A 69,514-nucleotide genomic window follows, 5' to 3' on the forward strand; every position below is an offset into this window, starting at 1 on the left:
CCCTTCATTCTGCTTGTGTTCCCTCTCTCTCGGTGTCTCTCTCCACGAAATAAATAAAATCTTAAAATAAACTAAAGTCCTGCTATTCCCTAAATTTTCTTGTGTCTGTCTGATTGATGGCACTGCCCTCTATCCACTCGCTCCAACCAGAACTCATGGAACTGTTTTTAACTACTATTCAGTTATCTCCAAGACTATTGAATTTGATCTAAATATTTCTTGGAGCTGTGCTCTCCATCCTCACTGTCTAATCTTGAGTCTGAAATGCCGTCTCTCCCATTGTGTTTTCAAAAGACTACTGGCCTCCCCACATCTCTTTGCATCATACAATCCGTTCTTCACTCAGACATTCCAGGGATCTTCTAAAGTACAGATAGTGTCACAAAACCCCTTAGTAGTAGACAGTTACAGATAGAAGATTCTTAGTCATTAAAGAAAAAGGTGGGAACAGGACAGGACCTAAGTCAACACCGTGTAATACAAATTGATGTTACTGATTGATGAAAACAGGGCATCTAAGGGTGGCTTTATTAACTTTTACATAAGATTGAGGCCAATTTGCTTATCAGACTTTCAAAAACAGATGAATTTAAGGAGTTAGATTTCTTCTTATTCCTTGGTGCTGCTACCTTTGCTTAAAAAGTCCTCGATTGTCAACAACAGCCAAATTATGGAGAGAGCCCAAATGTCCATTGACTGATGAATGGATAAAGAAGATGTAGTATGTATATACAATGCAATGCTACTCAGCCATCTAAAGAAAAAAAAAAAAAGAAATCTTGCCGTTTGCAACAGTGTGGATGGAGCTAGAGTATATTATGCTAAGTGAAATAAGGCAGTCAGGGAAAGAAATTACCACATGCTCTCACTTGTGGAATTTAAGACAGAAAGCAGATGAATATATGGGAAGTGGGAATAGAAAAAAAGGAGAGGGAAACAAGCCCTAAGATAGTTTTAAGGATAGAGAACAAATTGAGGGTTGATGGAGGGAGGTGGGTGGGGGATGGGCTGGATGGGTGATGCGTGCTAAAGAGGGCAACTGTGGTGAGTGTTGGGTGTTGTATATAAGTGATGAATCACTTAATTCTACACCAGAACCAATATTGCACTGTATGTTAACTAAGTAAAATTTTTCTAAAAAGCCCTTGTAATAGTTTGCCATCACTTTTTAAGACAAAGCCCATAATTCATAAATCCATAATCTGGCCTTTGCCTATCTCTGAGTCCCCATTCAGGCTTCTCTTTCCTAAAAGCCTCTCCCTCCTCTTTAACCATTCTTAAATCAAACTAGCCTTTTGAGGGGGCAAGATCTTTCCTTTGGGTCTCAGGGTCTTAACACAGGCTGTTACCACTGCTTGAAACACTTTCCCCACATTGTACTTGGCTAACACCTACTTGCCCTTTGGATTTCAGTGGAACTACTTCCTCAGCCTCAGGTCTGTGCACTACACGGTCTCACAGACCTCTGTATTTTAGTTTAGGAACATTTAGCCACTACTGTGACCAAATTATTGTCTACTCCTTTCATTCCAGTTAATCTCCACCCCCCACCCCTCGACCCTAGATCGCATGTCCTGCTTTTATACCTAAGGTGCCCAGCACATAGTAGGTTCCCCATAAACATCTGATGATAATAAATTTAGCAGACACGCTGCTTGCTATTTTAGAAAAGAAGTGCAGATACAGACTTGGTACCAAATTAGGAAGAGAACTCTATCTTTGGTCAAGTTTCTGTTTGGCTGCTTTTTTAACAGCTTGTTTGGATTATTTAAATAAGCATTACTCCACTAAAATCCACTCATGTAGTTAGCACTTGGCCGAACGGCGCTCCAGGACGAAGCACAACCCGGTGGGACCGGTCCCAACTCGATATGGGAAGTAAAAATCAAGTAGGAAGCAACCACATTCAGGACTGGGAAAGCCCGCCTCCCTTACTTCCGGTCCCGCCTTTCGCTAAGAGCGCGACGGGGACTGGCCGCCGGAGCGGAGGGCGCGGATGGGGCGGGACTTCCTGTCTTTTTCCGGAGAGGTAGGATGCTTCCCCAGGTTGCGGGAAGATTTGAACCGCTGTTGCTTTCCTGTGTTTTGTTTTGTTTTGTTTTTTTACGGGTTCATAGTTGGCGCTGCCGCTTCTCTCCCGCTACCCAAACAGGAAGGACGTCTCGGCCAAAGCACTCTCTCTGTGGCCTTATTCCCTTGCGGCTGTGATTGTTTTCTCTCATCAAGAAACATCACTTGTTGGAAATTTGTCAAATTCAAGAAATAACCCTCGAGAAGCAGTCGTGGGCAGGCTTCAAGCATTTTGGCAAATTAAAGGGGCCTTTGGCCTCATTTCCACGACTTTTCATCTCAGAACTGCCGTGTGAGTCCAAGACGTTGGGTTGTTTTGGTGAGGCCTTTTCACTAACTAGGTATTGCCATTTGGAAGAATGAGCGCCATTGATAGCAAGTACAGACTTGTGGCTTTTTGATCGTTAAACACTTTGACGTAATGTACTGGGTGGTGAAAAACAAACAGGAATAAGATGGTAGAGATGAGGCTGGGATGTGGGTTGGAGCTGGATTATGTTTTCTTATAATATGCCGGGAACTTTAGATTTTCCGTTGTTTCTTGTGTCTGCTTGTTATTTAAAATAAATAACAATTATATCCCAGTAAGCTTTTTTTTTTTTTAATTAAAAACTTGGCCAAACATAGAGACCTTTTCCCATTTGGCAATCAGAAAATACAAGTTTTCCAACCTGTTGTTTTTTTTTCTGAAATAACAAGTGGATATCTGAATTTATATGTATATGTGTGTGTATGCATTTATTGCTATGTTTAAATACATTTATTGTGTAGATACATTTATTGCTATGAATATTTATTGCTTGTGAAAAGAACAAGCATCTGAACAAGTGATGTGAACTTGGTATTGTCTGGATTGTGGAAAGTTACCTGTAACAGCAGTACTGGAAATGGAGAGGGAAAAAACTGAAGAAGGTGCAATATAGCTGCAGAAATGGAGAGGAGGGTTGACGGACTGAAATGGAAAAGGAGCCAGGTTCATAAAAGAAACCTATCAAATCAGCAAGATATGTTATAGGGGTGTGGAGAAAAACAGTGAAAAGTCAAATATTGCTAACATTGAGATGCCATTAACTCAAATTGCAAATTCAGGAGGAGCAGGAATTTTGAAATTCACTTACTTATTCTTTCATCATTAAATAAATATTTATTGCACCCTTATTATTTGCTAAGTGTTATTTTAAATGCCAGCGATACTACTGTGAATAAGACAGATGAGTTCTCTGGTCTGATTTGAGTTTATATCCTAGTGGAAAAAGACAAAAAGCAGAGAAATTAATAGAATCAGTTTTGATAGTGATAGATGGTATGAGTAAAAAAGATGAAATGAATAAAACGTGACTGGGAGGGATGCCTGCGTGGCTCAGTTTATTAAGCTTCTGCCTTTGGCTCAGGTCATGATCCCAGGGTTCTTGAGTCCTGCATCCCACTCCCTGCTCCGCGGGCAACCTGCTTCTCCCTCTGCCTGCTGCTCCCCCCTGCTTGTGCGGTCTCTCCCTCTCTTTCTCTCTGACAAATAAATAAAATCTTTAAAAGAAAAAAAGTGATTGGGAGATGGTTGGAAACAACTTTAATTGAGATGAACAAGTCAGGCCTTTGAGGAAGTGATATTTAAGCTTAAAAGACAAAGATCCAGCCATGTGATAAGCCAGGGAAAGGACGTATTAGGCAGTAAGAACAGTGCAAAGGTTCTGAGATAGGAAACAGCTTGTTTTGAAAACATTAAAAAGTTCAGTGTAGCTAAAGTGTCCTGAAAAAGGAGAAGACAATAGGAGATGACATTTGGAGAGGAAGATGAAACCAGATTGTGTGGCTGTTATAGGTCACAGTTCGGAATTTTATTTAAGTGCAAAATGATAGATTGTGAGCCAGGATGTGTTAGATCTCATTTTAGTTTTAAAAGATCCCTCTGGCTACTGTATGTAGACTGGACTTGAGGGAGTTAATAGTGAAAGCGAAATTAGGAAACGCTATAGAAATCTGCTTTGGTGGGAGTGAGATGTTCCATTTTAGTCATATTGATTAAGTTTGGTTTATCTCTGGCACAAGGACATGAAGAGAGGTCTAGCAGGCAGCTTGAAGTTCTGGGGAGAGGTCAGGTGGATTTGGAAGTTTTCTAGAGAGGGGAAATTAATAAAAGTGTGTGATTGTCCTCAGGAGAAACCATATGCTTTAATGTGTACTTCTATTCCAACATATTTTACAAAAGATTATAGGCATATGCACGTGATTACATACACTGAAAGGGGGTAAGATTTTTTTTAAAAAGCAAGAGTGGGCATAAAAGCAACACAAGTGGTTATAGTAAGAAGAGATGAAATGGGACTAAAGTCCTAAATCCTTGATTTAAGAGAATGGTGAAAGGAAAGATTACACTAAAAACAGAGGTAGGGGTCCCTGGCTGGCTTAGTTGGTAGAGCGTGACTCCTAATCTCAGGATCATGAGTTCAAGCCCCATGTTGGGTGGAGTCTACTTAAAATTAAAAAAAAAAAATAAAATAAAATAAAAACAGAGGGAGATGTAGTGGGAGAAACCATGGCACTCCCTCCTTTTTTTAAAAAAAATTAAAAGGCATATGAAAAGAGAATTTGGTGCAGGGGAAGGTAGAAAACATTATCACAGAGTGATCAATTTAGTAGGATGAAGACTGAAGTTACTGGGTGTAGGAAGACTTTGGTGACCATAATGAAAAATTTCAGTAGAAAAGTGGAGGAAAGTTGGATTACAATGGATTGAAGACAAATGAGAGATAAAGTAGACAATGAGTGGATATCATACTCAAGTTTTTTGGTAGGCAAAAAGAGCATACTGGGGGAAGTTACTTTTTTCTGTCAGGTGAAAATTGATCACCTGAGTAATAGGAGATAATGTCCTAGAAGAAGATAGGTTAGTGTTTAGAAAGTCTTAAAAAGGATGATGTCCTAAGGGCACCTGGGTGGCTCAGCTGGTAGAGGCTCCAACTCTTGGTTTCAGGTCAGGTCGTGATCTCAGGGTCCTGAAATGGAGCTCTGCGTTGAGCTCCACACTCAGTGAGGAGTCTGCTTAAAGATTTTCTCCCTCTGCCATCCCTACCCTCCCTCTTTTCCTCTCTCTCTCTGATAAATGACTACAGTTTAAAACAAAAAAGGATGGTGTTCTAAAGGGAGATGGGTAAGTGTCAGAGAAAGTGGCGATGGTATTAGAAAGGAATCATAAGATTTATTGAGCTGCAGGATGCCTGGGTGGCTCATGGGATGCCTGGGTGGTTCAGTCAGTTAAGAATCTGCCATTGACTCAGGTCATGATCCCTGCATGCTGGGATCGGGTCCTCACTGGGCTCCTTGTTTGGCAGGGAGCCTGCTTCTCCCTCTGCCTGCCACTCCCCTTGTGTGCTCGCTCGCTCTCTCTCTCTCTGACAAACAGACAAACAAACAAATAAATAAATAAAATCTTTTTTAAAAAGAGATTTATTGGGCTCCTACAAAGCGACATTGCAATTCTGGCACTGGGATATCTGTTGTCTGGTTTGATCCTTGCAACAATCTTGTTTCTATGCCCCATTTTACAAATAAGGAAACAAATAGCCTGAAGCTTTAGCTAGTAAATGGGGGAGTGTGAATGGAACCCAACCTCTAATTCCCTTTCAGTCAACCTTATATGGAAAACACAGGTGATAACAGTCATTTTAGAGATAGGGAAGAGAAAATTGAATTCATTGAAATAAAAGTAAGTCTAAAACACTAAAAGGTTAATTAGCTTGCTCAGCAGTGACATGGAACTACTTCCTTAATGTCAGACTGGGAACAAAAATCCAGGAACACTTTTTCAGTGTTCTTTTTTCTTAGGCCTAATAGTTACTTTTGGCCTGCCTTTTGCATATATTACAAAGGATTTGCTATATTCTTATTGCAAACAGGGAATTTGCTTGCTATATGAAATGACTTACTGAGCATATAATTTACAAAAGTTAAACCTCAGGAGAACTAAAGCTATTAAAATTATAAAGGCAGTTATAACTTGGTGGGCTTTTTTCTCCCTCTAGTTTATCTTCCCACATTGGAGTAAAGCCCTGGGAGTTAATCAAGGCATTCTGTTCAGGTTGTTAATTTCAGATCATTTAGAAGTGTGCAGTAAACTAATCACTACTTAAAATTTTATTTAAAAAAAAAAAAGAAAGAAAAAACATTTTATTTTAGAGAGAAAGAGAGTTGGGGGTAGGAGCAGAGGGGGAGGAAATGGAGGGGGGGCAAAAATCTCAAGCTGACTCTGGGCTGAGTGCGGAGCCCGATGTGGGGCTCCATCTCACACGCCACCCAAGAGTCAGACGCCTAACCAACTGAGCCACCCAGGTGCCCCAATAATCACTTTTCCCTCAGCAAAAATAAATGCAGGGGAAATACATTTTGCTTATGTTCTTGGAAAATGCATCCAATTTTTTATGATAGAACTTTTGTACCTGAAAAGAACTATTTGTGCTACCCTATTTCCTATTTCCTTCAGTCTTCACCTTGGAAGGACATTTTATCCCTAGTCCTAGTAATGGCAGCTGAAGTACGAATGGTACTTTATGAAGATGATTCAGTGCAAGTGCAATATGTTGATGGTTCCAGACTGCAGCTTTCTCCGTGTGGCTCCGAATTTTTATTTGAGAAGGCACCTCCTGTTTCAGCACATCCTTTAGAACAACCAGAAAGAATTCGGCAAAGGACACACTTTGTTATTAGCACTTACCGAGTAAGTAAAGATGACACAAAAACGACTCTTTCTGATATCAGAATATTGTTGAGGTGGTCAGAAAATGGAAAGTAGTTAGTATTCCAGATTACTGTCACTCTAAATTGATGTTCAAGTTATTTTACATTTTTGAAGATTACGTTTTGTATTTCTTTTTGTAGGAGCAACTACAGCGAGCCCTAGATTTTCGAAATTCTTTTGCTGTTTGCCCTTTTTTATCTGAAAGCATCATACCTTCTGAAAGGAAAAAGGTAATTTTTGAAAGCTTTTTTTATAAGTAATATTTGAGGGCAAGTACATAGAAACAGGTAGTTTCATATTTAATCTTTTTCTTCATGAGACTTGGGAATACACACCTTGCTATAAAAGGCATAGGCTTATATTTTTCACCAGATTAGGATGTTCTGGTATGTTAAATACTGATTGAGATTCTGAAGGTACATAGTTCATCTTCCTGCCTTTTTCTTTGTAGCCAAAGATTCTACTCAGAACTTTTTTTATTGATGACTTTTTGATTCTCAGAGGTATTCAAAAGTAAGAAATTATGTGGCCATTTTCAATAGTTTATGTGCAGTTCATGTGCAGTAGAGATGTGTAATTTATAGGTATATACATTTTATTTTTTTTGCTTGTATTCTATTTTGAACTTTTATGAATAGTAATATAGCTATCATTTATTGAGGATTTACTATGTGCCAAGAATTAGGAATGATATTTAAAATATTTAATAAGACCAGTCAGTATGGCATGGGTTTCTAATCATCAAAACGGATGTCCAGCCAGTCAGAACAGGTATATTCAGCCCCTTTTTACAGGTGAGGGAACTAAATCTCAGAGAGTTTACCTAATCTTGTTCATGGACATTTTCTAAAAGGCAGTCAGTATTTGAACCCAGTGTATCTGACTCTGAAGACTGTCTTTTAATCACTTTCCACTGTTATCATGATGGCAAAGGAGTTGATAAAGATTGTAAGGTGTAACTTAGCCTATAAGTTAGTGCTACTAACTTTTGAGTAACTTTTTTCATTGAAACTGTATAGTTTGCTGTAGTAGGATTATTAGATAATCTAATTCTAGAAGAGAGAATTTTTTTTAAAGATTTTATTTATTTATTTGACAGACAGAGATCACAAGTAGGCAGAGAGGCAAGCAGAGAGAGGAAGGGAAGCAGGCTCCCTGCTGAGCAGAGAGCCTGATGTGGGGCTCAATCCCAGGACCCTGAGATCATGACCTGAGCCGAAGGCAGAGGCTTAACCTACTGAGCCACCCAGGCGCCCCGAGAGAATTTTTTTTTAAGATTCATTCATTTATATGAGAGAGAGAAAAAGAGAGCATGAGTGAGGGGAAAGGCAGAGGGAAAGGGAGAAACTGACTGACTCCCTGCTGAGCAGGAAGCCTGATGTGGGGCTCAATGTGGGGCTCCATCCCAGGATTCTCGGACTATGACCTGAGCTGAATGCAGACACTTAATTAACTGAGCCACCCAGGCTCCCCAAAGAGAGAACTTTCATTTATTTATTTTTTTAAAGATTTATTTTTTATTGTTTATTTATTTGACAGAGAGAGAGAGATGACAATTAGGCAGAGAGGCAGGCAGAGAGAAAGGGGGAAGCAGGCTCCCTGCTGAGCAGAGAGCCCGATGCGGGGCTCGATCCCAGAACCCTGAGACCATGACCCGGGCCGAAGGCAGAGGCTCAACCCACGGAGCCACCCAGGCACCCCGAAGGGTGAACTTTCTGAACTGACCATCCTTACAACCCAGTTTTGCCATCAGTGAACACTGTACTAACATCTGTACACATAAATAGCATATAAGTTTAAGAGGCTTTCTTGACACTAGTTTTTGTGAATTTAAGTTTTTATATAAATGGAAGCTGAAATGTTTAACTGTTGCCAAGATTAATTGATTAAAAGACTGTTACATGACACCTACTGTTTTTATCTTATATGAAGAGATGCTGTAGGCACTGGCACCAGTTACAAGTCTGTTTGCTATTGGTCAGGATCAGTTTACCTTTGAGTCATTCAGGGTTTTTTTGCTTTTAGATTTATTTATTTATTTGAGAGGGAGAGAGGGTGCGTGCAAATGGGGGAGGGGCAGAGGGCGAGAACCCCCAAGCAGACTCTGCACTGAGTGCACAGCCCGACACAGGGCTCGAAATCATGACACATGAGATGATGACCTGAGCCAAACCCAAGAACCCAGTGTTCAACTGACTCAGCCACCCAGGCACCCCTAGTAAGTCAGTTTTTAAAAGAATGTTGCTCTTTAAACTACCCGGAATTTATTTTAAGGTATGGTACGCCAGGCGCTACTTAGGATAGGTAGTTTATACATGTTATCTTAGTCTATTTGATAGCCCTTTGAGATAGCTTTTCCCACATGCTATTCAGTAATTCCAGTACAATTGATTAAGTCATTCTCCCCTTCCCTCCTTGTTTTGAAAAGTTTATGTTGTCACATGTAACATCTTAAGATATGCTTGATTCTGCTTCGTTATTATCTGAATTGCTCTGTCCATGATTTTTATACTAGTTCTACACCATTTAAGTTGTGATTGCTTTTAATGTAGTACATTGTGTTGTTTGTACATTGTGTGCTGGTCTTCCCTCATTAATATTCTTTTTCAGGGTAGACTTTTGGGAAGGGCTGAAAATCTATCTCTGATCCTTTTTTTTTTTTTTTTTTGGTGAGCAGCAAAGCAAGGTTGATTGATGATTGTACATTTCAAACAAAAATATGTCTAACACTAAATACAGTCAGGATCATTTTTTTCTTTTTCTTCTCTTTCATTTCTTATCTGTATGTGTGTGTTTTACATCTCTATAAGCGAGATAATTTAAACAATATCAAATATTCTGTGGAAAAATGCATATAGACCGACACGTGGCTCTAAGTTTTTCATTCTCTCTAGGTAGTAAAACACAAACCCAGCTTCAAGAGATTTCTTGCCCAATATGTAAGCATCAAATGTATGGAAACATTGGACTGTTGACAAAATACTCCCCGTCTCTCTTTCTCCCCTCCACTCAGCTTATCTTCGTTGACTTCTCAGAAGTGAGATGGCCCAGTCCTGACACCGATGATGGGGTGATACTTACACAGAGCAGCGGCGTGAAGATAGCATCGTTGGATGGACACGCATACCTTTGCCTGCCCAGATCGCGGCATGAATTTACAGTACATTTTTTGTGTAAAGTAAGCCAGAAGCCAGACTCGTCTATAGTATTGTCAGAAAAGAAGAATCAAGCCAGAAAGGACAAGCTAGTTGAAAAAGCAGGCAAAATCTGTACCTATGGAAATTTACCAAGACAGAAACTGAAGAATAAAGAGAATGAACTTTATTGTCCGCTCACGAAATCCAAGGAAACTTCAGAGAAGAAGAGCTGTGCAGACGGAGCTGAAGGGAAGGAGGAGCCACCTCCGCCTGGGACCCGACACACGTGTGTGTACACGTGGGTGAAGCAGCGCTGGCCTGTGGCCTCCTGTCCAGAAGAATGGAAATATCCTTTGTCTCTAGCACTTCATTTTCATAATAAAATCAGCAGTATATCGAGAAGTGAGGCAGACACCACTCAGAGTAGAACATTCACTTCTGAGATTTCAGAGGAAAGAGGAAAAGAGGTTTCTGTTCTTCCCAGGGCCCTGCTACTCAGCTGCCCGGTCCCCCACCTGCACAGGTAATGGAAGAATGGCTCCTTTGTCATCAAGCTCTTGTCAGAGCCTTAACTAAAGATAATTTTTCTATCTCAGTCATCTGCTGCCATTCATAAGGGAAGTTCATTCAGTGGTCCAAAACTTTGCTCATAACTGATAGTAAATCATTTCCCTAGCCCATGCATCTTGTAGGTCCTTATTGTCTGCCCATACGTTGAGTTTGTGCAAGGCTGACTGTATACTGCATCCTCTGTGATGCACAGAGACTGTGGAGATGACCAGGACACAGTCCCTGCTTCTCTGGGAGCTTAGACTCTGTGAAGGTCACCGTCACTGAAAAGATTATGAAAGTGTGGTGATGGCACAGGGCTCTGGTGGTGAGCACAGAGCAACATCAGCTGCCGCTCCGTGGAGCCCATCACATGGGGGGCTGGAGCCCGGAGCTGACGGTTTGTGATCCTGGGTTCGTTCTTTCATGCCTAGTCTCAGAGGCCACGCCTGTCTTTGGTGAGCTGACTATAAATCAATTCATTGAACATTTTTGAAAAAAGCGGTGAGCGTTCCATCGACTAAGAGGTGAATATCCTCTGTAAGGAGTGCAGAAGGGATGGTAATAGCTGACACGAGGTGCCTACGTGCCAGGCACCCCGGCACTGCACCTGTTGGGTTAGCATAGGAATTGCATGAGGTAAGTACTGTTATCACCCCTTTTTATAGAGGAACTTGAGACACAGGAAGGTTAAGTAACCCGAGCAGAGACACATAGCTAGTGTGTACAGAATTGGGCTTTGATCCCAGATTGTCTTTTAGGATATATTTGTTATTTAAAACAAAACAGGGGAGTGATTTTTCAGGCTTGTCATGATTATCTAGTTAAAATTGGAAGTTCTAGTATTTTAAGTACACACTGAAAGAGATTTAGGCTTCTGAATGAGCAGTTTTCAATAACTTGCCACTAACCTCAGATTAAAGTCCGTTTTCTTTAAACATGTCTAAACAGACCTTCCATTTTCTGATCCCTTCCTACATCTGTAATCCTCACCACACTTCCCTTGCTTTTTCTGCTCTTGCTCAACTGGCCTTTTTAGAATTTCTAGAATGCCTGTCCAGGCTTTGTTTCACCTCAACACCCGGTCTTTTCTCAGCCAGGAACACTGCTTTCTCTTTCTCAGCTCGCTAACTTGTGCACATTTTCAGGTCTCAGCGGAAACCTTTCTTCCATTCGGGTGGTTGTCCTAAAGTCCCCAGACAGGATTAGGTTCTTCTACAATCCCATAGCATCCAATAACTCTCCTTTCTTTGTGTTCTGTGTTTACTGTTTAACATCCCTGCTTGATAGGAATCTTCACTGAGGGCAGTGACCGTGTCTGCTTTTTTGGGTGTTATATCCCTAGTGTGAATGACATAGATAATGCAGTAAATATATGTTGTTTGAATCCTAAATTTTAAAGGTTAATAAAACTGTTAATTTATAAAATTGTGCTGAGATTGAACAGGGAGATTGTTAAAAATACTGAAGACAGGGGCGCCTGGGTGGCTCAGTGGGTTAAAGCCTCTGCCTTCGGCTCAGGTCATGATCCCAGGGTTCTGGGATTGAGCCCCGCATCGGGCTCTCTGCTCACTGGAGAGCCTGCTTCCTCCTCTCTCTCTGCCTGCCTCTCTGCCTACTTGTGATCTCTGTCTGTCAAATAAATAAATAAAATCTTAAAAAAAAAAAATACTGAAGACAATACATGGAAAAATAAGAAAAGTTTTCAATTTCCTTCCTACGCTTTTATATTAATTTTTACTTTTCTTTGACCTAACAAGTTAGGCAAGAAATACATCTTGTTACGGTAGCACTATTTTGGTTGACTTCTAAAGGTAATTATGTTGAGTGACCAGAATTGCAAGCTTGTATTTTGTCCTTCACAGGTGGAATTTTTGTGACTCACTTTCTCAAAGACAGTTGGATGAAGAATATTCCTATCCTGAGCTGGTAAAAGTGGTTTGGTACAAAGGTGTAACTTACCGGTAAGGCACCTGTGTTGGAGTGGGAGCTCTTTAGCGATGTCAGAGGGGAGGGAGGCAGACAGATTCCCGCAAAAGGACACTTAGGCTGGGGCTATCATTCTTCTGTTTGGTCCTAAATTTTATAGGTCTCAAAATGTCATTTTATGAGTGCACATAGGGGTCCTGTGACTGATTCACATTAACCATATTCACAGGACTTTTGTGACAACTTCAGAGCCGGAGAGGATTAGTTTTGCTGGTGAATGAAATACTCATGTCAGTTAGGATACCACTTCCCAGCATTAGGGGATCTAGTTGTCTGAATTAGTCACATCAAAATATTGCCTGTTGAGCATGGAATTAGAGAAGATTAGAGGCTCCTCTGTGTCTGCATTATTCCACTGAATTATTCCTACCGCACCACAAAGTATACCTCTCTGGTGACTAGAATGCTAATATTGGCTAGATTCAGGATTTCACTACTATAAATAATGCTAGAAGAGCCCTACACAATTTTGTTCTTTGGGCTCTCCTTTTTTAGATGAAAGCCCACTCCCTCCTGACAACATATTCTTCATATTTTTTTTTTTTAATGGACTTGGCTGAAGTTTTTACACATTTTGGCTGCCTCAGGTGTGATCAGTCACCTTCTCTTAGAGGTGGCGCCTTTCACACATGGCTAATGTCATTCATCAGGTACTGATTCTGCTAGTTTCATTATTGAAGAATAATCCTATTTTCAGGTTCTGGAGTTGTCATATTTAACTTCTTTGCAGTGGGCATTTCTTTGGTGATCAGTATATGCTGGCTACCGTGATTGGCAGTGGGGATACCAGGATGATAAGATGCCTGACTTCCAAAAACTAGGCTCAGTTGTTGAAATAGGTACATTAACCAGTTCTATGTGTTCTATTTATCGTTTGCAAAAAAATTAATTTAGCTGGTTTGGTGCAGAGTATGAAATTATCCCTTTTGCTGGATAGGCAAAATTCCATACTACTTTATTTGTTTGTTTGTTTGCTCTCATTTATGTTTTAATCTCAATTGGGAAAAAAATTTAATGATTATTTTTCTTCCTTAGACTAAACCATAAAAATGTGAACTCAATAGAGATTTATCCTGGAGATGGATCTGTTTTCAAATCAGAGGGAGCTTATTTTGGGAGGTATTTTACATATTATTCCATTCAAGAAGGATCAGAAGAGGTAAGCGGACAATCAGCTCAAGAATTTGTATATAGCTGTTTCTAAATAATTTTGAATATATGTAGGAAATCTGATCTTTACATAACATTGCTTGCCTACACAGTCTGGAGAATTCATATGATCTTTTGCCAACATTATCACAATGATTACTAACCACCTTATTTTTACTGCATTCTTATCCTCTATTATGCCAGTCATTTGCCTAAGTAATTCGTGTTTATTTTTTTTTAAGATTTTCTTATTAAGTAAGCTCCACACCCAAGGTAGGGCTCGAACCTACAACCTTGAGATCAAGAGTCACACATTCTAGTGACCGAGCCAGCCGGGTGCTCCAATTTACGTTTAAATCAGAAGTTAAATTTAAACTTCTCATGTCATAGAGTTTATCAATAAGGAAACCCTAAAACCAGCAGCATTACTTTGAATCAGTATTCTTTTTTGAATTAAAATATGCACATTAAAAGCACATTCTTTTTTTCCCTACCAGGTAACTGTTTGCATATTTAAAATACCTCTCAGCTTCTAAATCTTTATATACAACTAGAAAGTTGAACAAGGGGCACCTGACCAGCACAGTTGGTTGGGCCTCCAACTCTTGGTTTTGGCTTGTGTTGTGATCTCAGGGTTGTGGGATTGAGCCCCTTGGTGGGCTCCACGCTGAGCGTGGAGTCTGCTTGGGATTGCCTCTCCCTCAGTCCCTCCCCACCCTCTTTAAAAAAAAAAAAAGAAAGAAAGTTGAACAAGATTGTCCTCTGTTTTGAAAACAGTGAAACCTAACATGATATATTTAATCTATCAGACCAAAATGTAATCATATGGCTATATTGTTAATTGTTTAAATTTGCTTGTTCCCAATCTGACATGTGACATCCACCGTTATGTAAGGATCACCATAGCATCACTTGGCTTGGCTTTGCAGGATGGAACATAATGTGTTTTCTTTCCATATTACAGAGGGGAAATTGGAGTAATAAATTATTTGTCAGTTTTTCCATCTATACTTCCCACTGTCCCCTCCACTCCCTATTTATATTTTAAGTAAATCCCAAATATCTTTCTATTCGTTAATATTTTTATATATATAATATATATATAGGAACAGATTTCCTACTGGGTCTATTTGTAGGAAAGTATTCATGTATTCAGTACATGTTATTTGAATACTCATAGGCAGACACTCTGTCAGGCACTGGGTACGATGAAGAGCTCCTACCCTGAAGGGTTCATAACCTAGTAGTCAGATAGGCAAACGAGTAAATGAAATGAAAGTGTGACCAGTATTGTGTGTGTGTGTGTGTGTGTGTAGTGCATGAGACAATCAAGTAAATAGGCAAATAGAGTAGGTATGGGTACCTCTACTGCTGACTGCTATGTAACTGGGAGTTTGAAAATGTACAAGATAAATGCGGTATATCTTCCTGGAGCTTCAGTTTGGGTTTTTTTTGTTTTAAAGATTTTATCTATTTAATTGACAGAGATCACAAGTAGGCAGAAAGGCAGGCAGAGAAGGTGGGGGGGAAAGCAGGCTCCCCGCTGAGCAGAGAGCCCGATGCGGGGCTCCATCCCAGGACCCTGAGATCATGACCTGAGCTGAAGGCAGAGGCTTTAACCCACTGAGCCACCCAGGCGCCCCTGGAGCTTCAGTTTTACTCAAAGGTATAAAGGGGAGGGATGATCTTTTTTTTTTTTTTTTTTAAGATTTTATTTATTGAGAGCAAGAAAGCATGAGTCGGGGGGAGGGGGAGAGACAGAGGGAGAAACAGACTCCCTGCCAAGCAAGGAGCCTGACACAGTGCTTGAGTTCAAGACCTAAGATCACAACCTGAGCTGAATGTAGACATTTAACCAACTGAGCCACCTGGGTTCCTCTGGGATGATAATTTTTATACTGAAACAAATATATCAGGGAGGAGAAACATGAGCTTTTGGGATAAAACAGAAGGTCCAGATGAATTGTGCTTTTGTGGTGGACCGCTTCGGGTGGGCTTCACTCTCAGACCACTATGAGCAACACTTCACCTCTGTCCACTGGAGTGAAGAGATTTAGAAATCCTGTCTTTTTGGGATAAAATTGTTGGCTCCTTACTTTAACCCATACTCAAAAATAAATTCCAGATGGATTAAAGGGCTAAATGTAAGAAACCAAACTTTCTCATGGTTAGGAAAAAATATGAAAGAACGGGGCTTATAATCTCGGGAGAGGGGAGGTCTTCTGAAGTACTGCACAAAACACTGGAAGGCATAAAATAAAAGCTTGGCAACCGTGAAGTTTTCAAACTTACGTTAAATTTTAGATATTTAACTTCTGTTAAATGAGATAAAGCCAAAAAGATAAGCAAAGGCCTAGAAGAAAATATTCTGCATTATAAATCAGAATAAAAAGACCAAAACCAAAAAAACCTCTCATAGAAAAATGAGTGAACAATAAGAATGGTTAAGCCAATATAAATAACTCCTAGTATGTGGAAACATTAAGGTTTACTGCTTGCATCAAAGAAATGCAAATTAAAAGAACGTCTTCTTCTTTCTTCTTTTTTTTTTTTTAAAGATTTATTTATTTATTTATTTATTTATTTATTTATTTGACAGACAGAGACTACAAGTAGGCAGAGAAGCAGGCAGAGAGAGGAGAAAGCAGGCTCCTTGCTGAGCAGAGAGCCCGATGCAGGGCTTGATCCCAGGACCCTGGAATCATGACCTGAGCCGAAGGCAGAGGCTTAACGCATTGAGCCACCCAGGCGCCCAAGAACGTCTTTTTCACTCATGAAATTGTCGAAAGGTTGATAGTGTCTACTGTGGGCAAGGGTATGGTGAAAAGGGTGCTTTCATAGTACTGGTTGGAGTATAAATTGATTCACCCTTCAGGAAAGACAATGTGATAATATCAAGTTAAATTGGCTAGAAATCCTGCCTCTTAGTATCTATCCTAGCAGAATATTAGCACGTATACACATAGAAATACGGCCAGGGATGTGGATTGTAGCATTGCCTGTAGTAACAAAAAACTGGAGGCAGTCGAAATGCATCAGTAGAGAAATGGTGAAATGAGCTGTGTGGTCAGATTATGGGGACGCTGTGCAGCAGTTTAAAGGAATGAGGAAGATGTAGAGGCAGAGAGAGAGATTGAAAGATCTCCAAGACACTGTGAAAAAGGAAAGTTGCAGAAGAACATGTACAGTGATATCTTTTGTAAAGGACAAAAACCCCAAACCCAAATATATGACTGTATATAGTACACATGTAAATGCACGGGGGAAGATCTGGGCAGATAAAAACCAAACTGAAGGGACACCTGGGTGGCTCAGTCGATGAAGCATCTGACTCGTCATTTTGGCTCAGGTCATGACCTCAGGGTTGTGAGAATGAGCCGGCATCAGGCTCTGTGCTCAGCAGGGAGTCTGCTTGAGATTCTCTCTCTCCCTCTCTTTCTGCCTCTTCCACTCATGCTCTCTCTTTCTCTCACAAATAAATAGATAAATCTTTAAGAAAAAAAATGAACTGAAGTGGTTACTTTTGGGGAGGAGCATGGGATTTTGTGGGGGAGGGAGAGTAGGGAGGAACTTAAATCTTGTATTTTTTTTTTGCTTTGTCCCTCCCCCCCCCCAAATATTAGTAATATATTGCTACTTGTATACTTACATTTTTAGATAGGAAAGATATAATTACTTCTGTAGAGATAAGAACTTGGTACTCTGGAACCATATTAGGAGGGGCCCCTGACCCAGAATGGGGGAAGAATCTTCTGGAGGATGATATGGCTGAGCTAGGATCTATAATTACATTTTATTTTATTTTTTAAGTAATCTTCACACCCAATATGGCACTCAAACTCACAACCCCAAGTCAAGATGTGGATCAAGAGTTAGATGCTCTACTCTGAGCCAGGCAGGTATCTCTAGACCTATAATTTTAAAGAAGTTCTACAGAAGAAGAATAGAGGTTGGAGGAGTATATAGCTGAGGGAACATACTTGCTTCACTCCTTGCATGGCTGGTTTCTTGTTGGTAAAATTGCTATTTAAGTGTTACCTCCTCAAGAAGGCTTTTCCTGACTATCCAAATTAGAGAAGTACCTATGAAACTGTCATGGTTCCCTCCTCTTTTTTTTTTTCTTCCTAGCAATTAATACTATGTGACATTTTCTTACTGATTAACGTTCATTTGCTAACTAGCCCACACTAGAAGTAAGCCCTGTCTTGTTCAACACACCGTTACTGCTAGAGCATGAAAAAGATAGATGAACGTCACCTAAATAGAGGCTGGGGTGAGTGTGGAGTGTTGAAGGAAACGAAAATGCTATACATAGACGGAATGCTAGAGAGATCTAATGTTGGGGGGAATGTCCAGGGAAAAGACTAAACCACGAAGTTGGGCCAGCTCATAAATGGGGCATGGGAAACCATATTGCTTTTGCAGAGCCACTGAAGGATTTAAGTAGGGAAATGACATCCTATTTTTGTTAGGTCGTTTTAGAGAAAGATAAACTGGAGTGGGAAGAGGTAGACCAGTTAGAAGACATGTATAGCAGTTCAGGGAAGGAAGTATGAGGACTAGGCAGTGGTAATGAGAATGATGGTGATGGGAATGGACACAAGAAATATTAAGGAAACAGAACTGATGACTGACTAGATATCGGGGATGAGGAAGGAGTGAAAAATGATGACATATTATTGAATAAATCAGTGAGTGGTGGTGCCAAGCACATTATTAAGCCAGAATTGTATCAAATCTAAATTGTTTTGATGATGGCTGCTTTTCGATCTTACCAGGAGATATCAATAAAACATTTAACCTATTAGATCTCAACCCCATTTGCCTAAAAGTAAGATACTCTTAATTATAAGGTGTATCCAGATTTCAGAGGTGTTAAATTGTGAAAACTGAGCGTCTTAGAATTGATGAAATAGAGGAGTAGAAAAGACAAGAACTCTTGAGATGCTTGGGTGGCTCAGTCCATTAAGTGTCTGCCTTCAGCTCAGGTCATGATCCCAGGGTTCTGGGATTGAGTCCTGCATCAGGCTTCTTGCTCAACAGGGAGTCTGCTTCTCCCTCTCCTTCTACTTCTTCCCCTGCTTGTGCTCCCTTTCTTCCTCTCTCTCTCTGACAAATAAATACATAAAATCTTAAAAAAAAAAAAAAAAACACACACAAACTCTCAAGGAACTCAGTATCCAATAGAGAAAGATATAAATAGTTAAAATCCAATAGTTTGAGTGCCTATCATGTGCCTTAGCACATTGCTGGGGATACAGAGGTCGGCAAAACAGACACAGCCTCTAGCTTCATGAAGTTCTACGCTAGCAGGGAAGACAGACATTAAGTAAAAAAGTATTAAGTTGAAATCATAATGAAAACCAAGAAGCTAGAGTGGAGGGTACTGTGCTTGTGGACATAACTAGGTTTTACCTAGTCCATGGACCTCAGTAATGGCTTCCCTGAGAAGAAGGGAAAGTAGGAGTTAGACAAAGGGAGATGATGGAGGAGGGAACTGAGTTCCAGGTAGAGAGAACACACTACAGGTATATACGAAGTATAGAAGGAGAAAATGCAGATTTTGAAATGAAGGTCATTCCATTTTTTACATGTCAAAGTGAGATATCCAGTGGAGAAGCTTAGTAGAGGTTTAGATACTCAAGTCTACAGTCCAGGATAAAAGAGGAGGGACTATTTTTTGACAACCTACTATATACTAAATTCTGCCCTAGGTGCTTTATCTATTAATTATATCATTGATCCTCAGTCTAAATGGTAGGTAGTATCCCCATTTCATAGGTTGTAGGCATCATGGTTTATAAAAGTCTACATAAGGAACACCTGAGTGGCTCAATTGGTTGGGCCTCCAACTCTTGGTTTCAGCTGGGGTGGTGGTCCTCTCTCCTGGTTGTGAGATTGAACCTGCCTGTGTGGGGCTCCTGCTTACTGTGGAGTCTGCTCCAGATTCTTCCTCCTCCTTCTCCCCACAATGCCCACCCTCCCTCCCCCCACCGCCAGTCCCTGCTCTATGTACTCTCTCTCTTAAATGAATAAACGGATAAAATCTTAAAAAAAACACAAAACCAAAAATGTTACATAAACCTGCCTGTCATTACAGTTAGTAAGAGACATACCTGTGATTTGAATCCAGCTTTGTTTTAACTTCAAAGCCCATCTTCTCTCACTGATGGTAAAGTATGGATGGGCTATATTCTCTTGTGGTTCAAATTAGATCTGTGCTACTTCTTAGCCCTCAAATTTCGGTTTCCTTATCTAAAAAAAAAAAATAGGTATTAATAGTTCTTATCTCAGAGTTGTTTTGAGGAGTAAATGAAATAAACCACGTACATTACATAGCATAGCACCTAGCATATAGTATATGTTCAACAAATGTTAGCTGTTGATATTATATTTATTATGCACACAACTTTGGACTCTGCTGGGATTACCCAGGAAGAGTCAGGAAATCAGAAAACAAGGCTGAATACAGAACCCCAGGGAAACACAAATATTAATGAGTCTGAGAAAGAGGGTATTCAGAGGGAATAACAATTTTTTTTTTTTTTTTTTAGATTTTGTTTATTTATTTGACAGACAGAGGTCACAAGTAGGCAGAGAGGCAGGCAGAGAGAGAGGGGGTAAGCAGGCTCCCTGTTGAGCAGAGAGCCCAATGTGGGGCTCGATCCCAGGACCCTGGGATCATGACCTGAGCCGAAGGCAGAGGCTTAACCCACTGGCCACCCAGGTGCCCCACAAAAATTTTTTTTCAATTCAAGAAGCTGAACTTATAAGGAATACGTCTTCCACAAATTGTAGCAGTAGTTCTTCCATTAATAAAATATAATAAAATTACATATTTGTTCAACTAAAATAGTTTTTTAAAACCTATATAGGCTTTTTTTTTTTTCCCTTTTGGTCTGAGGGGTAAAGGGGGGAGCTTATATGATAAGTTTTCTGCTAATGTGTAGGAAAATTAATGTGGTTGCCATATTAAGTACAGCCAAAATTTAAAGTGTGCAGTAAGTTATAAGGCATTAGAATGCAACTTTTGTAACTCTCCAGGATGAAGCTAGACTTTAAAAAATGGGAAAAAAGGAAAAGCATAAAATACCTTTAAAAATATACCTTTTAAGGGCTTTTGATGAAGTTAAAATAACTGCTTGCCTTGTCACAATATAAATACAAAACTGAAAAAAAAATAGTTAATTAATAATGGCCAGGATTTATTATTGAGCTATTTCATTTTAAATTAATTTTCAGAGAGAAGAGAAAACTTATTCAGTAAATAACCTTCCTCCTGATAGACCAGGAAGTCTGTTCTCCGTGTATTCTCTAATTAAACAGGCAACCAGGTAAGTTCTTCACATTCAACTGATTCACGTGTTTTGTGTTTGAGAATCCTGATACATTTTCTGATGGTTAGGGTTAGATTAAGAATTTGTAGATACAGTGGAAGTAAGTGTTTTGGTGAAATCGGTCAGTTTTTCTGGTCTCTTCATTTATAAAATAAGGTAATCACATCATTATAAGAGTTCTTCTGGCTTTGAAATTTAAAATTAAATATGGAGAAACATCCAAATATGGCAAACAAGTGGTGGTAGGAAATGAGTGCCTTTTCTCTGGGTGAGTGCAGTGAGTGCATCGTCATTGTCCCTTGGAATCAGCTGAGGATTTCATGATGCCTTTTACATTTTCATGCTTTTTTATCTTCAGAGTAATAAAGATTCTGAAAATGAAGTGTAGTTTGGTACTTTGACTCATATGTTTTTAAAATTCTACTAACTAATATGTGGCAGTCAGAACCATGAAAGTGTATTGTTGAATTAAATTATTTAAAAAAAATTTATTTATTTATTTGACAGACAGAGATCACAGGTAGGCAGAGAGAGAGAGAGAGGAGGAAGCAGGTTCCCCGCTGAGCAGAGAGCCCGATGCGGGGCTCGATAACAGGACCCTGGGATCATGACCTGAGCCAAAGGCAGAGGCTTTAACCCCCTGAGCCACCCAAGTGCCCCTAAATTATTTATTTTTACAAATGTCTAAGCAACTTCCAAACTAGATTTGAAAGAGCAAGATTGGTAATTTGATTTCCCACAGACAGTCGATCCACCTCCCTAGCACTCTGAGACAATAGAAAGGAGCACCTGAAAATTCTCTCCATTTGGAGTCATTTCATTGCTAAAAAAAAATCAGAGGAGTAACCTTAACTATGTAAGATTAACACAAAAGAAAGCAACCCCCTTCCAGGGGAATAGACGATTTCTGGAAGAAAAGTGTTCTGAACATATTTTAGTGGAAATGAAATTTAGTGGAAATGGAAATTTACTTGCCTAACATGTTGTAGAGTAGTGAGAATGCGTTGCTAGAATTGGAAAATGCCATTATTTGCAAATGTTTAAATACTGTTTTTCATGTTCACAGAATTCTTCAACATTGTACCAAGACAAGGCTTTCTTTAAGCCATAATTATCGTATATGCTGCTGGAAAATGGTATCTTAAAATTATTCTTCTTATTATTATTTTTTTAAAGATTTTGTTTTTATTTATTTGACACAGAGAGAGAGAGAGAGATCACAAGTAGGCAGAGCAGCAGGCAGAGGGTGGGGGGGAAGCAGGCTCCCTGCTGAGCAGAAAGCCTGATGCGGGGCTCGATCCCAGGACCCTGAGATCATGACCTGAACTGAAGGCAGTGGCTTAACCCACTGAGCCACCCAGGTGCCTGTCTTATTATTATTTTAAAGATTTTTATTTTTAAGTAATCTCTATACCCAGTTTAGGGCCTGAACTCACAATCCTGAGATCAAGACGTCACATGTTCCACTGACTGAGACAGTCAGGGGCCCCTTAAAATTATTTTAAAAGCAAGATTTTTAAAATTGTTTTATTGTTTGCATACATACCTCTAAGTTCAAGTTACTTTCATCTAAGTCAAGTGAGAAATTCTTTGTAACATTAATATTACTTTATTAAGAAAAATATCCACTTACTAGAAAAACACTGCAAAGTCCAGCTTTTATGTTATACTTTGTCTATAATTTGTGTTTCTTTTTTCTTAGTGGAGAAAGAGGGCAGGGGAATTGATTGGATTTGAAGTATGTGGAAATGTAGTTATTTTAAACTATGATATTACAGTATTCTATTGTATTTCCATAACTGTAAAAGTAAATTCTTTAACATTGACTTAAAGGAAATGATTCTCAGATTTTGATTTCTGTATATGTACTAATTTAGTTACAAACCTATATATTGCTGTAGTTCCTAATGTTGTTCTGTGTTCTACATAAAATTCAGCAGAACTGTGACTTTCCAAAGATACTAGAACTTAAACTGCTTGTCATAGACTAATTTGGGTATCCACTTCTGGAAAAGTCAAAATATATGTAAGGATTCTACAGTATCCAACTTCTGAATAAAGTTGCTTCAGAGTTTCGTAATTATTTAAGTCAATAATGGATAACTCTCTTTCCTGCTATTTTTATTAACTTGGTTTTAGGTACCTGGGATAAAGGATAACAATATACTGCCTTTGCTTTTGAGAGAATCACTCATACCCAGCGTGGGAAGATTTCTTGCATACTCTGACGACAAAGTACATGCTCTCTTTTTAGATGGCATTACTCTAACCCTAAATTGGAATTTCAGCTCTTTTATTGAAAAGAGACAGGTGATTATATTTCAGACTGAAATCTATTTTTCATTTTTTTAATCTGTGGAAATAGAACAAAGAAAATAAAGTACCACACTATTTCAATTTATTTTTTGAAGTGTAAAATCCATTAAGAAGTTTTAGTGATCTCATTGGATTTCCTAGCAAAAACCAGAAAGGATGACAAATAATCATTCTTATAAAGGTAACTGATTATATAGAGAAGGACTGGTATAGAGGGGTGGTTAAATAATACTATAATCCTTGTAAAAGATAACTTTTAAATTAATTAAATTTTTAATGATTCATCTACTTATTATTTTTTAAATTGATAAATTAGAGAGGTTTTTGTTGTATTTTATGTTTGTTTCAGTTTTGAAATGATAAAACTTACCTTTCCTCCTTGCTTCTTAAGGTAGATCAAGGTCTCAACTTAGGTTGGGGTAGGTTAACTTTTCCCGATGGACAAGATCAGTTAATTCAGATTGAACATCCTGGACCATATGAAAGGTACTGAAAAGTAGTTTTAAAAATTCTCCCTCCCTCCCCCCTTTTTTTAAAAGATTTTATTTATTTATTTGACTGAGAGACAGAGAGTACAAGCAGGGGGAAGCAGGCTCCCTGCTGAGTAGAGAGCCCTACTCGGGGCTCCATCCCAGGACCCTGGGATCATGACCTGAGCCGAAGGCAGAGGCTTAACCTACTGAGCCACCCAAGTGCCCCTAAAAATTATTTTTAATAATAACTTTTCCTCTTAGACAGAGAGGAAGCATATAAACATTATTTAAATGTTATAGATATTTTTAGTTTTTCCAGGTTGATAATGTGCATGATGTTATTCCAGCAGGTTTCAGAGTTTACAATAATACGGGCATCTAGCATAACTAAATAAATCAAGTCAGCTTTAATCATTTCCATTTGTATTCAAGTGGTTCGTCAAAATAAATGTTTTCAGTATAACTGACTTGCTGTGGAAATTGGACTGTGGACAGCTGTGTTACCAATTAAGTAATCCCTTAACCAATTTGAGGTAAGGTTTACACAAATAACTAAACTTAGGTGTATTTCTATAAAGTGGAATAAAATTAATTCGCTGATGCTTAAGATGGAGAAGATTCTTGAAAACAGCTTTTTATGAAATGTTTTTTTGCTTTTGGTTTATGTAATTTGTTATAATCAGTCAACTTGAACATTCTCGACATGTAACTGATTTTACTTGAGAATATTCACAAAAGAATTGCTTTTTTTACTTCATGAATTTATTTTTCTGTTGGGATTTATTGCATTTTGGTCTAAATGCTCCAACATTCATTGCTGGCTTGAATACTTTGCATCAAAAATTTAGTGTCTTAGGGCCCCTGGGTGGCTCAGTTGGTGAAGTGTCTGACTCTTGATTTTAGCTAAGGTCATGATCTTGGGGTTGTGGGATCAAGCCCCAAGTCTGCTTGAGATTCTCTTCCTCTCCCTCAGCCCTTCCCCTCCCTCTGCTTGCATGCGCACCCAAGCATATACTCTCTCTGTCTAAAATAAAGAAATCTTTTTAAAAAACTACAGTATTTGGCAAACATTACTATTTGTTTCAGCTCATCACTTCAGATCATTTTATTGACCTTGATATTTGTTTTGTATATTCAGTGAGTTATATATAACTATACACTTATAATGTATAAATTATAAATTTATGGGTGTGTTCTGGTTATAATTATTTATAATTATATTTATATATAAATATAATTTATATTTAATTTAAATAATTTTTATAAATGTATATAAATTTTTATATATAAATATATAATTATAATTATATAGTTATAATGTATAAATTATATATTAATGGGTGTGTTCTGATTTAAATTTTATTTTATTTTTTATTTTTGGTGGGTTTCATTTTTTTTTTAATTTTAGAAAGCAAATGCTCACTTGTCTTAATGTGTAAAGACGTTTTCATTATAAAACATAATGAAACTCATTTTACTTTGTAAAACTAAAAGGAGACTTTAGACATTTAAATTTGAATTTTGAGTGAAATCCAAGTATCACTTTGTTCTGATTCTTAAATCTCATCTTTATTAATCATGACTATGAGTAAATCATTTTATCCTTGATGAATAATGAAAAAAACTTGGCCTTTTCCATTTCCTTTAAAAAAGATTCAAAAAATTGCCCACTTGGGAATTTATCCTTTTCCCCCAAGTTGTCTTAATAACTTTTCCTTTCTAAAAAATGCTTTTATAAATATTACACAAGCTCATTTTTCAAATATTTCTTTTAATGTTTTCAATCTAGATATGTGACAGCAGTTATATCATGGTGCAGAAGACTGACCCAGACTAGTCAGCGAGAGATGCCCACACATCCTTCATCTTCTCTTGTTGAAGAAAATTGGTATGTATATTTCTTTTAAATTTCATCTGTGTAGGAGAGACACAAAAATTTAAAACATCAAATGGTAAACTCTAAGGCTTTTCCTGATAGCTTAAGCTTGAAAATAATTTATCTTTAATCAGATATTTATTACATTTCACCATATTTTATCTGAAGGTCAGAAAATTGCATTGAAAATTTCATATCAAAATGTGTGACTCCTTTAATGTGATAAATTCATCCTAAAAACTTAATGGAAAAATTTAAAGGAGGTTTTTAAAGTTTTAGTAATATTAAGAGAAATAAAATGTTGACTAACATAATAAACTTTCAGAAAAAGTTGATTTTGAAATCATTTCTATCGTATTAATTACCTCTCCCATATTAATTGGAAAATCAACAAATAAAGTATTTTAGTCCCTCCTGTGTGCCTTTCAGTGTGCAAGGGACTGGAGCTGGGCCTCAAAGGAATATTTAGGGAAGTAAAGACATTTTAGGGAGGGAGCAAGGGCAGAGGTGAAAAACATATTTTGTCCTGTGAAGGCAGGAAGAAAACAGTTTTTATGGAGCAGATGCTATCTGTTCTATAGATAGGAATGGATCTTATGATCAGTAGAGGAGCTCAGACTTGATGGAATTACTAGTAGAACGAATGGCAGAAAGAAAGGTCATTAGGAAGGTTAGTATCACTGAGTGGCTAATCTGAGTATACAGGTATCCCCCGCTTTTCGAAAGTTTGTATTATTACACCGCTGCGCTTTTACGAAAGACCTCGATCGGTTTGTTCCCGGTTTTCTCGGGACCCACCACCCTGAACACACCTGATCTTGTCTGATCTCAGAAGCTAAGCAAGGTGGGGCCCCGTTAGTATTTGGATGGGGGTAGGTACCTGTTTTTGCTAACCAAAAGAAATCCAAAAGGGATTTTCAGTTTTAAGAAAAAAGGCAAAAAGTGAAAATAGCATTCAGTATTTTGCAGCGAGCTCTTATAGAGGCAGCTTGTACCCCGAGCAGGGAGAGTGGCACCTCCGAGCTCCTTCCCTGGGAACTACACTCAGCTGCTCAGCTTCAAGCCGCCAGAGCTTTGAATGTGGCTGGGAGCCTCTGCGCTTTCTCTCAATTTATTTTGTGCATCCATCAGCAAGATGAGTCCTCAGGTCTCAAAAAAAAAGCCTAAGAGAGGTTATTTTTTGGGTGTGGGAAAGATCAAAAAATTGTCCATAAACATTAGTGGTAATTGTTTTTCAACTTTATGCCATTTCAGTGTATGAGAGTTTTCATAGGAACGCTGTACTTTTGGATAGTGGAGGAAGCCTCTGTTGGAAAAGAGGGATACCAGGATCAATTTAGGAAGCTTTATGGTAGTTTGTAAGGTGTTTTAGCATTGCATGGTGAAAAAAATATAAACATTAAGCCTGATTCTTATCACCTTTTCCTAAATTACTTAGAGAAAGAGGTATAAATCAAATCAGTAGATGTTATTGGAATGACTTAGGTATCCTAAGGATTCAGCTTTCCAGATCTTCCATTCTTCAGCTACCGCCCATTTGGGAGCAGAAGAGTTGCCCAAGTAGCTGGCAAAAAAATGTAGTTGGGATGAAAGGGAAATTGTGTGTGACTATAAGACTGGCCACTTCATCATCGCTCAGCTGGCAAGGTTTCAAGATGCTAGCCTTTTCATAGGAAGGCTTTGAAGAGGATAACTGTCGAGACAGATGCAAAGTGAGGGCTTGAGGGAAGTGCATACTGGTGATAGTATCTCTGGGGGAAAGCAGCGAGGAGCAGCAGAAAAACAGAGGAACCGAGGAAGAGTAGAGAGAGGAGATGCAGCCCCTGACAGTAGCTCCATTTCCCTTGCAAAGCCCAAGACATCTTCACAGTGATTTGTTTTCTTGTCAAAGAAGGGGGGGTTGAAGGAAGAACGGATTGCACAATGAAGAGCTACCAGAATTCATTTCAATATTTTTTTCCCAACTGACCTTCTATTATTAGTTTACTGATTCAACTTTTTAATAGGGATGCTAGTCAAAACATTGAACAGCAGATAGTTCACAAGAAGTTGGTTCATCATATGAGCAACAGCATTAAAGGTAGTGTGTATTGTTTGCTTATGGCCAGAAAAATATGTCCTATGTAGGGGGAAAAAAAGTGTTTTGCAATGATGAAGAATCAGCAGGCTTTGGAGTAAATCATATCCAGGTCTTTACCACAGATGCTTAAAGTGTTGCGAGATCTCTTTCATTCTCCATCCATAGGCTGGAGTACAAGGAAAGAGAGCAAGTTGACAAGGAGGTGTATGTGTCCCACTGTAGTAAAGCCAGTAAGAAGACAAGTTCTATACCCCTTTGTGAACCGTGAAGACTATTCTAGAGACTCAAATAGAGAGATCTTTTAGATATTAAAGTTCTCATTAATTTTGCAGAGAGCTAGTTGAGTTACACTATTTCCTAGTTGTGTCCACTACTCATATTTCATTCTAGCTTAATGAGGAAAAAGAAAGAACACACATGTAAGAGAGTCTGCTGGAGTTGTACAAATTTAGCTCTCTGCCCTGTACCAGTTGCTCCAATATCTGTTTCTGTGGAACATGGTTTAAGAGTTAATGTTCATCGTGTTAGCCATTCCAATCAAGAAGAAGGGAATGTTTAGTATGTTTAGTATATTGTGTTTAAGAAAACAGTAGGTAGTCTATTCCAGAATAAATTTAATAAGAAATACTTATTATGTTTTGGGGCACCGGGGTGGCTCAGTCAGTTAAGTATTTAACTCTTGATTTTGGCTCAGATCATGATCTCAGGGTTCTGAGATCGAGCCCCGTATGGGACTCCGTGTTAGGCATGGAGCCTGCTTAAGATTCTTTCTCTCCCTCTGCCACCCACCCTCTCCTTCTCTAAAGAAAGGAAGGAAGGGAGGGAGGGAAGGAGGAAGGAAAGGAGGACGAGAAGAGAGGAAAGAAAAGGGAAAGGAAGGAAGGAAAGAAAAAGGAAGAAAGGAAGAAAAGAGGGGAGGGAGGGAGAGAGGGACGGAGGAAGGAAGGAAGGAAAGACTTACTATGTTTTGACATTTAATTCAACTGTGTAAAAGCTTAGCTCTCCAAAATTATCTCTTTCTGAAGAGTTCCATATAAATGAGGTCTCATTATATGTGCAAAGTACAGAAGAAGAACAAAAACATCTTTTCTCCTGAAAAAGACAATCTAGGTATGAAGATCAGAAAATTAAAGAGTTCAAGAGAAGGTATTGCAAATCAGTATATGATTAGTTAACATAAGGCTATAGGAATTCAAAGGAGGGAGCACTCCTTTCATAGAAGTGATAGGATTTTACTAGTTTGTTGTTGTTGTTGTTGTTGTTTTTCAGATTTATTTATTTATTTGAGAGAGAGAGTACGTCCTTGTACACATGTGCAAGTGTGGGGGGGGGCAGAGGAGGAGGGAGAGGAACAAGCAGACCCCCTACTGAGCACGGAGCCTGATGCAGGGCTCCATCCCGTGACCTGAGATCATGACCTGAGCCAAAATCAAGGGTTGGCTGCTTAACTGACTGAGCCACCCAGGCACTCCTAATTTTAGTAGGTTTTTAAAGTTTGACTAAACTTTGAGGAGGAAAGCAGAGGTTATGTCAGGTTAGTATTAAAAAGTTATAGCCAACAGGACCTGTGGGTGGACAGGCTCCTAAAGGAATGGGGCCTGGCACTCCAGCAGCATATGGGAGAGGGAGAGCAGAATATGAAGGCCCAAACAAAAAGCTCTGATTATATTTTATGCTTATTGTATTTATTTTATTTTTTGATGTGATATCTAGGATTTCATTCTAGCTTGCTTTTGTCTTTTCTTTGGCTAGATACCAATCTTTTAAATTCTTGCATTTTAGTTGAGAAAGCTACCTTTTTATGGATGTTAGCAGTTTTTTGACCTAATATTTGCAAATGGTCTGTTTGAGCAGGTAAAATTAGGTAATACAGTGTTTCAAACAGGGGAACTTCTCCCCGTTTTTATTTCCTTTCTTTATTAACTGTGCAATGTCCCTCAGGTTATGGTAGTGTACCTTGTACCACTGAATTTCCAAAGTGTACCTTTTTTTTTTTACTGTGTTTCAGATAAATAGAAAAAAATGGGTTATTAAAAAAAAAAAAAGAGTTGTAGCAAGAATGCCCATTATCTTCAAATGTCAGTACTTGATTTAAAAGGCCTCGAGGTGGGGACTTTTATTCATTTTCCTTATTCATTAAAAGCACTCAAGTAAGTATCGGTTGAGTCAAGTTGATGAGTTGCTAAATAAAGCCAATATAAAGAGAATTCTTTTTTTTTTTTTTTAAGATTTTATTTTTAAGTAATTACATCCAACATGGGGCTTCAACTTACAACCCCAAGATCAAGAGTCACACACTCCACTGACTGAGCCAGCCAGGCACCCCTATAAAGAGAATTCTTAACTTCTGGGCTCTTCTATCTACAATTCTAAACTTTATGAAAAAAAATCAAGTATGATTATTTGAAATATTGTAGCTATAAAAGAATCAGACAACTGTCATGAACTTACTTTTTCTTTTTGCACAGGTCTGTGGCCTCTGAGCTTGAAAAAATAAAGAAGTTTAACTGTATCCTTAAACCAAATTTATTGTCCTGCATAATTACTCCCTTTCCATTCTAGGCTTAATTCATGAGTCTGTGCTTTATATTATATATTCTGAAGTTTTCTTGAATAACATTTAAGATATATCTTAGCTATAGAAGGTGCATCATGTCAATATTTATACTTTTGAATGAGTTTAAATAGGGCAAAGGGCAGTGAACTAGGGATAGGTCTCCTACGGAGACTTTTTCACTTATATAATTATATTTTCTCCATATCCTCACCAACGCTTATTATCTATTGTCTTTTGGATAATAGCCATTCTAATAAGTATAAGGTAATGCCTCACTGTGGTTTTGATTTGCATTTCCGTAATGATTAGTGGATAATAAGCACCCTTCCATATACCTGTTGACAATTTGTAGGTCTTTGGGAAAATATCCATTTAATTCCTCTGACCATTTTTAAATCAGAATTTGTTGCTGTTTAATTGTATGAGCTTTTTATGTATTTTGCATATTAACCTCTTATCAGATATATGATTTCAAATATATTCTCTGATTCCATACATTGTCTTTTCATTTTGTTGATGGTGTCCTTCGATGTGCAGAAGCTTTTTAGTTTGATGCAGTTCCATTTGTTTATTTTTGCTTTTGTTGCCTTTGCTTTAGGTATCAGAACCAAAAAATCACTGCCAAGACAGATGTCAAAGAGCTTACCCCCCGTTTTCTTCTAGGGGTTTTATGATTTCAGGTCATATGTTCAAGTCTTCAGTCCATTTTGAGTTGATTTTTGTGTGTGATGGAAGATAGGGATCCAGTTTTCCCAACTTCTCTTATTGAAGAGACCATCTTTTCCCCCATTGTATATTCTTGGCTCCTTTGTTGTAAATTAATTGGCCATGTATGCTTGGGTTCCTTTTTTTTTTTAAAGATTTTAATTGAGAGACAGAGAAAGAGATCATGCGGGCTGGGAGAGAAGCAGAAAGAGAGTGACAAGTAGAACTCCGTACTGAGCACAGAGCCCAGTGTGGGGCTCGATCTCACGACCCAGAGATCATGACCTCAGCCAGAATCAAGAGTCAGATGCTCAACTGACTGAGCCACCCAAGTGCCTCCGTGGGTTTATTTCTAGACTCTCTATTATGGTCCATTGATCTATATATCTTTTTTTATGCCCATGCCGTACTGTTTTGATTACTGTAACTTCATGATATAGTTTGAAATCAGGGAGCATGATGCCTCCAACTTTGTTTTTCTTGAGATTGTTCTGACTAGGGGCACCTGGGTGGCTCAGTGGGTTAAAGCCTCTGCCTTCGGCTCAGCTCATGATCCTGGGGTCCTGGGATCAAGCCCCGCATCAGGCCCTCTGCTCAACAGGGAGCCTGCTCCCCCCCACCCCCCACCTGCCTCTCTGCCTACTTATGATCTGTGTCTGTCAAATAAATAAATAAATAAAATAAAATTCAAATTGCTTTGAATTTGTAGATTGCTTTGGTTAGCATGGACATTTTTACAATATTAATTCTTCTAATTCATGAGTACAAAATATCTTTCCATTTATTTGTGTCTTCTTCAGTTTTCATCATAAATGTCTTTCAGTATACAGATCTTTCACCTCCTTGATTAAATGTATTCCTAGGTATTTTATTCTTTTTGATATAATTATAAATGGTATTGTTTTCTTAATTTGATAGTTTGTTATTAGTTATAGAAATACAATTGATGTTTATAAATTGATTTTATATCCTGAAACTTTACTGAATTTATTAGGTTTTTGTTTATTTTTAAGAGAGAGAGAGAGGAGGGGAAGAAGAAGAGGGAGAGAGAGAATTTTATTTATTTTAGAAGATTTTATTTATTTGAGAGAGAGAGAGCATAAGAGGACAAGGGGTGGAGAGGGAGAAGTAGGCTTCCCACTGAGCAGGGAGCCCAATGCAGGACTTGATCCCAAGATCTGACCTGAGCTGAAGATAGATGCTTAATGGACTGAGCCACCCAGGTGCCCTGAGAGAGAGAGAATTTTAAGTGGCTCCACACTCAGCACGGAGCCCAACACAAGACTTGATCTCACAACCCTGAGATCATGACCTGAGCCAAAATCAAGAGTCAGACGCATAACTGACTGAGCCATTCAGGCACCCCTGAATTTATTAGTTCTGAGAGTTTTTTTGGTGGAGTCTTCAGGTTCTTTTGTATAGATTATCATGGCATCTACAAATAGAAACAGTTTTACTTTTCTGATTTGGATGCCTTTTCTTTCTTTTTTTGCCTAATTGCTTGGGCTAGGATAGTATGTTGAATAAGAGTTGCGATAGTGGGCATCCTTATCTTATTCCGGATCTTAGAGGAAAAGTTTTCAGTTTTTTACCACTGAGTATGATGTTAGCTCTGGGCTAGTCATACATGGCCTTTATTATCATGAGGTAAGTTCCCTCTATACCCAGTTTGTTAAGAACTTTTCTGCATCTATTGAGATAATCAGATAATTTTTATCCATTTTGTTAATATGGTGTATCACATTGATTTTCATATGCTGAACCATCCTTGCATTCCTAGAATAAATCTCACTTGATCATGGTGTATGATCATTTTAAGGTATTGTTGCATTCCATTTGCTAATATTTTGTTGAGGACTTTTGCATCTATATTCAGCAGAGATATCAGCCTGTAATTTTTTAAAAATTATTTTTAAAGTAACCTCTACACCCAGTGTGGGGCTTGAATACATGACCCTGAGATCAAGATTGTACACTTTTCTGACTGAGTCAGCCAGGCACCCCTGTAATTTTTTCTTGTAGTGTTTTTATCTGGTTTTGGTTGTTAGGGTAATGCTGGACTTGTAAAATGAGTTTGGACATATCCCTTCCTCTTCTATTTTTGGAAGACTTTGAGAAGGATTAATATTAATTCTTATTAAATGTTTATTGGAATTCACCTGTGAAACCAACTGGTCCTGGGCTCTTATTTGTTGGGAGGTTTTAGATTACTGATTCAATTTCCTTATTAGTGATTAGTCTGTTCAGATTTTCTATTGTAAGATTCAGTCTTGGTAGGTTTTATGTTTCTAGGAATCTGTTTCCTCTAGGTTGTCCTATTTGTTGGAATATAATTTGGCTCATTTTTCTTATGAAATCTTTTGTTCTGTACATTCTTACCCCATTCATCTAATTTCTTTTATCTTGTGATATTTCTGTAATCCTATTCAAATAATAAAGTAGCTCTGCATCAGAGGACAGGTTTCTTTCCACTCTATATCATTCATTCATTCATTCATTCATGCTGGTGAGGGGCAGAGGGAGAGAATACTTAACATTTTTTTTTTAAGATTTTATTTATTTGACAGAGAGATCACAGGTAGGCAGAGAGGCAGGCAGAGAGAGGAAGGGAAGCAGGCTCCCTGCTGAGCAGAGAGCCGGACGCTGGGATCATGACCTGAGCGGAACACAGAGGATTTAACCCACTGAGCCACCCAGGTGCCCCGAGAGAGAGAATCTTAAGCAGGCTCCATGCCCACTAGCGGTGCCTGGCGGGGAGGGGTCAGTCAGTTAAGCATCTGGCTCTTGATTTCGCCTCAGGTCGTGATCTCTGGATTATGGGATTGATCCCTGTATCAGGCTCTGTGCTGGGTCTGCTTAAGATTCTCTCTCCCTCTGCCCCTCCCCCACATCCCTCTTTTAAAAAAATTTTTAAGAATACACTGCACAGATTATTTATAGTCCTCTCACTGCTACTTTTGTTCTTTTATTCCTATATCACTCTTCACTTAAAGAAATGTTGAGATTTTAATTCTTTTATCTCCTATCACCAAACTTCCATTCAAATACATGTACTCTCTTTCCTTTCTTCCTCTCTTACATATTATTACATATTCCTCATCTTTAAGGGGTAGATCTTGATAAGTTCTGAAGTACCAAATCTATTATGAATCCTAGGGATCTTCCTAGATCTCAGAGAAATAATATTTTAATATGAAGACCAGGCTTTCTGAAATTAAATGTACTTATATAAAGAAAAATGTGGGGGAAAACTCCTTAACTAAGCAATTCAGTGTTATTGGAGAACAGTGGTATCCTAAACCAGATTTCTAACAGAAAAAACAAACAGTCATCTGATCATTATGAATCAAAATCTCCAGAAACCTTGCTGGAAGAAGTTAATGAAAAGAGAGTATCAATGGCATTGAAAAAAACCTCTGAAATCCTTCAGGATATTGACTGTCTTCTATCAAGTTCTAAAAAATGAAAAACAGAATTATTATATACCTTAAGGATGTTGTTTCAAGTGACTAGTATAAAATTATTAGTAAGCCAAGAAATTATATAGATTACTTCTTTGCGATGATTATATGAAAAATGACATTTAACTTTGGAGGTACCTAACTTGTAAATTTAAAAATATCTATAATGTACTTTATTAATAAAGAACTGTTTTAGAATTTTGAATAATTTCTGATTTCAGATTTATTAGAAAATTTTATAAAATTATAGTTGCTGTTTTATCTTATAGAACATTCACTATTAATCGTCAAGGTTTTTCTTTTCTTTTTAAATATGCAGAATTGTGTGCATTTGGTCATTTGCTATTTCAACAGAACTACCAAAAGAGAATTTGATCTTTACATATATACATATACACACACACACACACACACACACACAAAATATTGCTTCAAGCTGAGAATCAAGCTCTTCAGCAAAGACTAGATTTTATCTGAATTGTCTCATATTGACATTTCTTTTGAACATCTGAAAAAAAATTATGCTAACCAAGTGTGTGAAACTAAAATAGCTCATCAGAAATGCTGTTTATTGCAACCTAGTGCTGTTTATTGGGAAAGCACAAAACCACACATCTAAAGGGACTTCAAGATTAGACCAATATAGCAGAAATGTTCTAATTAACTTCCAATTTCTAGAAAAGGCCTGCTTCATGACATAAAAGAAACAACAGAGGAAGCAAAGAAAAAAAGAAGAAAGCAAGCAGAGCATAGATTAGGAGTGATAATGTCAATCATTTGAATGGGCACAATGTTCTCATGTTAGCTTTCTCACTCTGGGCTCCTTGTAACCTTCAAGTTTCAGCACAAATTACCATTTCTTCAGAAGGGCCTCCCCCACTTAGTCTCTATTACATCACCCTATTTATTACCTTTACAGCACATACTATAGCCATCCAACTTTTGTGGTCTAGATCCTCCACTAGAACTTGAGCTCCATAAAGTCATTCTGTAGCCTATTACCAACCATAGTGTTTGGCACACAGAGCATTCAGTATGTGTTGTATAAATCAATCAGTGCCTTTGGGCTTTAGGGTGACTACAGAGAAAATTGTGATAATTTCATTGTTTTGGTTGCAGGAAGGCATCCATGTTTTCTTCAATAGTTCTAGAAAGCTTCCAGTATAAGACATGTACAATGCTGCCAAAAGGGCAATGTGAAATTGTTATAGCATTCAGACAGACAAACTGTCCTTAATATGACTAAAAGCACCCCATGTTGTGGTTAATATATTCTTTTTAATTAGCTTTTAAACTATGTGGGTTAAAATGTCTATCATTGTCCATCTCAGTTGAGTCTTTTCCACTGGCTAAAGACCAAGGGTGTGACAAGCAATGAAAAGTTCTATCACTGAGAAACTGAGCCATACTTTAGGGTTCTGAGAGAGAGGCCTAGGAATGTGCTTGAAATTGAATATCTCACTTTTTACTACAAAATTGTCTTTCAACTTCTAAATATAATCTCACTACTGCCCTTGCTTTCCCTCTAACCCTTGTTTTGAGAAACTGTAGGTAGGAAGAAGAAAAGCAATGCACATTTTAGAAACTATTCTTTTGCACCAGTGCTTCCTAGAGCCAATGCCAAGCTAGACATCTTGGTGTTCACTCAGACAGGAAGGCAGGTGGGACCTGGCCATACTCCCATTAAGAAGCTGCATCTTGAGGCCGGTTAATTGGCGTCAAGCTACCTTTTATGCAGTTTTTTTTTTCTTCTTTTCCCCAACTCCTGTGAGTTTAGTAGTCATGATTAAATGGTCCAGCCCTGTCACTGCAGCCGCAATAAAGTGTAGCCCCCACCGTCCGTCCACAAAGTGGCAAAGAATAATTATCAAGAAATCCCCAAGGGGGCGTTGGAGAGCTTCGAAGGAGCGGCGGATCTGCAAGATCGCGGGGTCCCTCCATCTCGTGAAAAACTCCGGCGCCCAACCTGAAAGACCCAGTACAGGAAGCCGGAAATTCCTCTCCCCCTTCGAGACCCAAGATGGCCCTTGGGTCCTAGCTCAAGCGTCTGGGTATAGGGCCCGTGCATCCGACATTAGGTGAGGTTACTTCTCCGTCCCCAGCCGCCAGCCAGTAAGATGCGTTGTGGATATGTCGGCTGCTAAGTCTGGGGCACGGCGCCGGCAAAGCCAAGAAGGAATGCCCAGGTTTGACAGAGGAAGCCAACAAGGCACTTTGACTTATCCCACTGTCCCAAAGGTTTCCTAATGGGGCACGACGGGGAAGAACTCGTGGCAGCCACCACCAGCTCCAAAAATCACCGAGCTATCGGTTCTCGTTCGTTAGGAATGGGGCCAGTATCCCGGCGTCCTCTCTGCCGACGTTCGGGGGCTGGAGCCGCTCTGGCCGGCGGCCGGCGTCTCTATGGTGCCCGCCGAGGGGCGGGTAAAGGGGCGGGGCCGCCGTTCGCTCTGCGGGCTGCAGCGTGGAAAACTGAAGGTGGGCGCGGCAGAGCTCCGGGAGGGCCCGGGCGGGAGGGGGACTGAGTGGACTCCGCGAAACTGCGTCCTGAGGTGGGAAGCCGTAGCTCCCGGTTCCCGATGGGGAGGGCGTCAGGGGCGGCGAACGCGCGGGGTCCGAGAGCCAGCGCGGTGTGCTTGACGGCCGGCACTGTCCGGCGATGCCGGGATGTACGCGAAGCCCCGGCGTCTTCCTTGGGCTTCGTGGAGCCTTCGAGATTCCACAGGCACCCAGTCCTCGCCTAGGCTTTGTGTCCCTGGCGTTTCCCTGGCCCAGAGAGGGGTGACGGGGGTCTTGCAGGAGTTGCCCATTGCCCTCTTAACAGGCACGAGAGTCCCACGCGCACCGGGTCCCTGGAGGCGTGAATACTATAAGTGTGACAGAGTAGTACCTTGCTTGCATGGGAAATGCGGGGTTCCTTTGACGCCAGGACTTCCTGCCCTGTTTTCTTAATCGGCATTTTAAAATTATTGCATCACACCAGCCTTGGGCAAGAATGATTTGGGAAATTTGCTGAGACTTGATATATGTTTAAATTCAGAATTGTATGTTTTATTCCTAATGGTACATGTAGGAACTAAACATTTTATATTCCGGCTATAAAAAGTTTCTGTGAAACTGAGCAGGATTTGTGTTTCTTTTCTTTGCAAATTACTGCGTTATATTTGGCATCTGCTCTGGGCATTATAGAATTAATATATTAGGGGCGCCTGGCTGGCTCAGTCAGTGGTGTGTGTGACCCTTGATCTTGGGGTTGTGAGTTCAAGCCCCGCATTAGGTGTAGAGATTACTTTTAAAAATTAAAATAAAAAAATTAAATATATTAACTTCTACAGCACTGACATTGAAAAAGACTTACTTGTAAAGCAATACTATTGGTAGTTATCAGATTTTAAACTGCTTTTACCTCAGGTTTTTGTAAATATTTGTGTGATGGGCGAGTGAAGCAGGTATTTGGGGGGAATTTGTTTGTTTTGGCAGAAATATTTGTCTAAGATTATTAACAAACTGCATAATAGTGTATAATTAAAGTAACTGGCTAATTATGTTTGTGGAGTTCAAGATTACTACTATGTATACTTAAAAGACCCCATAGTTGATGACATTTTAGTATAATGGAATGCGGTGTGTCAGTTTGACCATTGTAGAAAGTGGCTGCAAGTCATAAGGACCTGTTATGCTATTATGAGATAAGATGTCATCCCCAAAGTAGTTTTAGTTCATAAGCTGAGGGTTGCTTACCGGCTTACCCTCTGTTTTAATGCAATGAAATATTTATTAAATACCTTCAGCACATTAGATTTTATGCATGAGAGGCTTAAAGAAAATTATAATTACTGTTGAGGGAACTACCCAACAAAAGTAAGTACGTAGACTAAACAAAGTTATTTTACGGTTTTTGAGGCTTCAGGGTCCACTGTGTTTGTAGGGGAGGGAAAGAAGTGGCAAAAAGAAGAAAAAGGTATGAAGAAAAATGGGTATACTTGGGTGTCTTAGAGACAATAAATAAAGGCAGTACAATTATTAATGTTCTTTCTCCACCCCCCCAATGTGTTTTTTTCTTATCCTCAGAATCTAAGCCAAAGATGTTAAATCTATGCACTAATAGAGTGGAGTAGATGTCAGAATTGTGTTTCTGGAACCATAATTATACCTTTATAAAAATGGAAAGAGTATTGTGTTAGATACCTAGTGCTATATAACAAATCACCCCAAACTTGGAGGCTTAAAACATTTAACAAGTATTATCTTACTGTGTCTGTTGGCTCAGACTTTGCAAGGGCTTAGCTGGGTGATTCCAGCCCAAGGGACTATGCAGGTGTCATCCAGATGTTTGCAGGTCTCTGGGCACCTAAAAACTTGACTGTGGCTGAGGGATCTACTTCCAGGTTCACTCATTAGCTTTTTGTTCCTCTTTCATCAAGCAAACTGTTTTATACTTTCCATTTATAAGATGCATTTTGTGTTGCCCCACTAGGTATATGTGTTCCTTTTCACAAAGCATGATATATTTTTGTAAACAATAAGATTTTCTTTTTCAGGTCACTAAATTTGGATCACCACTTAAATACTTGAAGTGATCTTTTGATGTTTCACTTTGCTCGTAACATATCATAAGCTACCTCGTCCCCTCGTCCTTTTAGAATCTTAACTTACGTAAAACACAAGGTTAGTAACATTTAAATATATTTTGGAGTGATAAAAATTGTTCCAAGAGTAAAAGAAGGTGGATGTCATGCAGCGGCTTTAGCGTGACATCATGCAATTTGCAGTTAAGGGGATAATGACCTCTTAATATTTGTTCCTTTCTGGGATAAGATTTGAACATAAATTTGTAAAAAATACAGATTCAAGCATAGTTTGAATGACAGCAGAGCTTTTCTGTTGAGCTTTTGCTCAAGTGTGTTCAGCCTACATTCTTACACCCATCCACCTGAATGGCCTTTCTTCTTTGGGCTAAATTGTAGGCCACAGCTTACTGAAGGAGGGGAATGTTGCTGCTAGTGTAGCACCTCTCCAGCGTGGTCATTAAGTGAGATTTGTGTGTCCTAGTTCCCATCCAGCTAAGTGGATATGGCATATTTTATAAAACTTGGTGCAAAGGGATATTTTATAAAACTTAAAATTATATGCGCCGAACCTTTAAACCGGTTGACTAAATCCATGCAAGTTTCAAGAGTTTATTTTGTAAAGTAGAAGCAAATGATTCATAATTTATGGAACTGTAAATCCTGAGGTTTATAGAAAGGTTTCATGACTTGGAGGTATCTTTTGCATTTTTTCACTTTGGTCTTGTTTGAAAGTACATTGAAGTCACTCATTTCCTCATCCTGGAAGAATCTGTACACTTTAACCTAATCTTAGTGCTTTTCAGAACAGTTTTCATTATTGCAAATGGCCAAGAATTTGAGGATTGTTGTAGACTCCATTATCATTAATAAAACTGTTGTTCTGTGCAAAGCAATTCTTCATAGTATGAAAGAATTAAAGGAATCTATAAGTTTATTTCACCTGCAGATAGAGAAATCTTTGGTACAGACTTTGCCTATGTCAACTAATACATAAATATAAAAAATTATTTTTATATTATCAATTTGACTTATAAGAATTATATAAAATTTTTAGTTTATTGATGTTATATATTATTTTATTAATAGGTATTTATAATGTTATAAGTATATTTCTACTTTTCAAAAATTACACCTTTAAGGGACTGACTTTAGCCTCATGGTCTGAGTTATTTAATGACTTCTTACTAATTTCAGAGTAGCTCTATTTGCTTTGTGGTCATAATAGGAAGACATTGGAAATGTTTAGGGAATTATGGGCACCTGGGTGGCTCAGTTGGTTAAGTGTCTGGCTCTTGATTTTGGCTCAGGTTGTGATCTCAGGGTCGTGAGATCCAGCCCTGCTTTGGAGCCCAGCATCTGGCTCCACACTGGGCTTGGAGCCACTTAAGATTTTCTCTCTCTCCCTCTCCATCTGCCACCTTCGCCCTTGCCCTCCCCCTCACCCATAGACTCAGGTGCTCTCTTGCTCAAGCGCTCTCTCTCTTGAAGGAAAAAAAAAGAAAGAAAAGAAAATGTTTAGGGAATCCAAGAAAGGGGGAAAAAGTACTAATCATATGTAAGCCCATGGGTGAAATATAAACCAAGTGAACAGTTTTCTTTATTTTTAAAATGTGCAGTATATGTACATATTTTTTAACAAAAATTAACATTTTACATATTTTATAGGCTTCCTTTTTAATTTTAATATGTTGAGTATCTTTCCATGCCAGTAAAGATGGGAATAGTTATTTTTTTAATGGTTGCATAATTTTGTGGCATTTATTTCACTAGTCTCATGATTAGTGACTTTGGACATAATAGTTTCTAATTTTTCCTTATAACAATGCCATGCTATATGCCATATATATGCCATGCTATATGCCACATGCCATATGCTATATCCATATGTAACTTTTTGTATTTAAATCTGCCTATTTTCAGGTAGCCTGGATAGCTCAGTCAATTAGGCAGCTGTCTTCTGCTCCTGTCGTGATCCCAGGCTCCTGGGATCAGGCACCACATCAGGCTCCTTGCTCAGCAGGGAGTCTGCTTCTCCCTCTGCCTGCTGCTCCCCCTGCTTTTGTACTCTCTCTCCCTCTCTTTCTGACAAATAGATTTTAAAACTTTTTCTAGAAAATAAACTAAAAATAATTTTGACCTCTTCTCTAAAAGTCAAGCTAGCTGAACTATGTAGAAGTCTGTTTACAAATTCATGTAAATATCCCAAACTTGATAACCAAACTGATTACCAAAGCTATCTAATCATAGACATTTTCCAGGCAGCTAGTCAACAAAACTGATTCCCTTAATTTAATCAGGGAAATGTTCTATTATATTGCAAAACTCTGGTCCAATTGGATGTGACATTTTAAAACCTAGAGTTGTTGTTGTTGTTGTTGTTTTTTAAAGATTTTATTTATTTATTTGACAGAGATCACAAGTAGGCAGAGAGGAAGGCAGAAAGAGAGGGAAGCAGGCTCCCTACTGAGCAGAGAGCCCGATGTGGGGCTCCATCCCAGGACTCTGGGATCACGACCTGAGCCAAAGGCAGAGGCTTTAACCCACTGAGTCACCCAAGTGCCCTATACCTAGAGTTTGATTAAACAACCACTGTATTAAACTATGCATTGCAGGTTGAACCTATAATCCAGTCTCAGGTTTCATCTGAGGATTGACTCTCTCCAGTACTACTTAGCAATTAAAGCCGAACAGACTAACTACTAGCATGCATTCCTCTTCCTGTCCAACATAGTATATTTGTGAGTATGCTGTTCTTATGTGACTGAAAGAAACAGACCCCACTTTCTACAATATGTGCTGAGAAGGCCAAATACTCTTTTCCAACCTCCCTTGCAGCTAGTCATGTGATGTAGGCTCAGCCAGTAGGACACATACCCTGCCCCACTAAATATGATATGAAATCAAATAAGCAAATACTTGAGATTTTACTTATTTATTTGACAGACAGAGATCACAAGTAGGCAGAGAGGCAGGCAGAGAAAGAGGAAGGGAAGCAGGCTCCCCGCTGAGCAGAGAGCCCGATGCGGGCCTCCATCCCAGGACCTTGGGATCATGACCTGAGCCAAAGGCAGAGGCTTTAACCCAGTCAGCCACCAGGTGCCCCAAAATAAGCAAATACTGCCAAGAGTCTTCCAAGGCAGCAGCAGACAGCCCTGTTTGCACTGGTGCAGTGCTGGTGGCAATATCTGGTGACAGGTTAGGCAGTGGAAGCTGGGCTCAGTGGTGGGGAGGTCTTCATGGGACAAGTTGTTGATACCATTTTCACTGAGGCGCTTGAGGCATAGCATTGAAGCCTGGCAAATCTGTGATTGCCCAATTTCCTTTTAATAAAATGTTTTTGCATGTACTGCCCAAGTGTTTTCTTTTCCATGTACTTAAGAATCCTAACTGATACAGGATTGGAGTTAAATAATAATTGTTCCTCTAATCGTTTAGTATTATATACACATTCCCCCCCACACACACTGATTCGATTTCTGGTATTCACCCTTCAGTACTTAGGTTACTCTGCTTTTCCAAGTTTATTGTCATTAACTCTCCTCAATGAAGTTTAGAAACACTTTGTGAAGTTCCTAAAAGAAAAATCCCTGTATGATTTTATTTAGAATGATATTAAATTTATAGATTCCATTTGAGGAGAATAACACCATCAATGTTGTCTTCTTACTCAGTAAAATTGTCTGGCCCTCTTGTGTTAGTTAAGAAGCAGAACTACTTTTCCTGCCAAAGAGTGTGGGATTTGTACAGGAATTAGACATTCTATAATTGCGGGGGCTGAGAAAGCAGTCTGGGCAGACTCCTGCCTCTTCGTTGTTGAGCCTGGAGCAGTTATAAATCAGGTAGACAGACACAGTCGAGAAGGGAAAGTGGATGTGGAGAAGAGCAAGGACCAAATGGAATCTGCGTTGGCTTCTCACCAACTCCAGTTTTGATGCTGGGGGTGATCTACAGGAGAGGCTAGCACTCTTGACCCTGGGATTGCACACGCAGACCCAGGATTTAGAGAAGCTGAAGGAGCTGCAGGCCAGCCTGCTTCCCGTGCCAACAAGGTGAGCTAACAGATCATATGCAAGCTCCACATGCAATAAGACAAGAACTTCACAAGGAAGGGAATTCTGGAATCTGTGCTTTTAGCTAAGCTGAGCTGACATAGTACAATTGATTGATCTTTGTGTCCTTTAATACAGGTTTGTTGTTTTCTTCATAAATATTTCTTGTTTAGTTTATTCCTTGGTATTTGCTTTTTTATTACTGTTGTGAATATTCTTTCCCATTGATGATGGCTTGTCTGTTATAAAGATTAGTTTAGTATTTATCTTGAATTAGCCACCATTCACAACTTAAATTCCAATGATTTTCAATGGGTTCTCTTGAATCAGCAGTCATTTTCACTTGCAAACTAATGTAATTATCTTTTTGTTGCTGGTAAGGTAATGATACATTTTCTTTCCCCCTCCCTCTTCCTTTCCTTGCTTCCTTACATGGAATGAAACTGCCAGAACAATATTCTAATAGCTATACTATTTCTAAATTTAAGGTAATTGTCTCTTGGTTTTCATCATTTTGGTTTCTAGTAAACTAGTGTCTCCTCAATGTTTAGTGAATATAAAAATTACTTGGTATTCATACTTAAAAATGCAGATCCCAGGAATGGATATTACATTTTGCTAAATGCCTTTTAAGTATTTAATATGCAATTCCTGCTGGATAACAGATCCGGTGTATGAAGATTTTTTGTGAATTCATTCAACATTTATTGAGCACTTAGTATGCATAAAAGGTATAGTAGTGAACAAAGTTGACTGAGTCCTTGCTCTCTGAACTTTTGTTTTCCTTCCTAAAATGTGTATAAGCATAAATACTTGAACCAAGTCTTTTGAGTCTAAAGGTATTACTTGAACCATCATTTAAGCTTAGTTTCTTTGAGCTAACTAGACCACCCTATTTTTCTTTTTAACCAGTTTAAAAGTGATGAATTGTATTGCACTGTGGTCAGAGAATTTGGTCTGAACAGTTCCAGTTTTTAGATTGTATTGAAGTTTTTCTTACAGATGAGTAAATGAGTAGTTAAGTTTTGTAAGTGTTTCATAGACATTTGGAATGTGTTTTCTGTGTAAAATATGTAATTTTAGACCTGCATATGAAATCAAACTTGTAATTATATATTATTTAGACTATCTATACCTATTTTTGGCTACTTGATATAATTTACATATTTTACTGCTTTGCAGTTTGTCATGTAAGCATCTTCTTTTTTTAAAGGTTCTATTTATTTATTTTTAGAGAGAGAGCAAGAGTGCAAGAGAGAGCAGGTGCAGGGGGAGGGACAGAGGGAAAGGGAGAAAGATTTTCAAGGAGACTTCACTCTGAGCATGGAATCTGACTCAGGGCTTGATCCCATAACCCTGAGTTCATGACCTGAGCTGAAATCAGGAGTCGGACACTTAACTAACTGAGCCACCCAAGTACCCTGTAAACATCTAACTTTACTATGACTTGAATATTTTACCCCTTTTTTCCCACTAAGTCTTTTGCCATGAATTTTGTATTTGATATTAATATTATCATGGTTGCTTTATTTGACTTCTATATTCTAGATATATATTTTTTCATCTCTTTATTTTGTATATTGTTGAGACTTTTTGTTTGAGATATTTTCTTATGAACAATAACTTGGATGTTTCCTTTTGTCCCAATCTGTTTCTTTATAGATAAATTTAATACGTTCACATTTATTGTGGTATTTGTGTTTGATGTTTGGTCCCTTTTGCTTTTTTGGGGGGGTTGGGGTGACAGTAAGTCTTATTTTTTTTTCCTTTTCTGTTTTGCTGTACTGATCAAGTTTTCTTTATTCCTCTTCTTTCTCCCTAGTAATTTAGAAGTCCGTTCCTCCATTCTTTTCCCCCCAGAAATTGTATATAGCTGTTATAATTTATAAGTCAAAACTATTGAAATTCATGATTGTCACAGAGGTGTCATAATTTAATTTAGGTTGAATCCTACAGTCATGATCCTTTTCTTTTCTTTCTTTCTTTTTTTTTTTTTTTTAAAGATTTATTTATTTATTTATTTGACAGACAGAGATCACAAGCAGGCAGAGAGGCAGGCAGAGAAAGAGGAAGGGAAGCAGGCTCCCTGCTGAGCAGAGAGCCTGACGCGGGGCTCGATCCCAGGCCCCTGGGATCATGACCTGAGCCAAAGGCAGAGGCTTTAACCCACTGAGCCACCCAGGCGCCCCAGTCATGATCCTTTTCTTTCAGAGGTTTATTATTGTTGCCCCACAGTATTTTGGCATTTATTTTTGGTATTAATCACATGCTGTTTTTGCAGATAAACTTTTTGGGTGAAGAGGGGCATGATCTCCATAAACTCTTGTTTTCAGAGTGCTCCTTTTACATGAAAGCCTGCTGTTGTTATTGATAATAAAGTACACACACACACACACACACATATATATATATATTTTTTTAAATATTTTATTTATTTATTTGACAGAGATCACAAGTAGGCAGAAAGGCAGGCAGAGACAGAGAAGGGGAAGCAGACTCCTTGCTGAGCAGAGAGCCCGATGTGGGGCTCGATCCCAGGACCCTGGGATCATGACCTGTGCAGAAGGCAGAGGCTTTAATCCACTGAGCCACCCAGGTGCCCCTCTTTTCATTCTCTTAACATAGTCTTTCAAAGAGGAGATGTTCTTAATTTTGATGAAGTTCAGTTTATCGATTTTTAAAAAACAGATTGACCTTTTGATGTTGCTTCTGAAAATTCTGCACAGCCCGAGGATCAAAATTATTCTCTTTCCTTCCAAAATTTTTATAATTTTATGTTTTACTTTTAAGTCTGTGATCCATTTTGTCTTAATTTTTGTATGCTGGAGTAAAGTATGGTTTGAGGTTCATTATTTTTGTATGTGGATATCCTCTTGTTCCAGCACCATTTGGTGAAAGGACTATCTTTTCTCTATTTACTTGCTTTTGCATGTGTGGACCTATTTCTTTTTTTTAATTTCTTTTTAAATTTATTGTTATGATTATTAAATAGGCTTGATACCCAGTGTGGAGCCAAACACAGGGCTTGAACCCACAACCCTGAGATTAAGACCTGAGCTGAGATCAAGAGTCAAGTGTTCAACCAACTGAGCTGCCCAGGATCTGTTTTTTTTTCCCCCCCCAGGATCTATTTCTGATCCCACTTTCTCTTCCGTTCCATTGCTCTATTTGTCTGTCCTTATACCAACACTGCATTGTCATAATTACTGCAGCTATGTAAGACTTGAAGTCAGATGGTGTAAGTCCTTCAACTTAGTTCATCTTTTTCCAAGTTGTTTTCCTGTTCTAGGTTTTTTGTGTTTCCCTATAAAATAAGCTATGGGTAGTTTTTATTATGAAATGGAAATTGAATCATTCTTAATACATCATTTAGTTTTTCTTTAGTTGCAGAATTAAAACAAAACAATACAAAACAAAAACTTCAGGTATCACATAATATTGATAACTTTAACTGGATAACTGATTTCAGTATTCTATGCCAGTTAACTACTCAGCACAGAATTATGATTACCTTTTTACCAATTAAAGTTCTGTGATTAGAGGCAACAAAAGAAAAAGGGATTTATTGGAAGAATGCTGGGTTAGGTCATAGAAGTAAAGAGTAAGCTGTAAGAACTAAGGCAGCTCTGAGAAACTTGAAAATCGAACCTGAGGAATTGATGTCCTTAGGTTCTTTTTTTTTAGGCTGCTCCATGTAGTAGAATCCAGGTCTGTAAGAAGAGAAAATTCTAGAAGGAAATCTGATTGGTCCAGCCTGGGTCACCTTAATGACCAGATTATTTATCACCAGTCTAATCATTGCTAGAAAATGATGACTCATTAGTAATTGCTAACTAATTACTACTACTGATAAGAGAAACAGAGAATTCTAATTGACCAGCTCCAGAGTTTGGGTATTGTGATGAGCAGTTTTCCTTAAAAAAAGGAGATGCTGTTTTCAGAAGTCTGGAAAATAGTTGCTGGGTACACAGACACAATAGGTGCCCACTACCATGTAGCACACATTACTGAGTGATAGAACTATTTGATGACCTCGAAGTAGTAGATTGCAGTTGGGGGGCTTTCTTAAATTCACCTTGATACATATTAACATGTAAACTGTTGTTCCTATAAAGCTAACCTATTCTCTTTGGACTGCATGGCATATTGTATATAACATGTAAAAGTACAATTTTGTTATATTTGGAAGTACTAGGAGAGTAGTCTTTTTTTAATTAATTAATTAATTTATTTTAATAAACATATAATGTATTTTTATCCCCAGGGGTACAGGTCTGTGAATCGCCAGGTTTACACATTTCACAGCACTCATCATAGCACATACCCTCCCCAATGTCCATATCCCCACCACCCTCTCCCATCCCCCCTCCCCCCAGCAACCCTCAGTCTGTTTTTTGAGATTGAGTCTTTTATGGTTTGTCTCCCTCCCAATCCCATATTCTTTCATTTTTTCTTTTCCTACCCCCCCAACCCCCCCACATTGCATCTCCACTTCCTCGTATCAGGGAGTCATATGATAGTTGTCTTTCTAGGAGAGTAGTCTTAAATGTTCTCATCACATGCACAAAAAGGTAACTATGTGAGGTGATGGAAATGTTAACTAACCTTATTGTAGTCATCAGTTCACAACATGTTTGTATATGAAACCATCACAGTGTACATGTTAAACTTAGTAAGTGTTCTGTATTAGTTATATCTCAGTGAAGCTGAGAAAAATAAAGTGAAATTACTGACCACTGTTAAAAAAAAGAAATACCAGTTTTTACAGCTTAGTTTTCTTTTTTTTTTTTTTTAAGATTTTATTTATTTTATTTGACAGAGAGAGATCACAAGTAGGCAGAGAGGCAGGCAGAGAGAGTGGGGGAAGCAGGCTCCCTGCTGAATAGAGAGCCTGATGCGGGGCTCAGTCCCAGGACCCTGAGATCATGACCTGAGCCGAAGGCAGAGGCTTAACCCACTGAGCCACCCAGGCACCCCACAGCTTGGTTGTCTACTTGTGAAATTATTGCTGAGACTGTTTTGTTTAAATGTTTCATGGCATTAAGCTTTGCGTGGTGGTGGTATCGTAGCCAATGAGGTTTATCCAAGGTGTGATTATTGCTAATTGAAATGTTATATGGCATTAACATTTTCTTCTGTGTTCTATTTTAGGGTGACTGGGAATGTAAACAAGAATAAGCTGTTTGTTTCCTGATGGCTTTTAGTATATACTGACATACTGTCTGTGATGGCGTCTGAGGCTGAGAAGACCCATGCTTTACTCCAGTCTTGTAGCACTGAGTCTCTTATTTCCAGCCTTGGTCTGGGGATGTTTTGCCTAGTAGCCGACAGACTTCTTCAGTTTTCCATAATTCAGCAAAATGACTGGCTTCGAGCCCTCTCGGATAATGCCATACATTGTGTGATTGGCATGTGGTTGTGGGCAATAGTCATTGGCGTCAAGAAGACAACTGACTTTGGAGAAATAATTTTAGCTGGATTTTTAGCCTCTGTTATTGATGTAGACCACTTTTTTCTAGCTGGATCTTTATCTTTAAAGGTAAGAAACATATGTGTTTAATATTTCTGGTCTTTAATTTCTTTAGCACCGTTGTATTGATCTTCATAGCATCATTTTAGAGTTAGAGAAGATTATCCTTATTTTAAAATAAGGAAGCCCATTCATCCAGTTTTTTTTTTGAGCACTTAATACTTCCCTGAAGGCAAACACAGACATGTTGTTAATCAAGTCACTGGCATCACCAAGTGCCAAGGATGCATACAGAGCTAAGGACTCAGTAAAAGTACCTGAGGAGTTCTGTGCTGGCTTTACAGAGGATATGTAGCCAAGTCTTGAAGGACACATTAATCAACTGGCTTAAAGTAATGGGGGTCATTATCAGGGCTCTCCTGGGTCTTTTTTCACAGTTCTTTCTTCAGGACCACACTTAAAATTTCCCCCTTATTCTTCATGTTTCACAGTTAGTATGTGGCTTCTTAGTGTTCCCTAACAGGAGAAGAGCTTTAAGATGATTCTTAGTGCTGGGGAATGACTTCAGTGAATTCATTCCCCAGTCCCTTGTGGGGCCAAAGGTGTGCATTTCCATGGGCCGATTAGGGCACAGTCCCTGGTGGAGAACGTTGATGAGTTTTGGTGAGGTGTTTAGCTGTACGGTGACCCGTTGGCTTTGCAAATGAACTAAGCTTGAAATACAGTTCAGATAATATTCTCTAAGTATCAACAGATTTGCCTGCCTTTTCTGTGTTTATGATCTGTAAACACTCACAGAGCAAGGACTTTGCTTTGTTCACCACTGGCCTGGAACAGTGCCTGGCTCATCTAGTAGGCGTTCAGTAGATACTTGTTGAATGAATGAGAAATGATCACTTCTTCCTTTTAGGTGTCACATACCAGGTATTTCTCAGAGGTTGTCTCACTTATTTAAAAACTTAATCACTAAGGAATCAGTAATTCCTGATTAAAGACAAATTTTAGCTTTTTGCTGTGAGCGGAGGCAAAATAACATGTATTTGAGATTGGAATCAGAAGACATGAGTTTGAATCCTAGTATGTGGTGTTAGCAGAGCGCTTTCTTCTTTAAGTCACAATGTCCTCATCTGTATAGTGTGGGTTCTGTCATTACTTACCTCTCGGGGCGCTCATGTGTGTTAAATGAGCAGGTTAAAGGACAGACCCTGACAAATAGTTCACGATAAATGTTAGTAGAGATTGGGATAAGCTATCACGCATCATAAAAAGTGTGGTTCATAAATGCATTCATCTAGAACTTAGTGTAATTTAAAAATAACATTTAGGCTCCACACTGTATTTATTCTTTGATTCACTTAGAAGCAGTAGTGTTGAAAATATAAGCCAGAGAGGCAAATACAGTCTCCCCCTTACCCCCTGTACAACCTGGGGAAGCTACTTGGCCTCTGTGAGCCGCAGCTTCCCCCTCTGTGAAATAATCCCTGACTCATACAACTGTTACAGGGATTAAATGAGATAGTGCATATTAGGGTAGCACAGTGCTGGTATTGATCCTTTTTTCTTTTTAAATGAAATGTCAACATTTTTTCACATTAACCATAAGATTGTATGTGATCATCAGTAATAAATACGAAAACTAAAATAAGTATTTATGATACTAAGTTGTTTTTTTTTAATATTTTATTTATTTATTTGACAGAGAGAGATCACAAGTAGGCAGAGAGAGTGGAGGAAGCAGGCTCCCCTGCGAGCAGAGAGCCCGATGTGGGGCTCGATCCCAGGACCCTGGGATCATGACCTGAGCCAAAGGCAGAGGCTTTAACCCACTGAGCCACCCAGGAGCCCCTATGATACTAGGTTTTAAGTGTCTGTTGTTCCTTCCATTTGTCAGTGATCTATTTTTACTTCCTGATCATGTCCTTTTCTTCTTTCATTTTTCATTATTTTTCTATGAATGAAAAATCTGGATTGAGATTTTACACATCAGCCAAGAAACAGAAATTTCTTATTTCTTCTTTAGCATCTATTAATTTAAATAGACTTCACAAATGAATGTGTAAAGAGCCAGTGTAACTCCAAACATCCAGAACATAACTTCAACTTCAGACTGTTGCTCTCTTCCAAGTAGGGCTCTTACCACAGGCTTCCTCGCCCTACCCTGCTGTTGAGGAGCCTGGTTCAGTGGGGCTCTGGAAGGAAAAACCAAGGTGGAGACAAGGTTGGAATAACAATATAGAAATGTGAGTGCTTCATGATCCCAGGGTCAGGGGATAGAGTCCCACATTGGGCTTCTTGCTCAGCGGGGAGCCTGCTTCTCCCTCTGCTGCTCCCTGTTTGTGCTCTCTCTCTCTCTCTGACAAATAAATAAATAAAATCTTAGGAAAAAACCTAACAATGCAGAAATGTTACGTGTTCTGCCAAAGTAGAAATAAAACAGCTAAAAATAGGGAGAAGGGAGAAGGAAGAGGAATGTAGCATAAACTCTTTGATGTTCTGTCAGTAGGTGAGAGTTAAAGACACTGGTTTAAGGGTGGTGTGACTGCACATGGTGGCAAGGTACAGTCTCTTTAAAAGACAGATGCCTTGTATTTTAATGATGGGAAGTTACGCTTTTAGTTTTTTTTTTTTTTAAATAAGGACCTATGTTTTTTCTCCTCCTTTTCTTCTTTACCACCTAGTGTCCAAATGATTCCTCCCCCTTCATTTTTGCCATCGTCTCCCTCAGAACCAATGCCTTTTAAAGCCTTGAATCATGCACACTTTTAAGTCCTTGCTTTGTAGCCAGTGCTCTGATCAACTAGGACCCTTTTCTGTGTTTCTCTTTCCAGTGGTAATTTTAGATCAGTCTAGGGCCCTTCATCTTTCCTGGCTTGTGGTGGAAATGTGAGAGAAAGTGCACTGATGTAATCTGTATTTTAATACTGGAGAGTGTTTGAAATTTTGGGCACCCTCTGACTTGTGTCTGTGCTGAGTAGCTGAGTAGGGTTTGGTATAGTTTTATTTGCCCTTGTCTGTAATGTTTTTGAGGATATGTGGGGAGATTCGGTTTAGACAATCTTCACTGCCCTTAGCTTCCTTTTTATTTAGAAGTTATCTTATTGAAAATTAGCCTTTAGAGTATGTGAGAACAAAACTTCATCAAGAATCATTCAGGGATTAATGCTGAAATTTTCATTTGTTTAATTATTGATTACATTTTTTGTAATGGGTTAACATTTTTACTGGAGTTTAACCCAACTTTATAGTACTTATTTAAAATTATAGACTCTTTCTAAATGTTGTAAGTGCATTCTGAAAATATTCAAGGCTAGTATAAAATGGTTACAATGAAGACATTTCCCTTTCATGCCTTTATTAATAGAAGAATATTTTATTCACTTGTGAGATTTGTTTCAATGTTTAGAGGCCCCAGATAATTCCCTAAAACCAAATTTACACAAACCATACATTTGGGATATAAATTACATTTGTATTGTGACTTTTCTAAGCAAACTTTACAAAATTAATCACCATATTCTTGAGATCTTCAGAGAATTTCCCACTCACTTTTCTTTGCTTTATAAGTAACAGACTTAATATATGTATTCAGAGGTGACATAGAAAATGTTTCCATTGTATTTCTAGTAGACTCCTAGAAAATGTTTTAGAATGTTAAGAAGCATCTACCAAATTTTGTTTGCCAAGAAGGAAATGATGCTAGCTACTGCTCTCCCCAGCAGGCTGCTTTGACTCTTCCACGAAGACCTTTTCTTCACTGCTCTACTGTCATTCCAGTTGTGGTTCTGACCCTGAGGTTTACTATGCACCTTTTCAAGCTCAAGGACTCATGGTGCTTTCTTCCCTGGATGTTATTTATATCCTGGACTTCACATCATATCCGAGATGGAATTCGTCATGGCCTGTGGATATGCCCATTTGGAAAAACCTCTCCTTTGCCATTCTGGCTTTATGTTGTCATCACCTCCTCTCTACCTCACATCTGTTCATTCGTTATGTATTTCACAGGGACCAGACAAATGATGTCTTCAAAACATGGGATCCATATTGACGTCTGAGCTAATCATATGCCAGGTTCAAGAAGCAGATGGTTCTGATAATGACAATTAAGGGTAGCTAACATTATCAAGTGAATTTTTAATGATATATTATATTAATTATTATAATTCCTGAATCCTCTTGCTCAGGAGGCATGTACACTTTTTTAAAATTATATCAAATTATGTGTTTGTTGTAATTCTACTTCTCTCTTCGCTAACACTCTAGTACAATATTGGAGTTTGATTTATCCCATGAGAGATTTTGTTTGTTTCTTCTGTTTACTTGGCTCTACTAATAGCTCCTAGTAGATTCAGATCCTGTTACGTTTTCGGTATGTGTTTGAGGCAGTCCCTTTCAGGATGAAAAACAGATCAAATCATAGGGCGACTAATTTGCAAAAAGTCACATTTGTAGCCACATTTTCCTGAGATACTGCAACAGTGGAACAGCCAACATAAATGAGATCGTGCATAAGATGTAGAGTGAACACTCCCATTTCTGTATTTCATGTATATTGGTCCTGATTATGGTGTGATTGGCCAGGTACTTCAGCGCGTTGCGATTACTGGTAGAATCCTTTTCCGCACCCTTGTGAGAAATCGTTGTAATATCCATACGAGATAGTAACTAACCGTAGATCTAGATTATTATTTCAGGAATCACTTTAGGAAATAATTATTATAATATGTTGACTGTAGTAACATCCTGCTCAAGTATTATTTTTTTTAGTATCTTTGTCCAAAAATCTCATGTGTTACAGTTTTAACTGTTCTGAAAAAGTAACTAAATTTAACAAAGTATTTGTTAAAAGTTAACAAAATATTGATACTTGGCTTATAACCATGTAATTTGAACTGACACAAAAAAGGACTTAACCAGTTTCTTCAAATGTAAAATCCTGAATGTGCCATTAAAATTGTTTTAGTTGCAGCCAATTTGTTTACACACTATTTTAAAGTGTATCGGTTAAGTAATTTTTAAAATACCTGCCTGATACTGAGAAACAAAACATAGGTTTTTCAAAATGAAGGATTTTTAGGAAATTTGCTTTGCCTTCATTCTTGCAGGTTGATCTCTTAAAAATGATTAACCTTTATTAGAGAAAGAAAATTTAGTTGCTACAAAATTTGACATTTTCAGTTTAATATTCCTTTGATATAAAAGTCAGTGTCCTAACTGCACTTGCTTTTTTTTTTCAGTACCCTATGTACCATTTGCTGTCTTTAGATTTTCTTACACAGTTGTGATTTGTAATGCTAGTGATTGTGTGCCTTATTCTCCGAGAAATGCTGAAGCAATGCCTTATCCAAAGCATATTTTTCTTATTTATTAAGTTAAACAGAGCTCTGTAAATTGTTGTAAAGGTTCACATTCTTTAGTTTTTCTTTTTGTTGTAAACCAATTAGTTACAATCAATTATGTTTTAGAATCTATTAGATTCTAAATCTGTTATCTTTCATGAGCAATGATTGTGTCAGTTTGTTTGGTATAATGAATATTATATAGTGGGGGTAAATTTGAATAAGGTAGAGATTTTTTAAGTATATAATTTCAGAAATCCATGGAAATAAAGCATATATCTTGTATCACCTTTTCTGACTAAGTTATAAAACTCTACTTTTGTCTTTCTCCGTATCAAACCAAGGAATACCATTAAAATATAGGGCCTTATTTAAGAGTGTCACTCTGGCATTTTGGGGACTGTCCTCTAACTTTTTGTACTAGATGGGAATTCACTTTGCCCATGACTCCTTCCTCAAAACAATAACTACAGATTTTAAGTGTGGTTTATCCTTGTTCCTTCCTCTACCGTCAGAAATGCTCCTTGTCCTCTAAATGGTCTATAACAGCTGTGGTTGTATCCTCTAGAAATGGAACAGCCAATTTCCCATGCCACCATTTTGCTTTTTTTTAAATCTTATTTAAAAAGTTTGTGTCAATACAACATTATATTGAAAATTGGATTCTATCTTGTTTGCATGTAGGTGTTTTCTCCAGCCACTAGATGTCCTCTGTTCGCTTAATGGAGGCTGGTCCACTGACCTGACCTTCCAATCTACTGTTTTCTTGAGGCATGTTAGTTACGCTAATACTCAGAAGAATTTCCACCATTGAACTGTTTTCCACTCATCCTCAAGCCTAGTTTCCTTTAAGTGATGGGCTGAGTTAAAACTCCCATGTATCCTCCCTCACCTCCTGTCTTCAACCTGGGCAGCTACCATCACTACTTCCGATCAGGCGGATACTCCCCGGCTCCTTTTCCTTTTGACAATTACTTAGTTTTTCCCATTTTCCCAACTAAAGAGGAGAGGAAATAGGGGGTATTCTGGTCCTGGCTCACTGCTATCATGGCTAAACCTTTTATCCACCTTAGGTATCAGTTTTCTTTCATTTGATATCCCAATATATTACTCATTCTCAATCTTATCCTCACAGGCTACTCTTTCAGACTCACTTTCACCTTCTTTGATGATATGAGCAGCCGGATCTCTTTTTTCCTTTTATTCCAACCCTTGATTTTACCCTCAGTCATCAGATGACTCACCTAAAAATTCCCTTCTTCTAACCACTGACTCATCACCACATCACATCAGCCATGCACCAGCACAACAGTCCTCCATACCTCTTTGGAGGACATTGCTAATTTCTGAGATCTCAGACGTTGACTTTTTCTAGGTCACTGGTTCTCAAACTCTAACATACATCAGAATCATCTGTAAGACTTGTTAGAACAGGAGTTCCTTGAGACCTTCCTCCAGAGTTTTGACTCCATAGGTCTCAAGAACTTTCATTTCTAACAAGTTCCCAGTTGATATTGTGAAAGGTGAAATGAAATGGGGTCCCTTGTGTCAGGGGGTTTTAAAATGCAGCCAGGAGTCCATTAAGGAGGTAGGCCTTTTGCACGTCCTTACTGGTGGAACCACAAACTTTTGAACTGGGCCAGACAGCAGATATTCCAAGGACTCAGCCTGAACACCTGCAGCATGCTATAGTAAGAGACTTCGCTTAGCAATAGCCTTAGTAACCAATTATATTGGGTCAAGAGTAGCTTTCTGCCCTCAAAACCAATAAAAAATTATTTGTAAACAACCTATACAAACTTTACTTTTTTGCTTTAAAAACCTGACTTTGCTCTCTAATGGGACACTATTTGGGTTACTACCCAAATTTGTGTATCTCGAATTGTGATTATTTAATCCCAAATAAACATTATTTCTTAATTATTGCCTCCTGACAATTTTAGGTTGACTGTAGAACGCTGCTGTTCAGGAACCACACTTTAAGTACCATGACTCTAGACCCATCCTGTTTCTTTTTTTTTTTTTCTTTAAGATTTTATTTACTTATTTGACAGATCACAATAGGCAGAGAGGCAGACAGAGAGGGAGAGAGGAGGAAACAGTCTCGCCGCTGAGCAGAGAGCCCGATATGGGGCTCCATCCTAGGACCCTGAGATCATGACCCGAGCTGAAGGCAGAGGCTTTAACCCACTGAACCACCCAGGCGCCCCACCCCCATCCTGTTCTTTAACTTCATTCCCTTTCCTCCTCTTCCTTGAGCCAACTCTTTGCCTTATCGATATCTTTCATTTTTCCCAGCCTTCTTTTGCCCCCAGGTCTGTCCAGTCCTGTGCTAGGTACATTTAACTGTGTTCCTGTTATGTATGCAGTGCTGGAGGTCACCATTTACTGTTTCAACATTCTAATACCCAGCTGTCCTCCTGCACTATCCAATTAGCCAATCCAGAATAATCCACATAGTCTGCTTTCCCTAGTTCTACTTCAGGCCGCACGTCTCTAAAGTTGTTACAAAACCCTGCTGACTCGGCCTGCTACCTAACTTCAGTTGCGGATTTAATAATACTTTGCTCACTACTGAGCAATTTTTTTTTTTTCAAATATGGTACCAGAAGGGACGAGTCTCAGAATATCTGCCCCTATTACATCTAGCCCCGAGCCAGGAAGCTTACAGCATTCCACTGATCTGAGAAATTCGTATTGATAGTCAATCTCCACAGTTAATTTGCACTTTGCATAAACCCACGGCATTGCCACATGTGTCCCCTTGATATTTCTTTACTTCCCAGGAATAATGATGCTAATTTAAGTGTTTCTGAGGCATTTTGCCCTTTATCTGACCTTGCAAGGAGTTTTTTGGCTTACATACCCAGCAGCGCTAAGTAAGGTTGCTTCAACATCTGGCAACAAGAAGGGAATGTCAAATTCAAACTCTAACATTCATTCTGATCCCCCTCAGTACTCTCTTTGAGCTTTCAAAGAAAGCACCCATCTGAATTCACACACCCTTTCTCATTATTTATCTATTATTATGAATATTTGAGAATCATTTCTCAAGTGTTCATTTGACTTAATTCAAGCCCCCCCCCCCCACCCCGGTTCCTAAGTCAGCAACACTGGTGCCATGCACGTAATGTGGAAGGTAGAACATTTTCCCGAGCTCTCTGGGTGATGCTAAATCAAGTATAATACATGGGCTAGTGGTTACGAAACAGACCGCACGCAGGTATAACAAGCCTAAATGACACAGGGCATACCTTGCTACCCTCGGCTTTTGCCTGCAGTCACAGGGAATGCTTGGAGCTTCTTAGAGTCCTCATGAGAGACCCTGCTATAAGGGCCTCATTGTGTGCTCTAGAGGCCCTGCTCTTCTTGGAAACGTGCGTGTAAATACCACCCTTCTAGCTTCCTGGACTGCCGCGGCTGTTTGCCCAGAGTCTGCAACAATCATCCCTCAGTGCTGGGCCTGGTCTCCTCGCCAGCAGCAACTCTAGGGTTTCTCTAGATGCTAAGCAGATTGGCACAGGACGGCTCTTTGTCAGTCTGGCTTCATGAAGGGTGACATGGAGCCCAGACCAATCCTTCTGGAAAGGGCTCTGCATTTCTCAGGTGTGAGACCCAGAGCCAATCCCTTTGCGAGCCCTCTGCTCCCATCTTCACTTATCGATCCGAGGGAGATGGGATTAAGAAAACCTCAGGGGAACCTTCGAAAAGGTAAAAATACTACACAAGAGTGAGAAGAAGGAATGGAAGAGAGATGGAAAGCCTGTCCACTCGGCCTGCTCAGGGTTTATAGGGTGCGTGCCTGTGTGGGTCCCGAATTACTCTTCTTTTGCTGCTGTAACAAATTACCACAAATTTAGTGACTAAGTGTATTATCTACAGTTCTGCATGTCAGAAATCCAAAACAGGCCTCCGTGGGTTAAAATCAAGACATCAGCAGGGATGAAGTCCATCTGAGTTCCTAGGGAAGAATCCGTATCCTTGGATCCTTCAGCATCTAGATGGCTGCCTACAGCCCTTGGCTAGTGGCCTCCTTATTCCGTCTTCAAAGTCAGCAACGTTAGGTCAGTTTTCTTCTTCACGTGTGTCTTTCTGATCATCTTTCCATTGTCACCTCTCTCTCAGGCCACAGCTGGGATGATTCTCCGATTTAGGGACGCGTGTGATTAGCTTGGTCCCAGCTGGATAATCCAGGCAACGTACCCCATCTCAAGGTTCTTTATCACATTTGCAAAGCCTCTGCTGCCATGTAGGGTAATCTAGTCACAGGTCCCAGGGATTAGATATGGAGATCTTTGGGGGCCATTCTTCTGCTTATCCCTAGAGATTTTTAACTATTGTTTTGTTGCTGGTGCTTTTGTTTAACATGAGCTGGCGGAACACCTCTCACATACTTAAGACTGCTCTCCTGAATCCCGTGCACTGGACCAGAATCTAGCCTTGATGTCTTTGGACAAGTCCCATGTCCTTTTTGAGCCAATGACAAATAGGCCAAATACCTTCCAAGATTCTCTTCCTGCTCTAACCTTCATAACCCCAGCTCCTTGTACCAAAAACGGTGAGGCTCCTCCAGTTCTGAGGAGATAGCTGCCAACTTGTCTCACCAGAGTTTCGTTTGTTCTTGGGAAAACAATGTCCCTTTTTCCTTTGCTATTGACACTATGGTTTTATTTATCATCCATTTTCTCCATGTAGAACTTTTGAATCTTTGTACAAATGCTTTCTCTATTCTCCATGAAAAAAAAAAAAGATTTGAATTTGTAAAAGCCTTAGCCAATTAAGCATCCATAGTTCATTTGGGAGAAAATGGATACAGTACTTGCCCTCATACAACAGTGGTTCAGTTGGCCCCTGAACAAATGTTTAATGTTTCTATTCGATAGCAGGCCTTGTATTAAAAGGTAATGTTCTGGTTGCCTGGGTGGCTCAGTGGGTTAAGCGTCTGCTTTCATCTCTGGTCATGATCCCAGGGTCCTGGAATCGAGTCCCGCATCAGGCTCCTTGCTCAGCGGGGAGTCTGCTCGAGATTCTCTCTCTCCCTCTCCCTCTGCCCCTTGCCCTGCATGTTCTCCATCTCTCTCTCAAATAAATAAGTGAATCTTAAAAAGTAAAATGAATTAGGACATATTTGGGCACTTACCACTTACAACCAGTTAAAGTAAAATGCTCAGTTGAGGCAAGTGATAGCTTGGGATAGTAGCCCCAGGATATTGGTTACGGAGCGACCAGTGCAGAGATATGTTAATGGAAGGGATAGGACTTTCTCATCACACCAGCAGTTCAAGTGGGAATTAATCTTCGGGCGCTGAACCTCTCTGGCCCTTACCTTTCTTCCCCAACCTCACCAGTTGCTGAGTAGCAATTCCTGGGCAGAGGAGGCAAGGACAGGGATGCAAATCTGCACATCACCACAAGGCACCTGTGAGGAACGTGATTATTTCCGTAGGAAGGTGCCAGAGCAGAGCATGGGGTGAAGGCATGCTATGGGGAAAAGGTTACCAAAAGGGAGGCAGAAGCAAGAAGAGACGGCAAATGATGCCCGCCCGAGGATCCCTCTGAAGACCCAGGGAGAAGGCCCCGCAGGAGGCTTGGGAACAAGGCCTTGTCCTGAGAAAGAATGGCCCACACAGTGTGTGTTCACTTTGAAGAAGAATGTGAGGAAGTACCAGGGAGATTGATAGATTAATTACTCCAGAGGTTACCAAACTTTCTTGGCTTACAGTTGGTGTTCTTAATATCAGGGATTTTTTCCCCATACCACTAGGCCAAAAGAAATATCAAACAGCTCCTGTTACTTAGTTTGATGCAAATGACTTAATAGTAGTAGTTGGGTGGTGTCCAACAGACACCTGTAGTTTCCCTCAATAATTTAGAATATCCCACAACACCCCTAAGAGTTCATCTCAGCACCCCGGGGTGCCTTGGCACACAGTTTAGGATCTTTCTTAGTAATTTAAATGCAGTGGCAGCCTTCTTTCCGAGGGCTAAGGGTGCTGGGAAGCATCCTTCCCTGACAAGACCAAGACCCAGCTGGAGACCTGTAAGGGGTTGTCTTGACTTTGCCCACTTGAGCGAGTAACAAGGGACTCATCCTGAGGGACAGAGAAAGATGGACCGACCCCACCACAGGAATTAATACTGAAATGGTTGTTTCTCTTTCTCTCTTCCTCCACCACCATGTGTTTCTTGAGGGCAGGGTCATTGTCTACATCTCTTCCCTAGGGCTGAGCTCAGTGCAAGGTGGAAACTCAAACATTCTGTTGAATAAATGAATGACTGGATGGTTATATTTACTTCATCCTTCCCTATTTTCTTAGAAGATAAGAGCTGACATGCCCTAGATAGTTCTACCTCAGGAATCTTCCCTGAAATGTCAGCCAAAAGAAAGAAAACAAAATTATTCAGCTTCAAAGCCAGCAGCAAAGACCTGATAGGAGCTTAAAATTTCATTTGTTCTCCACCTTAGGGGAAATATAAGGGGGAAAGGTGATCTAGGAGTATAAAAACAGGAAAAAGAAAGATAGATATTACTGTTTTATTATTTAAGATTGTGGACCTTTTTCTTGATGCTTTTAAAGAAAAGAATAGCTAAATTGTTGGGATGGTTTGAGAACAGACTAGCTCTGAGATGGTAGAATCAATTGATCAATAATTTGTGGAAGATTGACAGTAATATTTTAGGTCCTCATGTTCTTTTAGAATCTTACCTCTCCCCACTGAGAGGTGAAGTCTATTTTCCCCGCCTTTCAACCTCGGTAGGACTTTTTGACTATCCAGATTAATCCAAAGCAGAAGTGAACCGGTATAAATTCCAAGATAGGCCATAAAGAGAAATGCAGCTTCTACCTGGCTCATTCTCTTCCTCACAGGGCATTTGGAAACCCACCACCATGCTGCAAGGAAGGCAAAACTCGTCACATGGAGGGGCCCACGTAAGGAAGAACTAAGGTTCCTGGCCAACAGCCAGCATCAGCTACCTGTACAAGAGTGAGTGAGCCCCTCCAGATGATTCTAACTTCCAGCTCCAAACCACTCAGGGTGATGCTGAGTGGACCAGATGTGAGCCATCCTCTCCCTGAAAAACAGACTCATGAGCAAACCAAATGTTGTGGTAGTTTAAGTTACAAATGTTGGTATATTTGTTGTTTAGCCTCAGACATTGGAACATTAAATTCTTTTTTACCATCGTCTGTATTTGCCAAACGTATGCGGAGTGTAGCATGGAACGCAGAACTCTGGACATAGACTGCCTGGCTTGCATTGCTAGCTCCGTCACTTAAGAGCTCTATGATCCTGGAAAACTATTTAAACTTGTGCCTCTGTTTCCTTACCTGTAAAAGGGAGGAAGAGTTCCTACTTCATAGGCTTGTCCTGACCATTAAGTGACCTAATATACACAAAATGTTTGAAACTGTGGCTACTACAAAATAAGCTCTACTTCAGTATTAGATACCATTGTGGTGATGATGGTGGTTTTATACGTGGCCATATTGTTGTGGTAGGCAGAATTCTAAGAAGAGCCTGGGGACTCGTGCCTCCGGGTATCCACCCATGCCATTGTATAATACCCTTGTCTTGAGTGCAGTCAGGACCTGTGATTTGATTCTAATCAATAGAATGTGGCAACGAAGAAGGAATTTTGCAGATGTAATTAAAGTCTTTAAAGTTGACTTTAAGTGAATCAAAGATGCGATTATCCTGGGTGGGTCTGTTCTAATCAGGTGAGCTCTTTAATGGAAACAATTTTTTTTAAAGATTTTATTTATTTATTTGACAGACAGCGATTACAAGTAGGCGGAGAGGCAGGCAGAGAGAGGAGGAAGCAGGCTCCCCATGGAGCAGAGAGCCCGATGTGGGGCTCGATCCCAGGACCCTGGGATCATGACCTGAGCCAAGGCAAAAGCTTTAAACAACTGAGCCAACCAGGCACCCAGGTGAGCTCTTTAAAAGAGGATCTGGAGATCGGAGATTCTCCTGCTGACCAAGAAGAAATCACCATGAGTTCAACAACTGCAAGGAAATGAATGCCAGCTCCCCTATGGGCTTGGAAAGGAGCCTAAGCCTCAGATGAGACTGGGACCCTGGTTCACCCTTTGATTGCAGCCTGGTGAGCTCCTGGTCAGATGATCTGGTTAGGTCACACTTGACCCCTGACCCATGGAAACTGTGAACTGATAAAGAAACAGATGTTGTTCAAGATGGGATCGGGAAGGAGACAAACCATAAGAGACTCTTAATTTCACAAAACAAACTGAGGGCTGTTGGGGGGAGTGGGGGGGTAGGGAGAGGGTGGCTGGGTTATGGGCATTGGGGAGGGTATGTGCTATGGTGAGTGCTATGAAGTGTGTGAACCTGATGACTCACAGACCTGTACCCCTGGGGCTAATAATACATTCTATGTTAATAAAAATAATTTTTAAAAATGCTGCATATAAAAAAAGAAACAGATGTTGTTTTAAGTCACTAAGTTTGTGCTAATTTGTTATTCAGCAATAGAAAACTAATGTACTTAATAAAAATTCAAACAATAAAAAAGTACATAAGATGAAAAGGAGATTGCTTACCACCCCGGATCTTTACCCTTCACAGAGGCAACCACTAATAAGAACTTGTGTTTCATCGTTTCAGAAATCTACATATATATAAGCACGTGCATGCATCTGTGTGTTGTGTGTATGTAGTGAAACTCTTACATCAAAGGATACCTTCATTTTAAATTGACATGTGTTGCCAAATTAATGTCCTAAGACTTTGCACCAATTTACACTCCGGCTACCTACAAATGAGTCAGTAACCACTAACACCATGTAATAGGAAACTTCACTCTTTGTCAGGTTTGGCAGGTGAAAAATGTGTCTCATTTTGTTGTTTTCATTGGTGTTTAAGTAATTCTGAATAATGTCAGGCATTAAGAAAACGTATAAGCCTTTTTATTTCTGTGAGCTACATGTTCATACCCATAGCCCATTTTCCCATTGGGTCACTTGCCTCTTCCTTATTGATATACAAGATCTCTTTATATAACAGCCCTTTGTCTGTTGTCTGTTGTCTTACAAATGTCCTCCTTCTCACACACATTTCTTACAAATGTCCTCTTTCTCAAGATTTTTATTTATTTATTCATTTAACTAATATCTACCCCCAATGTGGGGCTCAAACTCATGACCCTGAGATCAAGAGTTACATGTTCTACTGACTAAGCCAGCCAGGCGCCCCCTCCCACACACAACCTTTTGCCATTTGTCTTTTATTGAGTTTTGTTTTTCCATTATGGAATTTAACTTTTTTGTACAATCAAATTTTTCATTCTTTTATTTTTGGTTTCTGAATCTTGTTTTATGCTTGTAAAGTCCTTCCCTGCCCCAAAACTTGAAAAAAAAATCTGCCATATTTCCTTTGGATACTTCTTTATTTTAATTCTTTACACTATATGTTAAATACATCTGAAATTTAAAGCTTCAACTTAACTTTTTTCCACATGGTTAGCCAGTTGTTTCAAAACATTCATTGAATAATCCACAGTTTTTCCTGATGTAGAATGCTAACTTTATTATATATTAAATTCTCACAAGCATTATATCTTCTGGATTTATGCATTGGTGTCTAGAATCTTCTATTTTAGTTACAGTAGATTTACTTCATATACATATATATACTGTTAAATATACATATTTAACAGCATATTTTACACATATTTATTTATTTTACACATACATATTTAACAGTATATTTTAACATCCAGAAAGGCTAATTACGCACCATTGCTCTCTCTTTTAAGATTTTCCTGGGGGCATTCTTTTTCTTTTTATTAGATTGAGATAGTATTCTGCTCCATGATTCCAAATTAGTCAATTTGTTGACTAATCTAGTTAAGTCACCTAACTTCTGTGCTTCGGTATACTCAGTATAAAGCTAATAACAATGATATTGGGATGAATTTGGATTATGTACATATCTTGAAAGCATGAATACTAAAAAAGAAAACAGTTATACATTTCTGTCTGAAAAGGAAACTAAAATGTTAACCAGGAATAAGAAATTCAGTGCAAGGGAAATTCCCTGCTTAGGCTCTAGGTTCAAACTCTGTTCCCACTGATTAGCCCTGAATTTTTTCTTCCCTGTTTTCTTTGGCATATCTGATGCCCAGCCCTATCACACGTTTAATTAACTACAGAGTGTAAATCATGAAACCATAGCTTGGCTTGGCTGTTATTCTCCTAGAAATCATCGGGGCTGAAAGATGTTCTATCTTGTTTTTAAAGAATACAGATTTCTGAAATAGCACGCACACACGCGCGCGCGCACACACACACACACACACACACACTAACTGCCCTTGACCCTAGTTTCAAGCCTATAAACATAATTTTAAACCTAGTTTTAAGCCTGATAACATAAATATTTTATCACTTATCATCCTCCATGCTTTAAGGAAAACTCTATGTATAATTTTTTTGTCTTGTTTTCTATATGGCATAGAAAACAATTCCTTCTGAGAAATGAACATTGAAAATATTACTACTAATTAGGCTATAGATACTCAGAAAAGAACAAGAGTACCAACTGTAGACTTCTATGGCCACACCAGCAAGATTTTGCCCATGTAGTAAAGGCCTGCTTATTTGAATAATCCAATTCCTTATTCATTCAACAAACACTAAGCCTCTAATATTTGTTGAGCACTGAACCAGGCACTGGGATAGAAAGATTAATAAAATACAAGTCCTCCCCTCACTGAACCCTACTCTACTGGAGGATAGAGGCACATATAGGTAGGTGTTCACAATACTGTGAGATAACTTGGCAATGTATATGAAAAAGCGATTTAAGGGACACCTGGGTGGCTCAGTCAGTTAAGCGTCTGCCTTCAGCTCAGGTCATGATCCCAGGGTTCTGGGATGGAGTCTGATTTGGGCTCCTTGCTCAGTGGGGAGCCTGCTTCTCCCTCTGCCTCTGCCCCTCCCCCTGTTTGTGCGTGTGCGCAAGCTTTCTCTCTCTCTCTGTCAATAAATAAAATCTTAAAAAAATAAAATAAATAAAAAGCAATTTAAATAGGCATACCTGGGGTGCCTGGGTGGCTCAGTTGATTGAGTTGGCTGCCTTCAGCTCAGGTCATGATCTCAGGTTCCTGGAATTGAGCCTCATGTGGGGAGTTCCTGCTCAGCAGAAAGTCTGCTTCTCCCTCTCCCTCTGCTGCTCCCCCTGCTTGTGCTCTCTCTTTTGCTCTCACTCAAATAAATAAATACAGCTTAAAAATAAATAAGTAAATGAGCATACCCTTTGAGAAGTTCCATTTCTAAGAATTTGTTTAAGAAAATATTGAATTGAATGAACAAAGCACATAGGACCTACTATTATTGTATTTCCATAATTGGAATAAACACCAGAAAGGTAACAAAACCAAACTACCCAAATAGCCAGCATTTGGGGAAAATCAAGGAATTAAATTACAGCAAAACCACATGATTGAATACTATTAAACCACTGCAAGAGAAAAAAATTACAGATCTATAAACATGGCTATAGAGGGCTATTTCTGATCTGTTAACTAAAAATGAATCTCACAAACAGGAAGTGTTTTATGACTCTGTTTTTGTAAGAATAAAATATACTACTACTTACAGACAAATGAAAAATATCTAAAAGGATATACATCCAAATGTTAAAGTGGAGTTCATATTTGATGGACTACTTAGTTATGAATGATTTTATTTATGATTTTTAATATATTAATATATTATATTATATATATTACATTATATATAATATATATTATATATATTATATATAAAATCATTCATAATATAATATATTCATCATATAATATTTTGTTACATACATAATTATATATTAATATGAATTAAAATATGTTCTATAGATATGAATCTTTTACAAAAAACGTTCTTTCTAAGTCAGAACAAAAGTTTATGAAAACATAAGGTGTTGAGTGCAGTAACAGTGATACTTTCCTGCTCTCAAGGTGCAGCCTGGAAGACTAGGTTTAAGAAAGCAAACAAGGAGGGCAGGAAGCTGCACAGGGTGACTTTGGAGCTGTGTCTTAAAGAATGAGTAGGAGTTTTCTAGATGGGCTGAGAGAGAAGGGAGAGGATGCTTGTTCCAGGCAAGGGGAATGAGATCAGAGAAGAAACAGGAAAATCAGGGTTGCTGTGGACAGTTGGACAGTTTGTGCACTGTGGAAGGCAACTTGCTGAAAAAGGACTGGGGGGTGAATATATAGTGTTTTTTGCTTGCCAAGTCATATACCCTGGTTTCATTTTCCCTCTGGGGGGAAGACTCTGAGTTACAATGTTAGTAATTGTATGCTATCCCTGAGTTATAATGTTAGTAATTGTATGCTATCTCCATTAGTTAGTTAGTAATTAGTTAGTAATTAATTCATTAGTAATTGTATGCTATCCCCCTTTCCCCCCTTTTTTAATAGAGGAAAAGGAGCTTCTTTTTTTAAAAGATTTTATTTATTTATTTATTTGAGAGAGAGAGAGAGAGAGAGAGCACAAGTGGAGGGGGGCAGAAGGAGAGAGAGAAGCAGACTCCCCACTGAGTAGGGAGCCCGGAGTGGGGCTCAATCCCAGGATCCTGAGATCATGACCTGAACCCATCATGACCTGAACCAAAGGCAGATGCTTAACTGACTGAGCCACCCAGGTGCCCGGAGAAAAGGAGCTTTTGTTTCTGCAAGTACCTTCTGCTTGTCTCACTGTGGGTTCATCCAGAGAGGGACACCTTTTCCTATTTACACGAGGGGCCCTGAGGGCGTCATAGGCCTTGCACACAAGAAAGTTTTTAAATCCTGACTTGGGAAAGAGATCAGAGGACAGAGCTCCCTGCCATGTGCTCTCCAGAACCATTTTAAAGCACATGATTTGCTTTGTATCATTAGAGCCATCATTGCAGGACACTGGAAAACTGTACAAAGTATTGGAGAAAAACATGTAGGTAAAATTTTCAGCTTAGCCCGAGTATGTCTCAAAAGCCTTTCAAATAACTATAACCTTTAACTATGCAATTCTGCTTTTCAAAATTTATTCTGAAGAATCGACATAAAAGTTTGAATTATGGAAGTGATCTGATGAAGAATTATTGATGATAGTGGGGAAAAAATCCACAATCTAGAATAGAAGTTCAGCATTAAGAGGTGGGTTCAAAAAAATATAACATCTCTGTATTATGAAATACTAAACTGCACAAGAGTTAAAAAGCCTGGGTGGCTCAGTCAGTTGAGTGTCAGACTCTTGAGCTCAGCTCAGGTCTTGATCTCAGGATCGTGAGTTCAAGCCCTGCATTGGGTTCCATCCTAGGCATGAAGCCTACTTTAAAGGGGGTGGGGGATGGCATCTTTTCCAGCTGGTTCATTTCCAGACAGGGTGAAACGTCCCTGCTCGGAGTGCCCTAAGCACTTGCCAGTATTGGCACTTAGCAGACTATCGTTATGGTTTGCCTAATAATCCGGTCCTCCCCGCGCTGGAGACCATGGCCCCTCTACCGTCTGTCTAACACAACATCTTGCACATAGGAGAGTCCCAGTAAAAGTTTAGTCAGTGTACGAATGACTAGATCTTCATAGAAAGAAGACTGGAAGGATATGCACCAACAGGTTAAGAAAGCTTATTTCTGGATATCTAAACATTTTTCTTCCTTATATTTTTCTACACACTCCAAATTTTCTACAGTGGATCTAACATCATTTTGTAGTCAGAAAAGATAGCATACAATTACTAACTTTGTAACTCAGAGTCTGCCATGAAATACTTGGAGCCTGGTTTTTAATATGAGATCCCTGTCTGTCTCTGCCCTGTTTCATCAAATCCATTACAAATCAGAACTCGAATAGCACACATATTAAAAGATGATTTTTCTCGATATCAGAAGGTTCATGGAAGGAGGTTCATTAAACTGTAAATTCTTCTAAGACAAGACATGTGGATATTGTCTTTTTTTTCTTTTTAAGATTTTATTTATTTGATGGAAAGAGAGAGAGCATAAGCAGGACGAGCGGCAGGCAGAGGGAGAAGGAGACGCAGGCTCCCTGCCGAGCAGGGAACCGGATATGGGGCTCCATGCAGGGCTGGATCCCAGGACCCAGGGATCATGACCTGAGCTGAAGGTAGATGCTTAACTGGCTGAGCCACCCAGGAGCCCCTGACATCATTTTCAAAATAGTCCATCTATCTACTTATTTTCAAGACATATCTTCAAGGGAAGTTCACTGGCTTAATTTTATTTTGTGAAAGCTACTGTCTAGAAATCTTCATCCTCTTAATCCACTGCATTTTACCTAGAGCATGGATGGTATCAAGTATTTCTACGAAAGTCTGAGATTTATACTTACTTTTCTTTAAGGTGAAATGATTTTTTTTTTCCTGGTAATATTTAAAAGAGAATTGTCTTTTTTAAATTTGCATCCTGACATCCTTAGCCAGGGACGTTTCACAATGGAAAACACAAAATGATACATAGTTTTAGGTTATCCTGAAACTATTTCATTCTATGGCTCTACCCTCCAACTACCCCTAGATCCTAAAGGCACAGTTCCCAGGCTTCTCCTTACTTGGTTTTATAGAAGCTCCAAGCCCAGATAAAAATACTTAAATAATCAAAGTTGTTCTGCAGTCAAATGCTCTACCACTGAGCTATACCCCCTCAAAGTTGTTCTGATCTCACTTAAAAAAAAAAAAGATTTCATTTATTCATTTGAAAGAGAGAGAGAAGCAGAGAAAGCTCAAGCAGGGGGAGCAGCAGGCAGAGGGAGAAGCAAGCTCTCCACTGAGCAGGGAGCCTGATGCGGGGCTCGATCCCAGCACCCTGGGATCATGACCTGAGCCGAAGGCAGAGTCTTAACCCACTGAGCCACCGAGGCGTCCCAAAACCTTTTTTTTTTTTTTTTAAGATTTTGTTTATTTATTTGAGAGAGAGAGAGAGAGAGAGAGAGACATCGTGTGAGAAAGGAAGACCACGAGCATGGGGGACGGACAGAGGGAGAGAGAGAGAAGCAGACACCCCCGCTAAGCAGGGAGCCTGATTCGGGACTTGATCCCAGCACCCTGGGATCATGGCCTGAGCTGAAGACAAGCTTAACTGACTGAGCCACACAGGCGCTCCTGATCTCACTTTTGAGGCTCCTTCCCAGTAAATTCTGGCCCGTGTTCACTGCCTAGTGAACATCCTGTAAGACACAGACACACATACCCCATAACTGCAGCTTGTACCATGTGTTCCTCAGGCAAAAATTCCATCCTTCCATTTGCCCTCACTCCAATCGAACTGATCTGCCCAGCATTCCTCTCATTCTTGTTACATAACAATATAGCATAGGGTTTTCCAGTGGTTTATTGGTTCCTGCTGGTGGATGTCAGGCTTGCCTTTTTTTTTTTTTAAGTAGCAGTGTTATTTACTTATTTTTTATTTTATTTTTTTAATTAACATATAATGTATTATTAGCCCCAGGGGTACAGGTCTGTGAATCGTCAGGCTTACACACTTCACAGCACTCACCATAGCACATACCATCCCCCAATGTCCATAACCCCACCACCCTCTCCTTACCCCCCTCCCCCTGCAACCCTCAGTTTGTTTTGTGAGATTAAGAATCTCTAATGGTTTGTCTCCCTCCCAATCCCAACTTGTTTCATTTTT

At 39.1% G+C, this 69,514-nt stretch overlaps 2 protein-coding genes across 2 annotated transcripts; both read left to right on the plus strand.

Moving 5' to 3' along the window:
- The first annotated feature begins 1,998 nt into the window (after positions 1–1,998).
- Positions 1,999–34,634, plus strand: LOC308343749 (uncharacterized protein C5orf34). Its single transcript, XM_080804916.1, has 13 exons — positions 1,999–2,362; positions 6,548–6,781; positions 6,943–7,032; positions 9,816–10,462; positions 12,354–12,452; positions 13,513–13,636; positions 20,869–20,960; positions 22,030–22,099; positions 23,103–23,273; positions 23,671–23,765; positions 25,542–25,640; positions 30,177–30,217; positions 34,243–34,634. Exons 2-13 carry the CDS (start codon positions 6,587–6,589, stop codon positions 34,434–34,436), a joined length of 1,917 nt encoding a protein of 638 aa, XP_080661042.1. The 5' UTR covers positions 1,999–2,362; positions 6,548–6,586; the 3' UTR covers positions 34,437–34,634.
- A 4,342-nt stretch (positions 34,635–38,976) lies between these two features.
- On the plus strand, positions 38,977–54,162 carry TMEM267 (transmembrane protein 267). The gene is made up of 3 exons (XM_080804626.1): positions 38,977–39,099; positions 48,203–48,590; positions 52,241–54,162. The coding sequence occupies exons 2-3, from the start codon at positions 48,279–48,281 to the stop codon at positions 52,574–52,576; spliced, it is 648 nt and encodes a 215-aa protein (XP_080660752.1). The 5' UTR covers positions 38,977–39,099; positions 48,203–48,278; the 3' UTR covers positions 52,577–54,162.
- The last annotated feature ends 15,352 nt before the right edge of the window (positions 54,163–69,514 follow it).

This window comes from Martes martes (genome assembly GCF_963455335.1).
Source record: "Martes martes genome assembly, chromosome: 5".
NCBI lineage: Eukaryota > Metazoa > Chordata > Mammalia > Carnivora > Mustelidae > Martes > Martes martes.

Excerpts from the sequence above, each read along its gene's own strand:
- LOC308343749 (XM_080804916.1), top strand. The coding sequence starts at position 6,587 with ATGGCAGCTGAAGTACGAATGGTACTTTATGAAGATGATTCAGTGCAA. Across the intron at positions 23,766-25,541 it reads CATCCTGGACCATATGAAAG|ATATGTGACAGCAGTTATAT; the intron begins GTACTGAAAAGT and ends TTTTCAATCTAG. Across the intron at positions 25,641-30,176 it reads TCTCTTGTTGAAGAAAATTG|GTCTGTGGCCTCTGAGCTTG; the intron begins GTATGTATATTT and ends CTTTTTGCACAG.
- TMEM267 (XM_080804626.1), top strand. The coding sequence starts at position 48,279 with ATGGCGTCTGAGGCTGAGAAGACCCATGCTTTACTCCAGTCTTGTAGC. Across the intron at positions 48,591-52,240 it reads CTGGATCTTTATCTTTAAAG|GCTGCTTTGACTCTTCCACG; the intron begins GTAAGAAACATA and ends TCTCCCCAGCAG.